This window comes from Sminthopsis crassicaudata, chromosome 4 (assembly GCF_048593235.1).
Source record: "Sminthopsis crassicaudata isolate SCR6 chromosome 4, ASM4859323v1, whole genome shotgun sequence".
NCBI lineage: Eukaryota > Metazoa > Chordata > Mammalia > Dasyuromorphia > Dasyuridae > Sminthopsis > Sminthopsis crassicaudata.
This window is the reverse complement of record NC_133620.1, coordinates 426,617,139-426,677,998: the sequence shown is the minus strand read 5'-3', so window position 1 is coordinate 426,677,998 and position 60,860 is coordinate 426,617,139. Positions and strand designations below refer to the sequence as shown.

The window sequence follows — 60,860 nt, the reverse complement described above, 5'->3', positions numbered from 1 at the left end:
GTATTCTAGGCTTATTATAGAAGCTGCCACATCCTGGGTAATCAATCCTAACTATTGCTCTCGAATTATTATTTTTTTTTCTGGCAGCTTGCAATATTTTTTCCTTGAGATTTTAGTTCTGGAGTTTTGTAACAATGATTCTTGGGGTTTTCCTTGTAGGATCTCTTTCCAGATGTGATTGATGCATTCTTGCAATGACTATTTCCCCCATAGGTTCTAGTATATCAGGGCATTTTTCCTTGATGATCTCTTGAAGGATACCATTTAGGCTCTTTTGTTGGTCATGGCCTTCAGGTAGACTAATTCTTAAATTGTCTTTCCTGGATCTATTTTCTAGGATGGCTGTATTTCCAATGAGATATTTTATATTTTCCTCCATTTTTTTCATTCTTTTTACTTTGATTGATTCTTGATGTCTATTCATAAAGTCGTTAGTTTACATTTGCCTGGTTCTAGTTTTTAATGTGGGATTTTCTTCAGTTAGTTTTTATATCTCCCATTTGATTAATTATACGTTTCAAGGTGTTGTTTTCTTCAATGGATTTTTTTTTTGACCAATTGTGTTTTAATTAATTTATTTAAGTGAAATTTTTTTTTTGCATTTGGCCAACTGTATTTTTAAGGAATTGTTTTCTTCAATTTTTGTCCTTTTTTTCAAACTGCTGACTCTTGCATACTCATTTCTTTTCACAATTGTTCTTCTACCTTGCTTATTTGCCTTTTAAAATCCTTTATGAGCACTTCCAAGAAGCCTCTTTAGGCTTGAGACCAATTCCATATCACCCTTTGACATTTCCCTTGTGGGCATTTTATCTTCTTCAAATTGGTGCATTGATCTTCCCTGTAACCATGCCAGCTTTCTATGGTTAAGGTTTTTTTCTGTTTCTTGCTCATTTCCCCCCCCCCCCCCTTTATTTCTATTTTGTAACTTTTAAGGTCTTTGAGTACAGGGAGTGCTGTTTCTAAGCTTCTTGTACCTCTCTGACCCTTGGCTTTGAGCAGAGGAGCCCCTTGTGTTTGGTGTCTTGCTTACAGCAGGGAGGGTAGCCTTCCTTGCTGTCTCCAAGGCAATAGCCCAGTTTCCCAGGCTGGCAATTTGCCTTCTGAGCTGGGCCTGGAGGCTGCCCCATTAATCTGCTCTGCTACTAAGCCAGGACTGAGGTCTCAGTTTCTAATCTGCTGTGATTAAGACTATCTCACTCATTTTCCCAGAGTCCATCTGAGCTGGGTTGACAATCCCTTTCACTCTAGTGAGATGGACATTTCTTGAAATCCTTCCAATCTCTCTTGAATTGGAGAATGGTTTCATTCTGTCAGACTCGGCTCAGGGGCTTATCTTCATGTGGTTTTCCAAGAACATATTTATGTGATATGAGAATTGGGGAACATAAAGAAATTCTTTAAATGTTTGAAAAAATATGTTGCAAGGAAAAATAAGAACTTTTTTTACTTTCAAAAACTATCTTGAACAAGTTGCATGTGGACAATACATAAGGTTAAGTTATGGCTACTTTTTTGACCTTTGAGGAAATTGAAAACTACCAAGTGCAATGAATAAAGTGATTGATAAGGAATTTATTTTTTATTTTAATAAATACTCCTCAACATGTTTATGTCATTTAGTCAGCTGCCTAAGATAAGCAAATTTGCAACAATGGATAGAAATCTTTAAAATGATATTATGCAGAAGAAATGAAAATTAGGAGAAATTGCTGACAAATAGAAGAGGCTAAAGAGATAGTTATAAATATCGAAAGGTTGTATTGGACAAACTTCTGGTTCTTTCATTTTAGAAAAGTGGCTACCAATTAGGATAGTCACAAAGAATAAGGAAATATTTGAGAAAATAACATGTTATCTTCAGCATGATGACTCACGGAACTTTTTCCTATAGTTACTAGTGATACTAACACTGATATCAGTGTGGGCAGAATAGTAAGCCGATTAAGTTTTCCCCAAATGAAGAAGAGAAATAGCAAAATATAACAGTATTTTTAAAAAAACTTTAAAAAACTGTAAATATTTTCTAGTTGACAAATTTCCATTAAAGTTCTATATTAAGTTCCTTGAAAATTCATGTGTTAATGCTTTGCTATACTACAGATGATGGCAATTAGATATTTTAAAATATTGGGTTTATGGATTTAATGAAAAAAAGTCTTCTAGGGGCAACTAGGTGGCACAGTGGATAATCAGCCCTAAAGTCAGAAGGACCTGAGTTCAAATCGGATCTCAGACATTTAACATTTCCCACCTGTGTGACCCTGACAGGTCACTTAACCCCAATTGCCTCAGAAAAAAAAAAAAAAAAAAAAAAAAAAAGTCTTCTAATTGGTTTTCCTGCATCAGATTTCTCCCCTTTCCAATTTTTTTACATAGCTGCCAAAGTGATTTTTCTAAAGCAAAGCTCCAACTATGCCATTCTCCCGGAATCAATAACTTCCAGTGTCCTCTTGTTTCTTCTAGGATCAAATTACAAATATCTTTTTGGCATAAATCTCAACCTCCCTTTCTAGCCTAGCTCTATACTATTTGACTTTATTTCCTGTGATCCGCCCAAATTAGCCTTTTTTGTACCTTCTCTCCTCCAGCAGTAAATGCCTGGGCTCTGCTTTTCCCAGATAATCATGACATACTCTCCTTTTCCCCCCTCCATTTGCTGGAAACTCAAATTTTCCTTTGGGCTCAGCTCAAGTTCCACCTTCCAAGCAGCATCTTTCCTGATTCCCCTCAGCTGTTTTGTATTTTCTTCCCTGCAAATTACCTTGTATTTATTTTGGATGCAGTCATATACAAAATAACAACTTTGTAAAAGATGTGTGTATGTATATATGAATACTTGTATTCATTTTTGTGCAAGGCACCACTCTGGAAAGAATGGAAGCTCCTTGAGGGAAATGAGTTTATTTGTGGTTTTATACCTTTAGCATTTAGCACTGAATAAGACATAAGATACTCAATACAGTGGGATCTCATCACTTCCTTGCTTCCAAACTTGTTGAATTTGGTATTTGACACATTTTGACAAGAAAAACATGCTTCAACATTGGATGCCTACTTTGTACTGGACACCTGCTCTGCACAGGACCCCTGCTCTGCATTAGATGCCTGCTCTGCACTGAACACCTGCCACCTGCTCTGCACTGGATGCCTGCTCTGCACTGGACACCTGCCACCTGCTCTGCATTGGACACCTGCTCTGCATTGTATGCCTGTTCTGCATTGGACGCTTGCTCTGCACTGGATATCTTCTCTGCACTAAATGCCTGCTCTGCACTGGACGCTGGATGCCTGCCACCTGCTCTGCACTGGATGCCTGCTCTGCACTGGACATCTGCTTTGCACTGGATGCCTGCTCTGCATTGGACACTTGCTCTGCGCTGGATGCCTGCTCTGCACTGGATGCCTGCTCTGCTCTCACTGAGCCTGGTGGCTATCTTGGATGAGCAGCTGGCCAGGTGCTGTGGGCAGCTGCTCCCCAGTGGTGTGCAGGACTATCAGCTTGAAGATCGTGTTTGCTGGGCACCTCATGGGGCAGGTCCTGCAGGGTGACCTGGCTGCAACATATAGTGTCCCAGGTCCCATACAGTAGTCCTGGAAGAGGCAAAGAATGCCTGGCATGCTCAGCAGAAGAACAGGAAGAGGAGCAGAGGCCGTGCTAGGGACAGCAGGCAGGAGCTTAGGCAGAGGTGGCGGTGGTGCAGGACCCAGGACTCCTGGCAGCTCAGAGCCCTGGGCAGCAAAAAAGTATGGGGCCACAGCTTCTGCCTCCATATCCAGGTTACCCCCCTTCCCATTGATACTTGGAGCAGCGTGGGGTAGAGAGAGACTACAAAGGCTCCTCCGAAAAAGTGAGTTGAAAAAGTGAGTTGGATCAGGAAGGGAGGAACGTGGCCGGCCTGGGTTGGGCTGGCCCGGCCCCACTTACCCCTTTGGGAAATAGCTTGGGGAAGGGATGGTTAGGCTGCAGACTGGAGATGTATTCCTCATGGGAAAAATTCATCATTTGTCATTTTCATCACTTGTGCCTTCTGGAACCAATTAATGATGAATACTGAGGCATCACTTGTCACTGGAGAAGAAATTTAAGAGGTCACCAAGTCAAATCCTCTCATTTTACTGAGGAAGAAACTTGAGGCTCTGAAACTTCTGGCTAAAACTCTTCCCTGTCCCCTCAAATGACTTTTTCCCCCATCTACAAAAAAAAAGGAGAAAAATGGGTTGATCTAAACATCAGTTTACAAATATCTTGGTAATGATTCCAAATAACTAATTTTTAGAGCTAAGGGCAATACACTTGTATATACAAGTTTTTAGAGAATTTCAATTTTTTCAATTAGCTTCAAGTGGTAATGGATAATGCAGTTAACCCTATTTTAATCCCAAAGTAGTTGATCCACAAAGATAACATGTTTCAAAGTAAAGGTTTATTTTGTTATTTCTTTCCATGATTATTTTCCCCTTCTCTGTCTGACTTAAACATACATGATTTTAAAATTGTGTACAACTTATTAACTTTAGTATTTTTCAAACAACTGAGATTTTTTCTTCCTACAAGCTGATTCATTAATTTTATTCCAAATTTTAATCAAATGAGAAATTGCATTCATAGGAAATCATATTACTACACAGACAAATTTACAGCATGATCTCTCTAACTTTTTATCTAGGCCTTTTAAAATCTTATTCCTTTCTCTTCAAAAACAAAATTTCAGCATGGATCACGCTTATCAACAAGTCATTAACATATACACAGGTGGTTATGAAAATTCACTGTCAAAAGTCCAACATTATTTCAAGGGTGAAGTTTTCCATTTTAGGAAGCATTTCTATAACTTTATCTGATCTCTATACCACTACAGAGCAGCAATACTTTAATTATTTTAGAAGCCCCTAAGAACTTGTCTAGGAAAGTTACTGAATACACATATTTACATAATTTAAATTATATGACAGCAATGTTTCCTTAGTACATTTTAGTTGAAGGTTTATATAAGATTCTTCAAGCATAAAATCTCATTCGTCCTTAATAAAGGAGACTTTATCCTTGGGTTTGCTTAACATCTTTATATCATCCAACAGTTTTCTGGGTGTCAAAATATGAGTAGAACCTGGTAAGGAAAAAAAGGAATCATTTTAAAACAGCAGTTATTGGCTGCCTTTCCAAAGTTATTATGAAACTTCTATTTGAGGCCCAGAAAGTCCTGGATAATTTAACAATTATAAACTCTCTATATCTTCCCCTTTGAAAATTTGCATCCATTCTAACAATCATCTTCTAAGAAGAATTGCTAATAATCATCCACGTAAATGTTTCCCCCTCTTGGATCTTAATCTTGAAGGGCAAAAGGTTGACCAACACTACGCTCTGATAACAACAAAGAGCCTCATCAACACTGGAAGGCGAGGCCTGAAAACTGCCACAGCTGTCAGAGGCTTCCTTCTGAAGTGGGCATTGCAATACAAGGCCACCCTGCAAGATGCCAGTATGGTGAAGCCTTTTCAGACACTCGCAGCAGTGATGCTTCCCTACTTATTATTCCATTGGTTCCTTTAAATTCTATCTTTCAGATGGATTCGCAGTTAATATCAGTTGCAGATACATAGCCTCAAGATTTCCACAGTGTATTGCACATCCATGTGGCCAAAGTGACTTCCTTACTATCATGGATTATAAAACAGATACACAGTCAATGGAAAAGGACAAAAACAAACCCGGAATGTTTTTCTGGTCAACAGCTGGAGAAACTGGCATCCTGTATGGATACCCACTGACAGAGTGCTGGATTTGACGTTAGGACTGAGTTCTAGGAACCAGCTATGTTACTGTAATAAGCAAATCCTATAATATCCCTACGCTTCTGTGCCTAATCTCCATATGAGCTGGCTAAACTTGATGGCCTCCAAAGACCCTTCCAACTCTCGATCCTATAACTATTTACAATTCAAGAAAATCAACAAATATTTTCATTGCTAAGTGTCCCAAACAAAATGCATTTCAAACCAATTTCTGTTTTTCTATAATAGTAATTTACTTAAAGAAAAAGTCTCACCAATAACAACTTCACAAGATTTGTGTGCCTGAGAAACTTCATAAGCACAGCGCATCTCAGAATATGTAATTCCTCCTATCACAAAGACAATCAGCTTTGAGCCATTCTTTCGATCTTCTAAATAATTAGTTCTGGGTTTCTGACGAGCGCTGAAAGAAAAAACAAAGCTGTTAGCTGTTCTAAGGCTATTTTTCTTTACACATTTCAAGCCCTATTATACACTGACATATTATACCAAATATTTTGCCCAAAATAAGCGTGTTACAGCCAATCTAATTAGAAAGATGAATTCTAGCTATGTTCCTCCCCCCCCCCCCAAAGCTGTATGGACATCTCATCTAACAACAAAGGCACTGATATTATGCTTATAAAACATGCAGATGGCAGAAAGCTAAGAAGGGGAAAGTACACTATGGACAACAGTTTGGATCCAATATCTTTCCAGGTCACAAGGATAAGTTAAGTTAGTAAGATGAAATTTAGTAGAAATAAGTACAAAATATTTCACTTGGGCAAGAAAATAAAAATAAACTTTACAAGAACAAGAAGAAAGACATCCAGACAACACTTTCTGTGAAAAACATCTCAGAGTTTTAATGGACTACTATGTTTAGTGTAAAAAAAGAGTAAGCTATAAATAGGCTGCATTAAGGGGGGGGGGGTACTGTCCATAAGAAAGGAAGGGAAGGCTCGTGGTGCTCTGTGTCAGGCATTCCGAATACCGTTTTCAGAATTGCATTTTAAGAAGGACACTGAAAAGTGGAGTTTGTGTGAAGGACAGGGAACAAGGACTGCAGACCATGCCAAATAACTATAGGTTAAAGGATCTAGCATCTTTAGCCTGGAGTTGGAAGTCTTGGTGGGACAGGATAATTACCATCTAGTCTTAAAGTGCTGTCATAGAGAAGAAAAAGTAGGCTCATTTTATTTGGTTCAGAAAGCAAAATGATAAGCAATGAATAGAATTTTTGGAAAGTTTTCAGCAATTTCCTAAAAACTAAAGCTATCCCCAAATGAGATGATTTGCTCTGAAAAATGATAGGAAGTCTTCCTGTACATACCTTAAAGCTTTCACTTTAAGAAGAGGTTACAAGACTAACTTTGTCAGGAATCAGTCAAAAGCATTCTGTTCAGATACAGGCTTAGATAACAAGCAGATTCAGAGGACCTTTCTAAATCTGGGATTCGAGTACTGAGTTTCAACTTTGTGTCTCTCAGTTTAATCTCTGTGTATCTCAGATCTTTTGCTTGAAAAATAGCCAGCTTTTACCTATGAGGGATAAATCATTTAGTGGTAATGATCTGGAGGGCAGAGTGGCAGGGAGAGGACAATGCCTTTGAGTTGTCTTAAGGCAGATGGTAAGATCTGGCCATCCTTAGAGTGTCAAATTTAGCTCTTCTCAACAATACAGTGAGCCAAGGCAATTCCAATAAACTTTGCATGGAAAATGCCATCCGCATCCAAGGAGAGAATTATGGAGACTGAATATGGATTGAAGCATTCTATTTTCATCTCTTTCCCTTTTATTTTGTTTTTTCTTTCTTGTGATTTTTCCCTTTTGTTCTGATATTTGTTTCACAACATGATTCATATGGAAATATTTTAAAAATGAATGGATATATAAACCCATTGTCAGATTGCGTGCTGCTTGGGGAAGGGCAAGATAAAGTAGAGGGGAGGGAAATCTTATAAAAATCTTACAAAAATGAAAGTTGAAAACCATCTTCATATGTAACTGGAAAAATGATATACTATTAAAATAAAATTTTTTAAAAAGTACATTTTTGGAAATTTCATTTTGTTTCTACATCTAAGAGTATGTTTACCTTACAGCTCCTGAGCCATTCCATACTGCAGGGCACTGGGAACAATAAGGCCATTCCTTTGACTCTAGCCTGTTATCAATGGCATCCTGTGAAAAAAAAAGTTAAAATTAAATGAGCTCTCTTATTTCCCTTCAGAAAAAAAATCATATTGTTGCTAATATCACTGTTAAGCATGTTTGGTTTTACAATCTCAGCATGAAGTGATTCTAGATTAATTCAGTTTGGCCAACAGGTTTTGTTAAAAGAATAAAGTGAAAGGACATGGTGAGAAAACAGGTAGATGATCCTGTAAGGGAATGGCTGAAAGAATTTTTAGAATTTTGAAAGATGTTTAGCTTGGAGAAGCAAAGATGCAGCAGAAACACTTAAAGCTGTCTCAATATTTGAAAGCCTGTAACATGAAAAAGGAATGAGATTTGTTTTGAGCTGGCCTAGAGAGCAGAAGTTTGAGTGATGGAGCAAAGCTACAGAAGTGTGGATTTTGGATGCACATAAGGAAAAGTGTTCCTTAACTAGCCAAAAGAATGATGTGCTGTCTCAGGAAGTAATGAGCTCTCTCCCTCTTCACTCTCCCTCCCCATCACTGGATGTTAGATATGTCAAGAGATTTCTATTAAGGCAGATTGGATCGGATGACTTCTGAAATTTCAACCTTCAAAGTTCTGTGAATGAGACACTGAATGAACAGAAGGGAATATAGAGAACAGAAGGCCTTGCTGAGGAAAAAATGACTATCCAATTACTTTGCATAACCTCTGACTTTCAGAAAATGGACTAAGTCAAAGAGGTTTTGAGGCAAAGAGAAATAAGAGAATTCCAGGATGGACATTATACAGATTTAAATGTCTTTACTTACTTCTCTCATTTATCTGTAATTATAAATCTCTCTCCTTAAATCCCCAACTTCTCTCTTAGCAGACTCATTCTGCCTATTAGTTGGCAAAAAAAAGGTTCAGGCCATCCAAATGAACTCCTTCAAAACTTTTCTTTCTTGTGGTTTTTCCCTTTTGTTCTGATGATTCTTTTCCAACATTTTTCAGACCTTAAAAACTTTATTTTGTCTATTTTTAAAAATCTTTTTTTTCTCATATGCAGTGAAACTCCTCAGCGAAGTGGCCCTTCCTCCTTCCAGACAAGTCTTTGACTTGTTCTGTTCCCTTTTCTAAATCACTATGTGTGAAAAATGTTCCTTCCTTCCTGCTCCTCCCTACAACTTCTCTTTTATTTTTTTCCTCTGTCCTGGTTTCAATCCCTTCTGCCCTCTGCCTCAGATTTTAAAAGACGAAATAGAAATCAAATAACAACCAAAGATTCTGGCTGCCATCCCCTCAAGCTATCATTCCTTTCTTTTCCCTCCTCACTGCAATTTCCAGAAATTTAAAGCTATTGTTGCTGCCAATACTTACATCATTTAACACTTGTGAATTCACAGTACAGTAGAGTCAGAGTTGGAAGCTCCCTTAAAAGTCATCTACTCCAACTAACAATTATTTTGTAGAAGAGGAAACAGAGGTCCAGAGGGGTGAGGGCCCTGGAAAAGGCCGCCTTGTAGTAAGGGGTAAGATCAGGATTCAAACTCATCTTCTCACTCTGAATCTTGAAATCTTCCCATACTCAAATCCTTGCAAAGGCTCCTTGGAAGCTGAATTTTCTTGGGGAAATATTCTTAGGTAGAGGAGTGTCTGCTATTATCAAATCTTTGATTACTAAGCAGAGGTCTGAGGGAACCATGTTCTTTGTAGCTCAAATTTACATATAGATTTATAACTTACAGAACAGTTAGAGCTCAACTAAGAACATTTTCCATGGGGAAATAGAATTGGAGAATTTATACTTAGGCACCTTTTTTTTTTTTTTTAGTTCAATAGTACAATGAACATTTTTGACATTAAATAGCTTTAAATCTGATATATTATTTTCCGTATGTGTGTGTGTGTGTGTGTGTGTGTGTTTGTGTAGGATTTTTCCCAAGCAGTGGTATAAATTTGTACCACAGATTTCCAAAAAACAAACAAAATAAGCCCCAACCATTTCCCTTTAGTTCACCAAATATACTTGCCTTATATTTGGGGGAAGAATGCTTTCCTCAATTCTGTAGTTCCTTAAGATCTGCAGGAACTCCGATGGCTTTGTATGTACAAACACTATCTAGCAGGGTTTCTGTCACATAGGCTAGGTTAGGTTAGTTTTTCTCCTGAAAGTTAGCATACCTGTTTTTGAGAGTTGATTGGCCCACAGATCTAAAGCTTAAGCCACTGAAGTAGCCTTATGACCGCCTGGGAACATTCAGTGCCACTCAGACTTGTCCAATATCTCATTTCCATATGTGTTATACAGTCGATTAGATATAAGGAGGGTTACATCTACCTGAATCAGTGCTATATCTTTGTGGAATATATTTTTCATGTTATGGCTAAACAACCTTACTTTTCTTCACTGTCAGATGATCTATAAATTTCTTATTTTGCTCCAGTTTCAAACCTAAAGTATAAGACGGGCCTTGGTCAGGCCTGGTCATGCTAATAGTAAACATAAAAGGACTAAGTATGACCCATAGACGGGCATTTTGAAGTAAAAAGATTGGTTTTATTACCTCCATGATGTCCTTGATAAGAGGTGTCCATCGAGAGAGCTGAAAGGTTTCTTCTGCGGAACGATCCTTTCGCAATGATTTGCCCTGTTGAGACTTAAATAAAGAGAAGAAAATTTAAAAACAGGAATTTTGAGTAATACTCTCTTAGTATAGCTTTCCAAAATGCATATGTTAATTTGTAGCAAATTCTGCAGTTATGTCCTATAATTGTATACTCATTCATTCAATAAACATTTAAGTGCCAGGCACTGTGCTTTACAATTATTATGACATTTAATCCTCACAACAGTATTAGCAGGTAGGTGTTATTATTTATCCCTAATTTACAGATGAGAAAACTGAGGCCAAGAGAAGTTAAGTGACTTAAGTGACACAGCTAATAAATATCTGAAGCCCAATTTGAACTCAGGTCTGACTTTAAGCCTCATGCTTTAGATCCATTGTCACCCGGTGGCCATATACTGCTTTATAGTTTAATATTCAAATACTAAATTGAATTTGTATTAAAAAAATATACATGCAAACACTATTCTCACAACCAATACTTCAAAATACAACGGGATACCAGAAGGAATCATATTGCTCCTTATGTGATCAGTTATAGCTTATAGAACACTTCAAATTCTTCTTAAAGCAAGAATATTTACCTTTTTTTTGGTTTCTGCCATTATTGCTACAGTTTACCATTCATCTAAATTCTTGGGATAATATTCCAAATCCCAATTCAAGGTAGTTGATAATTCATATTTCATCCTTAATTATGTTTACAGTGTATATGAATAATGCCAGAAATAGCCTAGGCCACACTAGGGCCACACATTCTATCTTGTTCTGATCAATCCATGCTATGCTCTTTGAGGGCTATCAATGGCTTGCATTCCTGTAAGCAGGATCTATACTTGAGGGCTACTGACAGCATTTCAAAAATGGAAGGGCTACATGCCAGCTTTAGTCATTATCTACAATACTTAATTAACCACATTTTATGATTAAGCAGATGCAGATTTTCAGACTAATTTAAGATTAACTAGGAAAGCTTTGTTGAAGAGCTAATTAACTATGTTTGACCTTGAGAAGGAAGATTCTCTCTGGGCTTTGTTTCCTCATTTGTAGAGTGAGAAGGATGGACTATCTGACTTCTTTTAATTCCAAGATTCCATGATTCTGTAAGGGAGGCAGAACAGGTATCTCACCTTCAACTCTTGGGATCTTAATTTTCTCCAGTGAAAAACAAGGGGGCTGAACTATGGCTTCTGAGGCTTGTCTGGCCCTTCTACCTCCATCTGTAGCTGGGACTCACTTTACAGATGAGAAGACTGGAGGTCCAGAGATTGTAAGTAATGCTCCCAGAGTCATGCTGCTAACCAAATTGCAAACAGAGCTTGGGATTTTTGATCAGGACCTCTCCCACTACCCTGCCTGTTTCTTATGAGGATATTATTGAAATTAATATTAGAAATGTTTATTTACAAAAAACATAAGTCAAAAGAGGTAAATTCAATTTCTACCAAAACAAGGATACCTTATATTTGCATAATGCTTTGTAATTTCCAAAGTGCTCTGAAATAAATGAAAAGCCATTTGATCTTTACAAATAGGCTTGTCAAGAATTTCCAGTCTAATATTATAAATAAGAAAACTGAGGCCCTGAGAAATTAGATGATTTGCTCCAAGCCAAAAGCTAGTTAGTAGTGTTGGAAATCCCAAATTATCCCCAAGCCAGTCCAGTTCTTTTTTTGCTACACACTTTAATACTGAAAGGATTACTGCTAAAAACAAAACATATGCTTCTCTCGTTCATTTAAAGTGTTCTGGGCCTTTGAAGCTGAAAGGGAACATAGATATCATTTCCTCTAACTTCCTCATTCTATAGATAAAGAAACTGCAACCAGAGAGAAGCAATTTCAAAGTATAAATGGCAGGATTTGAGACCTGAGGACTGAGACCAAATCTAACATTCATTATACAGCACCCCCTATTAGGTAATCTTCAATCGCCCAGATATGATGGGCAGGAGAATCCCTGTCTCAGAAAGCCTGTCCAGGTATGCATCTGGACCTGGCCTGACTTTGGAGGTATCTTTCCCTCATTGGAGCAAGGGGCAGAGTCTCTACAGCCCCACTGTCTCTGCACAGGAGGAAGAATAGCAGCCTAGAAACCAGGGCTCTTAAGTCCCACTCGTGTAAGTAAGCTTTGACCAGTAGCCACTCAGCTATTGTGGGCTTTAGTGTTTCCATCTGCAAAACAGAGATAATGCTTCATTTATAAAATATTCCTCTAAAGATAAATGGATTTTGATTTTGATGAAAGAGTACAGATTTATTATGTTGTTTATACAAATTTGAATCTCTCAAGAAAAAAAAGCTGAGACTAATTTCTGTGCTTTTTTATATTCAGAACCAGTCAATAAATGTATCATTAAAATGACTACTTGGTTGGGACAATGCACCCTCCATCCTGGAAACAGAGCCCTAACTTAACAAAGAGTTAGAGCAGAGTAACAGACTAGGAAAATGAGCAGAAAACAAAAAAGTTTCTGACTATTGAAAGTTATTATGATGACACAGAAGATCAAAACACATTCAGAAGATGATAATAAAGTCAAAGTTCCTACATCCAAAGCCTCTAAGAAAAATAAGAATTGGTTCCGGGCACAGAAGAATTCAAAAGGGACTTTGAAAATTAAATAAGAGAGATAGAGGAAAAAATAGGGAAAGAATTGAGAGAGCTGCAAAAGGAAATACAAAAAGATAAGAAGGAGAAGAATGTCTTAAAAAGCAAAATTGGCCAATTAAAAAAAGGAGATACAAAAGCTCACTGAAGAAAATAATTCTTTAAAAACTAGAATTGAGCAAATGGAAGTTAATAAAACAGAAAATCAAAAATGAAAAAATACAAAAAAATGAGAAACATCTCGCTGGAAAACAAACTGACCTGGAAAATAGATCTAGGAGAGACAATTTAAAAATTATTGGTCTACCCAAGAGTCATGATCAAAAAAAAAAAAATCATCTTTTAAGAAATTATCAAGGAAAATTATGCTGATATTCTAGAACCAGGAGGATAAAACAGAAATTTAAAGAATCCCCTGATCACCTCCTAAAAGAGATAACAAAATGAAAACACCAGGAATATTATAGCCAAATTCAGGAACTCCTAGGTCAAGGAGAAAATATTGCAGGTATCCAGAAAACAATTCAAGTATAGTGGAGCCCCACTCAGGATAACATAAGATTTAGTAGCTTCTACATGAAAGAACCTGAGGACTTGGAATATGATAATCTGGAGAGCAATGGAACTAGAATTGCAACCAAGAATCACCAACCTAGCAAAAATGAGTATAATTCTTCAGAGAAAAAAAGGTGTTTCACTCAAAAAAAAGATTTTGAAGCATTCGTGATAAAAAGACCAGAGCTGAATAGAAAATGTGATATTCAAATACAAGACTTTGAATAAGTATAAGGAAGGCTATGGGGGAAACGCTATCATAAAGAAATACTGGCACATGGTAGTGACGAAGAACCCATACTCATAGTTCAAGGTATGCTTCAAAAGTGTCCCTCCATTGAAAGGTTTGTCAGTGTCTCATTTCAGATTTGGATATGGGCTTTGAAACATAATTTATGGATTCTTGAATGATGTGGAAAAATCATTTGTTTTCATACAAAATCATGTGATTTAATAACTACATTGGAAATGGCACAGCTATGAAAAATTTATTTTCAGTTTATTTTCATTTACATTGCATAATAACTTCTATGAACTACTATTAAAACTTAAAATAAATATTTTTTTCCTATAAAATAACAACTTATGTGAACAAATATTAAAAGAATAATAAAAATATAAAATAAATCTGGGAAATTACATTTACTGTGAAAATTAGGGGAAAATACAAGTAACAGATTAAAGCACAAGATACATAGCACATATATACATGTACAACATATATATATAATATAGAATATACTGTTTCTTACTTGAGGGACAATAGGAACACCCAGGTAACTCCAGTTACGGATCATGTCGCTGTCATTTTCTATCTTTACATTCTGGACCAATTTATCCAAATTTTCTTGTGTAGTTCCTTGCAGAAAAAGAAAATTATGAATAAAGTCTAATTTTTTTTTATCTACAAACATACTGAGGTCTTTCAAATCCTAAAAACAGTATGCTCATTACCTTTCTAGTTCATTCAACTAACCCTGTCTCCTCTGTGCCTTCATTAACAAACTTTAAAAACAAACAAACCCCCCAAACCATGAGTACCTGATGCTACTACATTTTCCACTCCTTGCCCTACTTAAGTTGTGGTTCTGAAGGTCCTCAGTGACTTAATATCAAATCCAATGATGTTTTTCTAAGATCTTGATCTCATCCCCCTCCCCACATACACAATACAGATGACCACTATCTTCTTATGAATGCACTTGCAGATTTTCACTTCTGAGACTGGAGACTTTCCTAGAACTCTACCTTTCTCCCACTTTCTTCCTTGTTTTCTTTGCTAGCTCCTTAAGGAGAAGAAAACCTCTTCTCTTCCCTCCAAACTTCTCAGTCACCTTTATTGAATCTTCATCCAGCTCACATCCTCTAATTGTAAAATGATGTTAAGTTATGTTTCTGGGCCCCTTTTTACCTTCTCCCTCTCTACCATTTCACTTGGTGATCTCATTGGCAATCCATGGACATAGTTTTACCCACTCTATGCTACTGATTCTTAAATCTACTTTTCCAGCTCCAGATCAAATTTTTAGCTTCTTACCGGACATCTTGAACTAGATCTTAAAATTTAAAATGTCCAAAAATGAACTCAGTTCTTTTTTTTACTCCAAATTCTCTCTCTTCCCAACTTCCCTACTACTACCACCCTCTCAGTTAGCAAGGTTCACACCTTATGTGTCATCCCAGACTCCTCCCAGATACCCTCTATATTCCATCTACTTCACTTCCGGAACATCCTTCTACAATGCAGATCAACAACAGTTCTTCTGTACATTCTTGTAATTTTCTAAAGCATTAAAATTGCTAAATGATTTGCCCAGGGTCACTTATTTAATAAACTCTAATAGTTTCTTATTCCTCTGAGAATCAATTATCTTTTACAGTCCTTTACACTTTGCCCCAATATATTTTTCCAGCCTCACTCTACTTGGTCCCAAGTGCACTTTACGAGCTGGCCAAAACGACTTTATTTATAACACATGACTCTTCATCTCTCATTTTCCTGTCTTTGAACATACTTGGGATATGACTGCTCCTCATCTAGTCCTTATCAAATCCTTTTCTTCTTTCATACTGGGACAAAGTATAAAAGGACTTTAAAAGAGAATTGATTCTCAAAGGAATAATAAGTTTATTAACTGTCTTTCCTTTGTACTTCACACAATACTTTATTTGTGTTCATTTATGTATTTATTCATTCATTTATGTATTTATATCTTATTTTATATTTTAGTTACTTATTTATGCACCATGTGAACATGCTCTTACCAGATTATAAATTTCATGAAGGCATAGCTCATGCTTTATCTAAATTTTGTGTGTGCTTTGAGGTGTTCAACAAAATTTTACTGTAAAAATCATTTATCTAGAGTTCAAGGGTATGTTGTGTCACTTTATTGTCTCTTTGCCTAAAATGGATCTTCCCTGCCTCTCAATATCTTTCCTATAAAAATCTAGTCAATGTCCACATCCCAGCTCAAATTTCAAATCCTTTATGAAATCTTTATTGAATTTCCCTTAAATAAATTAACTTACCTCTACAAAAATCCCATATAGTATATTGTATCTTGTTTAAAGGCAAAAGTTAGTTGTAACATGCCTCTTTTACTAGATTACAAGCTCCTTGAGGGAAGGTCCGGGTCTCACTAATGTTTGTATCTCTTCCCCTCTCCCCTAATGCCCAGCAAGATTCTAGAACATCTGAGGTGCTCAATAAATATTTGTTAGATCAAATTATATCCTACTGCAAATGGCAGAGCTCGCTAGCAAGAGGGACATTTTAGTTGGGGATATAAGGCTTCTATAATAATATTACAAAATAGAATATGCTTATCAAATTTGCCAGGCTAAGGCTGGTGGATCACTTGAGCCCTAGAGATCCAAACTACAACTAAGCTCAAACTATCAGGTTGTCCATAGTCAGTCCGAGACCCTGCCACCCCATCCCCCAAAGAGCCCAGCAGCTTCTATGACATTTGGCAGTGGGGTCAGGCCTATGAGTAGGGTTGTGCTTCCAAGCTAGCCAAGATAGAGAGACTAGGCTCAAAAATCAAAATGAAAGAATAAAATGTGAACTAAAGCATTTCTTGACCTTGAAACATTAGCTTTTTAATGAAATGATCTTTTAAACCCTTAAAATTCCATTTTTCCAGTTTAATCCTACCTTTTTATTCTTTATTCACTTGGTGATCTCTCATTATTTTTTATTTCTTTCAGATCTACCAACTCCAAATCTTATGTTTTTCCATTATATCATGCTGTTTCTTCATTTGCCTTTGTGTTTCTGATGGCCAAAAGTAAGCCATGTCCTAACACCCTCTTTGAGATCTTTAACATGCATTAAGTCACTGTTTACATTTTGGAGTTAAACATTACATAAGACAACTGCAAAATTAAATGAAACTTCTGATACCATTCATACTGAAGATGTAAAGTAGGATAGCTCTTATTTTATCATAATTGTCATGGTTTTTGTTGAGTAAAACTGGAAGAAGCACTCGCATAGAATCTTTCACCTTCTGTCCTTCTGCATCAGTTCCAAGAGCCAGGTCCTTAATGAAAACAAAATGTCACTGATCTGTAACTAAAACTCATTTCTGTAATTAAGAATCTTATCAACAAATACTGACAAAATTCTAATAGGTAACTGCCATAAAGAAGTAAATGTTTTTGAATAGTTTTAAATGGAGTTTTATCTGTTTAAAATTTTGTACAACAGGGTTACTCTGAAAAATGCAACTACAGTCAAAAAGACAGATCAATAAATAGGAAATAACAACAAAGCAACCGAAACGTGACAAAATGCAAAATTAAAGCTTGAGCCCAGGAGGGAGGTCATCTCTAATAACAGAGACCTACTGTTACTAAGCAACTGTTAACTTGGTGTTACTAAGCAACACCAAGAATAAGAATAAATGTTATTTGTAGTAGCAGGCACAAGTCTCCTGGCACCAGCCCTATCCCCACTACTGTGTATACCAAAAAGATAGACGAATTTTAGTCCTGAAGTCCAGTAAAAACTCAGATGTACCTGTTCTGTTTTGCACAGCTTTTCTATGTTTGGTTTGAATTTACTCATGCAATCTTCTGCCAAGTTAAGATGTACCACTTGCTGTAAAAACATAAGAAACAAACCCTAGTAAATACTTTTATACTCTCTCTGTACAGTAGAAATATCACAAGAAGTCTGAGCTAGGCCCTGAGGCACAGCCAATTAAGATTTAGAGCAAGCCAGAGCACTGAAGGAAGTACAGCAAAAATATTTCAGGAAAAAAGAAACATAATATAATATGTATGAAGCCATGAAGAGAACAGCAAAGAGACCCTATGTGTAATGAAGGGTCTGAGGTGGGTTTGATGGGAAATATTTCTATGCAAATACTGGTGTACCATTAAATCATCCATAATGGGCACTCTTCCTCCACAGCTACAGATTATAATCCATCCATATACAAAGGCAATTTAGACAGTCTCTGACCACATGAAATTACATTTTAGTTAGGGATATAAGGCTTCTATAATAATATTACAAAATAGAATATGCTTATCAAATTTGCAAGATTTGAACAGCTTAGAATGGTGGGCTGAATTTAATGAAATAAAATTTAATAAGGATAAATACAAAGTCCTATATTTCAACTGCATAAAGGTGAGGCTATGCCTTTTTAGCAATTATGTTAACAAAGAATATGATTGTTCTACTAAACTCCCCCTGACTGGAATCCAAATTTGAATACTGTACATTTTGGGCACCCTATTTTAAGGAAGATGGTGATAAGCTGGAGTAGGTCCAGTTCTACTTACTTAGAACTTATTATTTTTTTTTTCTTGCTTAATTTCTAGTTTTCTTTTTTTGGGGGGGAGGAAGGCTGGGGTTAAGGGACTTGCCCAGGGTCACACAGCTAGGAAATGTTAAGTGTCTGAGACCACATTTGAACTCGGGTCCTCCTGTATTCAAGGCTGGTGCTCTATCCATTGCGCCATCTAGCTGCTCCCTAGTTAGAACTTCTAAAAATCTGTCTCTAAGAGAGATAATAATAGAAAAAAATTTGCATTTCTCCCATTTCTTGCAGAACGAACAAGTAGGCAACTTGTTGCTGCTAATTCCAAAATCTCAGAATGCATGGTCACAGATATAAAGGTAGAAGGACCTTGGGATGTTGTCTCTAGCTAAAGGCAGCTAGTCTTGTACAGAGGAGAAATTGCCAAGCCTGGAGGCAAGAAGATCTTAATCTGAATCCAGCCTTGAATACAGACAAGTGCCTTAACCTCTGACTGCTTCATTTCTTCAAGTGTAAAATGGGACTAATAACCACACTGAACCTTACAAGGTTGTTGTAAAGATCAAATGAGAAAGTATCTAAAAGCAGTCAGCACAATACTTGGTCCAGAGGCTTCTTGTTCCTCCTTCTTGCTCATTTTGAATTGAGGGAGCAGAGGCCCAAGGAAGTGAAGCTCTCTAAAAATCTAAGGGGTCACCTCAGGAGGTGGTAAATTATGTTGCTGGAAATTCTCCAAGTACAAGCTCGACAATAAGTATCAAAAATGAATACATTCCCCTATGCTTCTTGGAACCTCTTAGAACCCTCTGCTTATTTCAACACTCAGCTCAGGAGTCACCTCCAAGTCTTTCCTAATATCTTCTCAGGTGTTACTTTCTCTCCCCAGTCCCCTTCCAATCACTTTGCATTTACTTAATTGTGTTCTTGGAGCATCAGCTCATCAAACCAAATTCCTTCAAAACAAGGACTCATTTGCTATTGTCTTTTATCTTCCTGATACCATTAACCCTATATACAGAAAATACTTAATAAAGATTTATGGACATGAACTATGTGGTGCTTTAGGTACAATTGGATTAGATGACTTTTAAGGTCTCTATTCAATCTAAGAAGCAATAATTTTACAAGCCTAGACAATCAGGGTAGATACATTGGGAGCAAGAGGAGATGACCAAAAGTCATAAGATTCAAGCACTAGAAGGTTGTTGGACATCATCTAGAGCAGACCCTTCATTTTATAGGTGAAGAAACTGAGGCACAAAGTGGCTAAGTGATGTACTCAAAGCCACTCAATTACTTCAAAGTAATAGAAGACATGAAAAGTAGTCAGTAAAAACAAAATAAAAGATTAGCACGGATTTGAAACTGATGAAATCAGTAAGGTATTCAATAGCCAAGAAACAAGGGTAGAGAAATCAAATGGTGGAAATTAGCTAAAAGTGAAGTTAAATATTTAAAATGTATTGGTCTACCTGCCATCTGGGGAGTGGGGAGGAGAGGAAAAGTTGGAACAGAAAGTTTTGCAAGGGTCAATGTTGAAAAATTACCCATGCATATATCATATAAATAAAAAGCTATAATTAAAAAAAAATAAAAGTGAAGTTAAACAGGGTGAGTGGTAGAAGATTAAGGGGATAAGAAATGATAGGATTGCACACCAAGGAAAGTAAGTGACTGACTACTCTTACTCCATGCTGGAATAGGAGATGTGGAAAGGCAGAAGCTATGTGATAAGAGGAGAATTTAAGAGTTCAGGATATTGTGATTGTTGAAATCCCAAATGACAATAAAGCCTAAGGTGGAGAGATGCCAATGGCAGTTGTTACACGAGTCAAACAGCTGGGAAAATTCTGTGTTAGAAGAGTCTTTCATATTTGCTTGCTGAAGTTACCAAGAATGATTGTAAGAAATGAGATAGTCTAACATTACTAGAGGCAGACCTGGAAATCAAAACGGGGAAGCAGTATAATGACAGAGCAAGTCTGGAAGGCAAAGGGAAAGTATATGGCAGAGCAATGAAGTAGAAATAGCAAAGGAGACAAAATGTCTTTTGGTAGCCCTGATGAAAGGTGAATATTAGAACAAATGAATAACTAGAGCCACTCAATATGGAATCTGTCATTCTCTTGCTATAGTGCACAACAGTGCTTACCTTAGTAATCTGCTTGCGGAAATGGGGCATCTTTTTCATCAGCTGGGTAAGAGCACTAAGAGATGTCTAGGGGAAAAGCAAACATTTCAAATTAAATTATTTCAGTTGGCTTTTTAAAAGAATCTTTTATGAGAAAATCTAAATGTTTTGTGATTCTAAGCATTACTAAAATGAATTAATTTATGAATTGAGAGGTATCAGATACTTATCTGCAATTATTTGATGAATGTACCTTGGTTCTTTATGAAGAAGTAGCCAAATGGCAATAAAAATAAGATTTTAAAAAATATTTTCACCCTTATTAATAATAAGTTAAAATACTCTCTGACCTTCCCTTCTGCTGCTTTCTTTGTTGATGAAATTTCTTTCATAAGCTTGGGGATTTCTCTGGGGGGCAGGTGAGGAGAGAAAAGAAAAAAAAAAAGAAAGAGAAAGAGAGAATGCTTTATATGTCTAAGAAGTTTGCTATTTAAAATATTTCTGAAGATAAAAATGTTAACAAGTACTTATAATTAGAATGCTAAATGTAATCACATACTCCAACACAACTGCAATATGCCGATGTCGAATTCGGACCCAAAGGTCATCATCTTCCTCAAGGATTGCCTCCTTCTCCTTTCCATTGGGTCCATCTGTTTTATATCTGTAAGTAAGAGTAATTATTTAAACTTATGACTTAAAAAGGATAAAATGGGGTAGTCTGCAAATCTGCTTATACACAAATATTTTAATAATTAAAGGAACTTTCTGAGAATTGTAAGTAATTCTTCAATTATTATAGCTAGATAAAGGATACTTAATTAAATTTGGGGTAGCATGTGTAATGGAAGCAGGTCTGGACAATCAATAAGAACCCAAGAAGGAATCTTGCCTCAACACTTAATAAAGTGTGAGATCAGAGTCAGGAATTCTCTGAGCCTCAGTTTCCTTATCTGTAAAACGGGAATAATCATAGCAGTAGTGCTTATCTCAAAGGATTGTTGAAAGGCTCAAAGGAGATAGTGAAGTGTTTTATAAACATCACCAACTAAACTAAAAGCTATAAAGTTAAGTACTTATTCCTTTAAACATCTGTGTTGATGTTCATAGACAAATTGGTGGATTGTTCCTGCCGCTTTAGTTCTCAATCTAATCATTTATTATAATTAGCAACAGGAATATTCTTAGAACATGAATAACCATAATATCTGACAATCAGGTTTAATAATAAGAGCAACCAAAACTATAACTTATCATACTGTCAGACTGTTTTGATGCATAAAGATCTGCCAAAATCATTAGTTTAAAAAAAAATCACTGGACTGAATACTGAACTGTTATTAATAGGCAAAATCTATTAATATGATAATCAATTACAGAATAAAAGGTCATAGATTTAGGGCTAGAAATCACCTTAGAGATTGTCTTGTACAATTCTCGTTTTATAGACAAACACACCCTAGAAAAGTTAATAATAATAATTACACAGAAGACCTCTCTTCATCAGAATTAAAACAAAAGGCAGGAAATGTGTATGTATTCCCTGTCCCCAAAATGCTCATCCCTCATCACTTTGCTCAGATCTAAAGCCATATCCAATCCAAAGTGCCTGAAAGGAGAAACAAATGTGAATGTCACTTTGCTAACTATGGCTTTAACAGATCTCTTAATACAACCTGAAGCTACATCAACACTTGTGAATTCAGCTTCCTGTTCTCCAGGCCTGCTTCCCATCTGAATCAAAGCTTTTCCTTCCCCTTAGAAGCTAACATATCTCTGGGCCACCTGTCCCGTGGGCTAAGATGAGCTATAATTGAGATGATCTGTGCTTCACTTTTCAGAAGCAATACTGCTTTTGCAAGAAGTAAAGGGCTACAATAGTACCAATAAAGTAGTCAAGAAGAGCTGGGAGGAATCCAGGGATGCAGAAAACAAACTCAGTCATCACTGTCAACATGAATGAGCCTACTCATCTAGGCCCAATCAACTTGTTCAACCACTCACTCATCTCAAAGACTTTGACTGTAGGTGTCCATCAAGGGCTGACAATGATTTAATTACAAAATCTATCAATTGTTTTTCTAGTAGCTTATAATGCAACTATATAGCTTACTTAACAGCTTTTATCAAAAAACTTAAAAGTAATTTATAAGGATTAAACAATTCTAACAATACTTAAAAGTATGTAATTCCCATTTTATAAGAATAAACAATTATCAAGAGAGCTAGGCAAGAGGACTCCAAATTGTCCATTTCTAGTGTAACATTATATCTGATCCTAAAAAGATTTTGACACTAGATGGCTAAAGCCTTTCTCTAGGTAATTATCTGTGACCCTATATATAAATCAAAGGGAAAAGCCTAGAGCAGGGTTATTCTGGGCTCTTTCACATCTTCTAAAGAGTTCTCATCCTGCTAGCACCTCTAGGCAAATGAATAAGCCTAAGGCAGCAAAAACAGGAGAGTATTTCTAAACTCCCTTCACAGCACAAACTAGTTGATTGCTTTTTGATTGTCCTCTGGTTTCCTGATAATCTTGGATGATGTCATATGCTATGGGATAGCCATTTTCTAACTTTGGAACCTCAGCTGTAAAAATGTCCTGTTCTCAAAGGTTTGTTAAGATTAGGTATAAAAATGTATGTGAAATACTCTGCAACATTAAATCACTATATAAATGAATTAAATTTATGGTTAAGTGCTTAATTCATTGTGCTTCCTCAGATTTCCTCATTCCTTTTTGCCTATTGTATAAAGTAACTAGTAAGTTTTTAAAGAATTTAAGCAATATAGGTAGTTTTTAGAAATCAAAAAAATAAAAAACAAGTACCTATTGTGCCAAGATAACTATTATATCTGAGATTTTTTTCATACAAATATAACTTTAGAAATATGTATATCTAATAACTATATACTTTACATGTATAAAAGAATATCATTCAATGTTAGTGCCTGTACAATTTTTAGTAATATTTAAATACAAATAATGCATAGGAAAACTCACAGAAACCAGGATTTGACCAGAATGCAATAAAAAAATACAACAAAAAATAGTTATTTTAAAAGTATTTTTAAAATGAAGTTTTTCAAAATCAGTTATATTTTTCATCTAAATTTTATGAAATAATACATGTGAAATACTTTATAAGTGGTAAAGTTTATAAAGTATATATGCAACTATTATATATAAAATACTAAACTCATTAAAATAATGAAATTACTTAAGAAAAATTTACTTATTTTCACTCTTGTTCTTTAACAGAAAAACTTGAGCTATAACCGAGAAAAACTTCAAAATATATTAAATTATAAATACAGAAAGATCAAAATGATATGTAAACAAGACTGCCCATTTTTGGAAATGCTGTGATGTTTGTTCTTCATTTATCTTTCCAGCTCACACTATCTCAGAGAAAATCTGTTTCTTTAGCCTCTAAATTTAAAAATTATAATGCTTACTAGTAGAATAAAACTATATATTTTAAGTAAACTTTCTATTCAATTTCTTTTTAGTCCAATTATCTAAATTTATGGAATAGATACAGAACTTGGAACAGGCATATATAGTTCCAAGTTTTAACAAATTCTTAATCTAGACAAATAAAATTATTAAAATGCAAGCTGCTAAATGTGGTCTTAAAGTGGATATGGCTTAAAAGAACAAACTCCAAAAATTTTCCAAAAGAAGTAATATTAACCCTTCAACTTATAATGTCAAAATTAAGTTTTTGTTTCAAGTAAAAAGAATTAGAAAGAAAAGGACAACTGTACCAAACAGAAAAATCTGAATAAATAAAACTAGATTTTCTATGATCATAGTACAAAATGATAAATACTTTAGGAGAAAAATCTCTTCTATGTTAATACTTGTACATATTAAGAGTTTCCCACTTATACTTGCTTGTATGTATCATTCTCAATTGGTAGTAGATCATATGCCATTGCTTGGAAGGTTAGTTCATGAAGTACAGTGGACACTGGGTCAAAGCCACGATCAATTATTAAGAGCTGAGAATGAGTTTTACCCTGTAATAACAAGATAAAATTGTCTTATGAAATAGCATTTGGGGGTGTGAATATACATTCAATATCTCAGGAAACAAAGTGCCCTTTCTATCTTGCTCTTACCCAAAATCTCTAAAACTCTGAAGTCTCTCAATAGTTTCCCTAGAAAAAGATAAACCAAAAGGAAATACCCTATGGAAAAAATAGCAATCAGGGCGGCAACATGACAAAAGCTTGATTTAAAATGGAAATTAAATAATTAAGGAATTTCAAAGCAATCCCAGAACTGAACACCTATCAGATCTCTTTCCTTCTGTAAACACTATCACAACATACTATCACATACTATCACAACATTTCTAAATTCATTTTATCACTGGATTCTGATATAGCTGAAGCAAACCAAAATGCTTTATAATCAAAATTTTTTTTGACTGTCCTTTGGTTTCCTGATCAACTGGGATGATGTGATATGCTATGCGATAGTAGGCGAGGGATAACCACTTTTCTAACTTTGGAATTCACACACTTATCCCTTTGAACATCTGCTATAAAAGTGCCTGAAAAGTTTGTTAAGTATAAAAATGTATATAAAATACGCTGCAACATTAAATCACTACATAAATGACTTTATATAAATCACAGCAGACTTTTTATTAATCATGAAGAAATTCAATTTACTAGAGAGGTAAATGAGCAACAGACTAAGAGAACCTCAAAGATTAGAATTACTTTATATACTTCACTTAAGAAAAATAACCCAAATTCTTTGGAATGAATTACTTTATATTCTTTCCCCTTTTTAAACTATAATTTTTAAGTCTGGGCCCTTTAGGACCTTTTCTGCAATAATTCCATTTATTCATTTTTCTATGAATCCATACACTCAATGATTGAATTCCATGTTCTAGTTAACCTCTGAGACATGATGATTTCTATAAGGCATAGTCAAGGTCAGGAGACTATAAATCCAATGATTGCAAAGACCACAACTTAATTAATTTTTTTGTTTCTCAATGCTTAGTACAATACTTTGCAGATAGTACTTTGCAATATTTGTTGAACTGAACTCAAAAAAATAAACATGTTTTTCCACTCATGTGACTTAAATGTTTTTTAAGTGCTCCAGTTTCTAGCCACTACAAACATTTTGGCACATACAGGTCTCTTTCCCCTCTTTAGTATTTCTTTGGGGTATAAGCCCAGTAGCAGCACTGCTGAATCAAAGGGTATGCACAGTTTAATAACTTTTTGGGCATAGTTCCAAATTGCTCTCCAGAATGGCCGGATTCTTTCACAACTCCACCAACAATGTATTAGTGTCCCAGTTTTCCCACATCCCCTCCAACATTCATCATAGTATAGTTTTTCTTTAATATGAACCTTAAGTCCTTGAACCAAAGTAAGAGAATCAAAGTTCTCTTAATATCTGCTTATCAAAAAATAAATTGGCCTATGTTATATTAAAAAATAATCAGGAATTAAAGGAGGGTCAGAAAAATAAGTCTAAATTATACTTTTTGAAAAGAAACAGGTAGTAGGGGAGCAGGTAGGTAGCACAATGGATAGAACAATGGCCCTGGAGTCAGGAGCCCCTGAATTCAAATCCAGTCTCAGACACTTGATACTTATTAGTTATGTGACCTTGGGCAAGTCACTTAATCCTGCCATAATAGAAAAAAAAGTTTTCATTTCACCATCAGAAATATGAGAAAGAAAGAGACAGACAGACACACAGAGAGAGAGAGAAGAAAAAGCTTTCAAGAATTTACAGTAGTAACGTAAACTGGGTTAAACAGGCATTGCTTCATTACTTCAAATCTGTGACTATTTTTCTAATTATATTCATTTAAAAATACATCAAATTATATTTGATTCCTTTAAAAAACAGACTATTAAAATAGACATAAAAGGCTATTTAATTTTCATTTTATACCTTTATTTGGCTTTTTTCATCAATCTTGTAGTAGTTTTCAAGTTTTTTTTCAACGAGTTCAGCAAGTTTTCTTGAATTATCTAAAGGTTTGCTATAAAAATGGGAAAATGTTTAAACAAAATTTAAAATTTCCTGTACAAAACAAAATTATAACATTTTATAACATCTTAATTGTCAAATTAAAAATTACCTGAAAAGGCACCTTTTTAAGTCATTCTTGTGAGAAGAAAAATGGACAGTACTAGACTGGGAGGCAGGAAGACCCAGGTTCCAATTCTTACCGATAATTTTTGGCTGGGTTTATCTTACAGATTTGTGGAAATCACAAGAGTTAATGAGTGAAAAAGCTAAATTAATGTTATCATAGTGATGATTAAAAATATGAAAAATCACTCTCTCTTACCAAAATTACCAAACATTCAGTCTAAATGTTTATTTTAAACTCAATGATATAAATTTATATTTTTAGATCCCAAGCTAAATTTTTCCAAGTAATTCTTCCCTCAATATTCCAGCCTTATAAATAACATGACCTTATTCTTGCTAGGGCTTCTAAAGACTATGTTCTAGACACACTTACCTGCTTGATGCTCTTCATAATATAATATTGCCTTATTCCATATTCCACTTCCAGGCACTTTGCATAGGTTTGCTCTCTCTCCCTAAAATGTTCTCTTCCTGACCAGTACTTTTTGGAATCCCTAACTATTGGTACTAGACAAAAGTTAAGTACATTCTAGTACAATCCTGTCCAAATTCTGAATTTGCAGAGTTGGAATTAATGAGTTTTCAACAAACTTTCTTCTTTATAGCCTTTACAATAACAGAGACACTTGAGAAACTTTTACATGACCCCATCTCAAATCTGAGTCAAAGTGTTTCTGGTAGTATTCATGAAAGTACAGTGCTAAGTGCACATATCGTGTGTTCAGAACCAAAGCTGCAGTTAATTGTGCAATGCAACACAGGCAAGCACTTCCAGAAACATCTTATATTCATTATGCATTTGATTTTGAATTAATTTTTGGTCAGTGAGTTCACAAACTTTTACTATTGCCAAATTTTTCATGACCCCCATATTCAGCTACGTGACATCATATGAGATTGCAACCCACAGTTTAAGAAGCTTTGGCCTAGACAGGTCAAACGAATTGCCCATAATTACATAGCTAAGACATGAATCCATATTTTATTGGGTCTAACTAAGTCTAGCTCTTTATCTACTGTACCATACTGTTTCTTGGCTAGGAAGTAATGCTTTTTAATTTTGAAGTTTAAAACAGCAAATAAGTTAAATTAGTTATAATGGCAAAAATATTGGATACTCCCCATCTCTGAAAGCTAATCAAAATCTTTTTCCATTTAAAAGGTTAAAATCTAGATATAATGTCTAATTCAAGCCATAAAGCTCAGCAATAAGTTTTAAATATTTTTAAATGTTTATAATGCAGCCAAATAATTCCAAGTCTTTTAAGTTCCTCATCTGGAAAATGAGGCTGGACTAGATAATTTCTAAAATACTTTACACAACTCTAAATCTGAGACCTTACACAGTATAAATTTATGCTTTTAATTTCTGAGACTGACTTTACTTTAGGTAAACTATAATGACTTAATGTGTATTTATTCAAACCAGAAAAATCACATAACAGAAATTATGCTCTACTGACTTTTTTAGATGTCAACAAGTAATAACACAACTTATTATAGATAATTATTATTTAGTGTTTTACCTTTTATACCTGACTCCAGGATTTTCATCCAAAGTGGCACACACAGTAACTATCTGCTCAGCCATGGCTTCCATAATGCCATTTTTCCCATCTGCACTCCCTGTATCTGGACTGTAACAATAATAGAATGCATCGGGTACATCAAGAGTAAATACCTAAATAAGAAAAAATAAAATATGGCAATTTAGAAATTTAAATACATTTACACCAGTGGTTATGATTTAGATGAGGAAAATATATCAAGAAACATACATTAAAAAAAAAAAAAAAAACTCTCATGGCTAAATAAGCTCGGTTTCCTGATACAATTGTGTCTTTACCTCAATCATATCCCATTTTCTCTGTTATCTTGGTTCATCCTCTTTTTCTTTTCTTACTCTCCTTTCCTGATAGTCTACCTCTCTCCAAGTCTTGTCTCTTATACAGAATGTATTGCATGCTTTTCACTACCTGCATAATAAATGGAGGAATCTAAAGTAGTCAAACTAGTAAATTGGCTAATATTAGGCAAAGAAAAATACACAGCAAAACCAAATTCTCTCAAAATTCAAAATCTTAACTCAATCTTAACTTAATCTTAACTCACTTTGGAAATTAATTACTCCACATATAGTAATTTAAAATCATTAGCTGATACTCTTCATTTGTTTAATATTCTTCAGTATTTCATATAAAAAATATAAACAATTATATTACCAATAATTAATCTCTTAATCATTCAAAATAATTCAAATATCTAAAGGTCTAGTATAGACAAAGGTTAGGAGTTAGGGGTAAGACAGAAAGAACATGGACCAGAATGGCCTAGAACCAGTAGTAGGCTTTGTAGTCTCATATCATAAGATATGGTTAATCAGATATGAGAAGGAAGTCATCTCAGTTAGAAAAAATGATATGAGCAAGGGATAAAATGTGGAATGAAGAAAGTATGTTCTGAGAATGGTGAACAGATTGGGCTGACTGGAATGGAATTTTTTTTTTTTCCTTAAGAAACAGAATATCAGGTCAGCTAGGTAAGATGAAAACAGAGTATGAAAGATTTTGAATTTGAGGTTCAGGAACTTAGATTTTATCCTGTAGGGTTAGACCATTGTTTCTGTGGGAGAATATTTTATGACCACTTTGGTGGAGGCTTTCAGAACAGTTAATTGAGGATTGTCTGTATTTCTTGAATAGTTATTGCTTACAAAACAATATATCAAATTTTGAAATATTAAAGAAGACTATTTGAAATTCCTAAGGGTAGGAAATTATTACACTGATGTCTTATTTTTAAGAGGCTAATTGAGTAGTACATTATAGAAAGGACTGAAAGGCAGAGGAATTAGAGACAGAAAACCAGCCAAGTAATGGGAATAGTTCAGAAAGTTCAGAAATGAGACCCTGAAGGTGAGAACTGGGGTTGTAACAGTGGAAATGAAAACAGAGGTATGTGAATGGCTATTTGGAGGTAGTGACTGAAAAGGAGATTAAGTGTCAAAAATGTCTTCCAAATTTCAAGCTTGGGGGTTAGGGAAATAATAGTTCACTTTATGGAAATGGAAATTGGGAGGAATCGGAAAGGGGATGTGAGCTTGAGGAAAGCAGATTATTAATTTGATTTTATATATGTTGAATGAAGAAAGCATGTCTTATTCAAATAGACTAAGTATATTAATATTAAGTATTATCCAAAAAGACTAAGTCTAGTCTGAATTAGTTAAATCTTACAGAATATTTTTTAAAGAAATGTAGTTTTATTGCTTTGGAGTCTGTAAAATAATTTGAACTAGATAGGATACAAAACGTTTTCCAGTGGAAACTTATAGGGAAATTATTTTAATGAATAAATGAAACTGACTTATAATTAGCATTTGCTTAAAACAAGCAAATGAGTACTTCATATATCAATTTCATCATCTATCTCAATGTTTTTAGCTTTACTGAAATTAGCACAATTCCTACACTAGTGAGATTAAAGTACTCATGACTACTGCACTCTAGAATTCAACAACATAATGTGTATCTGTTATATACAGGGAAACACATAGAAATTAGTACTATGTTAATTGAAAGAGACAGAAATGGTAAGGGAAAAGATCAGTGAGGTATTGATATCATATACAAATTTGAATTTTTACACATTAAAAACTTTTTGTCTAAATCCCTGAAGTTATAAAGGAATTGATTCTTGACTTCTGAGGAATTCCTACATGGGGGAATTCACCATTCGATTAAAAGTTCTTTAAAGTTGAAGCTGTTAACTTCTCCTAGTCAAATAGTGTTTTACAAAAAAGTAGACACTCAACAAGTGTGGTATAATAAATTCTTTCCTACAGGATGATAAGCAACCTTTTTTGTTATATATCTTATATTAATATAATTCTTCCTTCATATTTCAAATAGTTTGCTAATATAAATTTTCTTCCAATAAATGTTTAAAAATAGCTCTTTAGTTTATAAAAAGGACTTTATTTGTATAATTAAGGTGTTTTTCATGAGAAAGGTTAATAAATTTTAAGAGGAAAACTCTTTAATATTTCAAAATTTGATATATTATTTTGTAAGCAATAGCTATTCAAAAAATACAGACAATACTCAATTAACTGTTCTAAAAGTCTCCACCAAAGTGGATCATAAAACATTCTCCCACAGAAACAATGTTTTATATATATATATATATATATATATATATAGTGGCTACATTCCTGGGACAATCCAAAAATATCTCATTTATGATGTATGTTTTCTCTTCCCTAAGATCTTGTACAAAAAATTGCAAATGAGGACTGGAAATTTTGAAATATATCTCTGAAATATAGAGAAAGGATATTTTTTAATCACTTTATTCAAGGCAGAATAGGGAAAAATGAAACTGGCTATTTGTGAGCTAGAGAGAGTTCTAAAATACAGCAATGAGGAATATGAAACTACAAATCAGGAAGTAGAAAAAGCAACTTGGAGGTTTACCTTCCCTTTCTCTGCCAGTTCTGATACCTCAGATCTAAAATCCTGTGCTCATTTTGGGGCAGCTGGGGGGTGAGGTAAAAGAGGTGGCGCAAGATAAAAGTAAGAATGCAGTCCAAAGTAGAAGAAAGAGAGGAGGGTTCTGAAGTGATTGCTGGTACATAAGAAACATTAATTACAAGTTTTATAAATCATGACTTCACATATATAAAAGCAGAAAGTGACTTGCAACAGAAATCAAATGTCAGGCTGTCAACCTGAGTCATTTTTAAATTTCTTCAAACTAGCTAACACAGAGGATGGAACCCTGAGCCCACTGCCAAGAAGATCTAAATTCAAATCTGATCTCAGTCACTTACTGGTTGAGTGATCCTGGGAAAGTCACTTAATCTATTTGCCTCTGTGAGACTAGCAACTACTTTCTAAAGTTGTGAAAATCAAATGAAATAATAATTAAAATCATTTAACACAGTGCCTGGTCCACAATAAGCACAGCATAAATGTTAACCATGATCCTTATTCTCATCCTCATCATCACTATCATTAGCCACTTGTAGAATTTAACAATGAGGCTTTGATTTAGTCTTCTATGAATGAAATGAATCTTCTTCTATTATCAAAATGCACCTTTCTGTTTAAATTCCACATTATTTTTAAAAGTTCATCTGCATCTCTAATATTTATATACTACAGTTAAGGAAAAAATTGCTACAGTTGATTTTTGGAGAACATACTCTTCAAATTTTGTATTTAAAAAAAATAAAGAGAGGCGATGTGGTTTGGTGAGTAAAGAACAACCTTATCTCAAGCATCAAAACTACTTGAGTTCAAGTTTCACTTCTAACACCTATTGGTTGTGTGAAGTTGGGCAAATGACCTAATCTTAATGCTCCAGGAAGCTAAGACGAGTAAAAAAAAAGATTCAAAGTTAGAGAAACTGTGCTGATCTGATCTCCATTACTAGAGGAAGTTCCTCATATCAATGAAGTCATAGGTGAAGTTTTTATTCCTAGTCTCACATTTTAAAAAACTGAAATATTACTTATAAAACAATAAAATCTTGAAAGAGAAGTTTCTCTTCTAGGATGTTCCTAATTCCCTGAAATAGTGATTCTTCCTAACTCCAAGTCTGAATAACAAGGATTAAACTAAATTCTGCAAGAATCTAAAATCTAAAATCAGAACAAAACACCAACTCATCTATATAAGAGACCCATGGCAGAATAAAATAAAACTTATTATTAATATTTATTGTTAACAAATATTATTAAACAATTATTAACACTTAGCTCTGTCTGCATATTAAATTACAATATGACTAATTAACAATTATGCTAAAAATTTGAATGAGATTCTAGTTACAAAGATATTAATATTTATTCTTACATATAGACATAGGTTCTTAACAAGAAATGCTTATTTAGAATATCATCTACAAAATGACTGCAAATCACTTAAATTTCTTAAATGAGATTGGATGTGATCTAACCTTTATGGAACCTGGTAACTGAAATGTAACCATCATTTTTCATTCTTAGTGCCTTGATCCAATTTAAATTTCATTCTTTTACCTTTGTATAGAGTATTATGTTTTAATCTCATTCAAATTCAAGTGTATGGACTTAATATTTTCACATATAAATTCATGAAATGAGTTCAAAAAATCATTCAAAACTAAAGAAAATAAATATGGAAAGCTTACTTGAGACTCAAGTGGAAAGAAAGATATATTTATCTCTTTACATCTTCTTATTGACTTAGAACAGGAAGACTTAATTTTGTTAAACAGACTGTCAGGGCAAACTGAAAGATAAAGATTAAAACATATAAGCCATCTAATCTTTTCTACCAAATATTATTAATTCAATACTTTAAATCACTTTGATAGTGGTAAAAATGTTTTTTTCTCCTCATATTCAAATTTTAAAAGACAAATCTCTGAAAGAAATAAGGCTTGAGTTTAGTCATTCCTCATTTTACAGAATAAATTCCAATCAAAAAGGTTGTGAAATAAATCCTACTTTTTGCAAGTCCCATAACCATATGAAGAGATATTTCCTAGAGTGGATAAGATAGATAGTTTCTATTTTCAGATTACATAGTAGTGCTTTACAACAAGTCCCAAAATACTGAATCTCTTTAAGGACAACTCTGTTGTTATTTAATGATTTACAAAAGTACAACTAACTATATGAGTTTTAAGAGTGTAACTCAATAAATAAAGTGTATGAATACAAATAATTAAATGATCTGTTTGAAAATCACTTTATGATGAGCTATATGAGTAGTCTAATAGAGTTCAAACTAACAATATGCAAAGATAAAATCAAGTAAATAGCATTTTTTTATCTAGACTATGATATGCCGTTCGATGGCTAGCCATCCATTGGCTAGCCAATGAATTGGTATAAGTGCATATACCTGGATAGACACTACAGATGGATGATGAATTGCAGTTGGCTTTGACTAGCTCTCTACTTCTCTAGTTTCATTTGCTAGATCTTTCTTTCATTTTATAATTTATTGGAGGGGAGACAATGCTGGTCATATTTAACAACTTTTAAGTATAAAATTTTAAATGTATGAACAGCAAATTAAATGCAACTTTGATTATAACACATTAACATATATCTTCAAAAAAGTTTACTTACAATCAGTGAAGTATATATATGCTGCTTTATATTTGCCTTCTGATTTACTTGAGAAATCACGTAAAAAACAATCTACAGACTTAAAAAAAAAAAAAAGCTTGATTAGGAGGTGATTATGTCATTAAATATTAATGAAATGCTAATTCAATTTCTATTGTCTAGCTATAGTTGACATATATGAAGAACCACTTACTGCATGTATAGTAAGACAAGAAATTTTGTAGTTTACGTGGCTTTCAGCAAAGCAACTTTACCATTTAGAGAAACTTTTTATTCAAATTTACTTCTCATTTAAATCATAATGCCAGGAAACTAGGATACCCAAAGCATGAAATACATAAAATAGATAACTTAAAAATGACACAAGAATTCATGAACTGATCATTGTACTCATACCAGTAATAGGAATACTATTAAGCAGATGGACAAAGACTTAGGAAATAATTCTAAAGATTTTCCCAAGGAGTATGAGATTTCCATCCAAGAACATCTGTCATTTATGTAATAATACAATCTTAACAATTTTCTGTCACAGATATTGAAGAAATAAAAACAAATCAAATTTTCAGAAAAATTCCTGGATTACCTTTTACAAAAATCATTAATTTGGAAAAGCACTAATGTAAGGATTCTTAACCTTTAAGGGGTTCGTGGATAGATTTCAGAAAGTCCATCATTTAGATAGGGAAAAAAATCTATATTTCAATATAATTGGTTTCCTTTGTAGTTTTTTGCATTTTATTTCACTAATTTAAAAATATTATTCTGAAAAATAGTCCACAATTTTTACCAGACTACCAAAGAGATCCATGATATTAAAAAGTTTAAAAAAAAATTGCATCATGGATCTTTTAAAAAAGAAGTAGCAGAAGGCAAATATCTTTAACACTTAAAGGTACTAACTTTCCATGCTACTGCAATAGGATATGTGGAGCAACAGGTACCCATATCAGATGGTAGAAAAGGTTCCGCTAATAAAATAAGCAAATAAAGAATCAGGAAAATGAATGTTTTTAAACTTCAAGATTAAGAAACCATCCACATTAATGATTAGAAAAATATGGACACAAAACCCAAAACAAAATGAAAAACAACAACAACAACAAAAAAAAACACCCTAACACAAAAATGTTACTTTGCTTTTATTCAAAAATTGGAGGATCATCGCACCCCCCCAAAAAAAACAGAAAAGTAAATAAAGATATTAATTTACTAATAGATGGCTCCAATTATGCAAAAGCAATGAAGAAAAAAAAAGAACATACTCAAAATCAGCAGAAAAACTGTACAGAGGTTGGGAGAGGAGGAAAATTTCTAAATATTTACTATTTCAGATAAATAAAACCTATCTTGTAGATTGTAAATATTTGTAGATTGTAAGAATTAAATTGTACTTTAATTTTTAAACTTTAAAATTACTCTCAAATTTTATTTATCAGCAATTCTGAGTTGATAAAAATATTGTTAACTTGAGATCATTGATCACAGAATCATAAGATTTAGAATTCTAAGGGACCTTAGAGACCATCTAATTCAGTCCCTTCAATCTACATATGAGAAAACCTTGAGGCTCAGAGAAATTAAGTGAGTTTTGTTGGGTTACACAGCTACTATGTGTCATGAGCAGGATTAGAATCCATTTCTTCCTGATAACCACTAAGCCTCATTTCTCTATAGGGAACTATCAAATTTTTTCACTAATCTAATGAATAACTATGTACATCTATATATAAACACAGATAGAAAGTGGCACTGTAATAAATTGCTAATAAAATGTTCCTAGAGCACCAAGGTTATATTATTTCAAAAGCTCTCTCCAGTACCCAGTAGGTTTTTTTTTTTTAAATCACATCATTTGCATTTAATCAGAACTAATTCATAAAAATGTACTGAAATTTCATCAATACTGGCATCTCTCTGTGAAGAACTTTCTCTATCAACACAGATTAATAGCTGCTCTGCAAATGACTGTCTTAGAAAGCTACTATAGGCACTGAGAGGTTAAGTGACTTATTTGCCCAGGATCACACAGATGAACTTGAGCAGAGGTCTTGCTCAGGTCTTGACTCTGGGCTAGCTTTCTGTTCACTATACCAGGTGCAACAGACATTAATATCTGCTAAGAGATATTGGGGAATGGGCCAGGCCAGCCCTGCTTCACATCCCAGCAGGACCTCTGAGTTATTGGACAGAACCACCATGACTAACTCAGGAATCAGTAATTTGTCATCTGGTAAAAATCACTGGAAATCTATGCCAGAGCCTCCTTTTCTCCTATTAGTGAGTTCCAGTTAGGGATCTCCATTTTTGAGGACACATGCTTTCTATGCTTCCCAGATATTCTTTTATTTTAAAACTTTGCCACCACTCTTTTCAGCTTCTTCTGCTTTTCTTCCCCCATTAGAATGTAAGTAAGCTCTTTCAAGGCAGGAACTGTTCTTTCGCCCCCACCTTTGTATACCCAGCTCCAGCAAATTGCCTTCACATAATTTAAGAAAAATTAGTGAATGTGCCCATTGCTAGGCAAGACTAGTTGCAATCTAGAGATTTATTTAAATATCTAAGGGCTTTTATGATACACACACACACACATACACACAAACCCCAAAAAAGCAAACAACTAATTAGACTGAAAACAAGTAGCTGCATTAAGCACTAAGTAAACCTGAAAGATAATTAGAAAATACTTACTGTGAAAAACAAAAATGACCCCCAAAAAATATAGAAGCTGGTAGATTTCACTTAACAATATATTTCTATATGAATGTATATATGTACATGTAATTCTCAACTCCCTTCAATTAGCAGCAGAATTAACCATACATGCTCATCTCTTTTTCCAAAGGCTACAAAAGGGACAAAGCTACTATTCAAGGGAAGAGATACCTGATACTTGATTTGCTTTTTAAAGTAACAAAATCCTGGGTCAGGTTCAAAGCAAATGCAAAATAGTATATCAAAAAGATCAAAGATTCATGAAAATACTTCAAGCAACACTAAAGACAAAAAAGAGAGCTTTCAGCTAAATTTCTACACAGAGGACAATTCATATTTTAACAGAATAAAAATAAGAAGTCAACTAAAAAAAAAACTGTACAACTCAGTAACAATTTAACTTTTGAGATACACACACTAAGAATCTCAGAATGTGAAGTCATTTTCTGAAGTCAAAGATCCAGGACTAAGTATAAAGACACACACACACACACACACACACACACACACACACACACACACACACACACACACACACACTCTCTCTCTCTCTCTCTCTCTCTCTCTCTCTCTCTCTCTCTCTCTCTCTCTCTCTCTCTCTCTCTCTCTCTCTCTCTTTTCCCTTCCCTCTCTCCCTCTCCCTCTCCTTCTCCCTCTCCCTTTCCCTCTCCCTCTCTCTCTCCTCTACCTACCACTTAAAATCACTAGTTTCCTTCAGTCACCCAGGTAATCAATCAACAAACATGAATGCAAAGCAACATGAAGCACCATGTTATATGACATTTTTACAGAAAAAGACATAGTCCCTGCCCTCAAAAAGCTCACATTCTAATGAGGGAGAAAACATGCATGTAACTATGTATATACAAGATGCATGTGTGTCTTTGTGGATGCACACAACAGGAAGCACCTCTTAAGGAGAAGGATCTTGAAGGAGACCAGTGACACTGATACACCAGAAGAATAGCAAGAAGACCAGGTAGCAGACTGAAAAGGACTGGAAGGGGAGAGAAGTCTAGAAAGACCAAAAAAGTTGGAAGAGGTGTTTTGTGTTTGACCCTACAAGAAACAGGGAGCTTCTGGAGTTTACCATCTGAAGTGACTAGGGGTAACAAAGTAAGCCTAGAACCAAATCACTGGGGAGAGATCTGTAGCAAAGAGAGCTAGGACCATGAGGCTCTGTCTGTGATGACGAGGGTCTACAGCAGGCAGCTGGTGGTATAAAAAGAGAAAAGAGAAGCTGGGAAAGTAGAAATGGCAAGACCTCATGTCAGGAGATTTGAGATGACTATAGTGAGGAGCCAAGATGTCACCAAGGCTGGGAGCCTGCGGTTTGGAGAGGATGGAAGTGGGCTCCCCAATGTGAGGAAATATGTGGAGACAAAAACAATTTGGAAAGAAAATACTGAGTTTTGTTTTGGACATACTAAGTGTGAGATGCCAAGGGATGCCATCTGTACAAAAGGCAGTTAATGATAAGAGACTAGAACTTGGGAAAGAGACTAAGGCTGGACATCTGGATCTGGGAATCCTCTAAAAAAGAGTTCACAATTGAACCAATGAGAGCGGAAGAGCTCACCAAGTGGGATAAAGACGGAAGAAGAACACTCCAAACCCAGCACCAATACTACTGTGGGAACAGTGTTGGAGGCTGGAGGCCTTTCCCATTTCTTTAGCTGCTAGAGCCTTCCCTTCTATTATCTCCCATCATTGTTCTCCATGTATCTTGTACATATCCACTTATAAATATGCTATCTCCCCTATAAGACTCTGAACTCCTTCAAGTCAGGGACTGCTTTAGGCTTTCTTTATATCCCCAGCCCTTAGGATAGTGCCTGCTTATAATAAATATTTAATAAATAGTTGCTGATCGATTCTTAGAAGTGATTTATCTAACTTGCAGATTAACTAGAATTCACTTTATGACATCCCCAGAAAATGGTCATCTAGATTGTTTGACAGCAAACAGAACTTAGGAGATTTCATGACTAGTTGAGAGTCATGTAGCAAATATTTGGAGCAGGATCTGAATTGAGGTCTTCTTACTCTAAATCTAACATTCTATCTATACACTATACAATGTTGACTCCTAGCTTTGGGACTTTTGCAAATATGAGACAAATTCTGTCCATACTTTTGTTTATGTTGCTGATATATGAATGCTAAAAAGTATACTGTCAAGACAAATCCTTGGGAATTCAAGGAGAGAACTATTCCAAATTTCATCAAAATCATTAATTGTTGTTTTGAGGTTGAATGACTCAACCAATAAATAATGTATCTAACTATACAAATATCTATTCTATTTCTTTCCATATTTTCTACAAGAAGAGCATGAAAGAATTCATCCAATATTTAAATATAGAAAATGTAGACAAACTATATCTGTAGCATCCCCTTTAATCTAATAAGCCAATAACCCTGCAAAAAAAGAAACTTAAGTTGTTCTGGCATGGACAATTTTTGATGATGCTTTCTTGTGATCACTTATTCTACTTCCTTATTAACACATGCCTAATAATATCTTCTAGAATTCTTCTAGGATTCAAAGCTGAACCAGTCTGTACTAGGATGACTCCATTCTCTTCTTTTTGAAAACATTCATCCTTCTCCAATCCTGAGGCAGGTCTTCATGACCTTTCAAAGATCATTTCACTGCTACAAAACTGGAGCTTGATGACTTGAACTTATCAAAAGGTAGCTTTGTACTTTCTATTTCCTAATTGTCTTGACAAATTTGTTAGGCTTTCTTCCCCTCCCTCTTTATAATCAAAAATAATTTTCCTTGACAGAAAAGGAGAAGAAAGTAAGAATCCCTGTCTTCTTAGCTTCAGTTATCCTCAAGTCTTTTTAACATTTGTTCATCCTTAACTTTAGAACTACTGACGTTATTCTTATAAGGATTATGCCAACTTTAAAATATATCCTCCATTATTTATCCTTGTTTCTATATTCTATATGTATTTTTTTAAAATCTAAAGTAGGTGATGAATCTCCTGCACATCCACAAGTCCGTTTTTCTTTCTTGTCCAAATTATTTCTCCTTATATCTTCGAAATTTCATTCCTGAAACGTCTAGACCTTTAAAAATCTACTCTAAAATCCAGTGTGCCTATCAATTAATTAATCACCAAGTAGCTATTAAATGCTTAATATGTGCCAAGCAGTACTGGGGATACAAGTACAAAGAGCTTTTAATCCACTACTCAGCTCCCAATGTTCACTAGTCCTTTTTCTTTACTGTATGACATTCTTTTATGCTCCAACTTCCTGATGTATTGGATTACTTTCTGCTTCTTACTTACCCTTTTTATTGAGGGGTAAGGGAAAGGTTGTTTTCACTTTCAATTCTTCTTACATTTTTAAAGGGCATTTTACCTCTCTGACAACATGAAGCATCCCTCAGTCCCTTATTCCTTCTGTTTTAGGAAGCAAACTAACTTTGACTTTAAGGACAGTATGCAGTAATCTGGCCATAATGGAAAGGCCAAATACAGAACACACTATTTAGAGAAGGGCAAAATCCTCCTTGTTCTACATATTTGCTGGAAGAGAAATCTTCAGACCTCTCTGTTCTTGATAAACAATTCTGAAGGTCAACTCTAAGTTTTTCAGTGGCACATTTTAATGTTTCTGATAATCATTCATTCTTTTCCACAAGCAAAACTATAAGTAAATGGTACAATGGATAAAGCACTAGATTTAGCATCAAAGGATATCAGTTCAAATCATGTATCTGCTATTCATAAACTTTGTGATCACAGTGATCAAATTACTTAGTTCTTTGAATCTGTTACTCATTTTACAAATAAGGTGATTAAATTACATGATCTCTAAGGTCCATATAGTTATACATTTATGATCTTTTAAAGCTGAGGGAAAAAAAAGTTAACTTCTGAAAAATTAAAAACACTAACCTTTGATGTTGGGGTGATAAAATAAAGTGCTTTCATTTGTCTGACAGGCTCACGATTCTTATAAATATTTTCCACAACTAGTAAAAAAAAAAAAAAAAAAAAAAAAGAGAGAGAGAGAAATTTTCTATATATGCTTATGTCTGCATATTCAAATCCTAAAAAAAAAATAAGCATTATACCGTGCTTATTTTATAAAATTAGCATGTAGGCTATAGTATGCTCACCACTTATATAACTCCCTTCAAAATGGTTTACCTCATTTGATAAAAGAGAGCTCTTAAAATGTACAATGAACATAACCAGTGAACCATTAGTAGCATTATTCATTCAATAATCCTTAGATGAGACTGCCTCTTCATTATGAAGGAAAGTTAAGCAGAAGTAATTAGGAGCAAGAAAATGGCTAAAAGACAATAGCTAAAATTGCTAAGCACATGCTGACTGACTGCAAAAATATGCAGTTGCATATTTTATAATATAATAGTTGCAGCAAAATGGGAAGTGTGGAGATGTGAAAAATAGTAAAAGAACAATGGGGGGAAAGTACATTAACAGAAAAAAACTTGTAAAAAAGTTTTTAATTATAACATTTGGTAATGCTGTCTTGAGTAATGATTATGTATCTGGGCATCATTTCTAAAAAATTTTCTTTACATGTCATTAAATAATTTAATACTTTAAAACATGTTTAAATACTAAAGAAAAAAAAGTTACAAGATTATTTCTTTTCAAAACCATGATAACTTTTAGTCTAAAAAGTTCACTTCTAAATTAGTATTGAAAAAGTTTTATGCTGAAATAAGAATACCACACCTTAAAATATGTCACTGGCAAAAAGCCCAGAAACCCTAGCCATAATTAAACACTTAATCAAGCTGACAAGAAAGAAGGGCTATTGTTTGACTTCTCTTTTAAATATGGATATCCGCTTCCTTTCTCCTCTCTTCACCAAATCTAGAAAAGCAAAATATTAATGCAGTCTATAGTTTATCTGGGATCCAACCTCTTAAAGTAAAACTGTGGCTAAATTTACATTATGAGATGAAGAAAGTTTTCAAATTGTACTGAAAACTTAATTTGCTATTTATTCCCAATAATTTAATTGCAAAATCATATTTTAAGTTCAAGTTACTTATTTTGGAGAGTCCATTAGATGTCTCTATTTTAATTTTATCATTGGGAATTTAAAGGGAAATGTTTTTATTTCTGCCTTTATGCTAGACTCTTCTATTTGGGAAAGGGTGAATTAGAAAACCATTATGAAATGCAGTGATAAGTAATAAGAAACACTCATGGAAATACCTGAAAAATGTTTTAAGCTTACATTTTCTACTATGTAAAATGAGTATTTTATTTATTAAATAATATAAATGAAAAATTATGGTTGTTTAACATGTAACAAAATAAGGAACAAACTATTTTCTAAGGAAAATCTTGATGCTATTAAAAATTTTTGATAAATGGCTGGGATGATGGAATAAAACCCTGTTTTAAAGGGCAGTGAATAGGCTGATAGGATAAATGACTTATTAAAGGTCACAAGGCTATTAAATAACAGTTGGCATTAGAACCCAGATGTTTTGAATTTTAGTCAATTGCTCTGATGTTCATAGAAAGTTATGAGCTAAATGTTTAGTTTAAGTACTACAAAATTCTTTATAAATAAATAATATTTATTTTTTCAGTCAAAAAGAAACTGCTATTATCAGGATTGCATATTAAGGAAAGTGTGCACTAATATTATTGTTTTCAAAACTGATTAGTCTTTCTAAGAATATTATATATATTATGAGGCCTATACCTGGAAATGACGTAGAATACTTGAATAGTGTTGAGTTCCATGACAAAGGTAGACTACTATGATTACTTCACTAAGATAACAAAAGATCTGAAGAGGACTAAATAATCTTACAATATTTAAAACAATATGGTAAAGAGGACTACAAGTTACTAAGCTTTATTTTCACCAAGAACAAGAGCTAAGAAACTTAAAATAAAGCACGCAAAGAGTCTGAATTAGGATAGAGTACCTAATAATGAGGGCTATTGGATATTCCAATATTTTCAAGAAAGAATACAAAATTAAAATACTGTATAAGTGTAGTTTTAGCTGAATTAAGTAGATGTCATGATGCCTTGTAATTCTTTGATGATTAATTATCCTTTACATTTTCTTACATCAACTTATTTATTTGGTATACAAATGAATTGAGACTTGACTTCCTGAAAAGCTACTTAACAATTTTAGCTGTCCAAAAGTAGAATGGACAAAAGCATGTAGGATCTTCCTATTTGGAGGTCTTCAAGCTGAATGGTTTGTCAGGTATGTTATCTTGGAGACTCCTTCTGTCTGTTAGTTGGACTAAAAGCAGCTAATTCATTCCAACTCTCAAATTCCCTGTTTCTGAAATCCCAAAGTGTTAATTTTCTAAAAACAAGGTGGGGCTCTTGTATAGAAGCCTAAAACATCTTGACTCTGTTAAATATCTTTCTATGTGGATACCTTCTTGCCATTTCATGCTCAATGTATCTTAAATGGAATTAATCATTTTCTACCCTAAGTACAATACCCCTCCAAATTTCTGTTTCTAACATAGGCACATCATCCTTCCAGTCACTCAGGTTCTAAACCCTGTCATCCATTTTTTCTTACATCAACTCCTATAAATTTGGCTCTATTCTTCCTTTTCATATTTTTCACATTATTCTCCTAAAATATACTTTGTTCTAAAAAAAACTGAATTACTAGCTGCTTCCTCAATTTGACACACTATCTTTTGCCCTCATGCATATAATTAGATTGTTCTCCATGTCTGAAACATGGTCCCTCATAATTGTTATCTTTAAGAATCCTTACCCTTTGTACCTCTGATTGGAAAGTAGAGTTATATATTTCTCCACTTAAGGTGAGGAAACAGAACAGACATCTCCTCAAACATTTCTTAATTTTCCCACTTAGCTATATTCATTTTTAACTTCTTTGGGTCTCTGCTATCCCCCCATAAAAGGTGCACCTCTCCTCTTCCTTTAACAGTTAATTCAGGTAGCACCACAAGAAATGAAGCCTTCTCAGAAGCCCTTAATTGTTCTTTCCCCCTTCAAAAGGCCTCATATTATATTTATTTGTGCACATGTTGTAACCTTGGGAGCAAGTAATATAACATCACAATCCCCCCGTAGTAAAGGAAATCTTTTATGGTAATGGACTGATGAAGAAGACAAATGGTAAAAACACTGCATACCTTCATAAATGCTTAAAACTGTATCCTTTTGGCAATGCAGTATAAGGAAAAGATTCAAAATCTAAAAAAAAAAAAAAGCCCCAACTTTTTAAGTAACAAGTGGCATGCTGGGTATGTATTGAGGCCTGGGGCAAAGTTAAGAGTGGGCAAAATGTTATTGTTTGTCCTTTGTTCTCAAAGAGGACCATGGCATCAGGAGATATGACATGACATACAAGTGAATTAGATTTAGGTGAGAGAAAGTACAAGGTCGACAGCCTCTAACTCTCTTCTGGAACCAATATACAATGGCCAGATACAGATTAATCCAAGTGGATTTCTCCCTAGATGAGGTGGAAGACCTTGGCCTTGTAAAGCTAAGGTTTTTAACAGGTCTCAGACTGAGGCAACTGCCCAATCAGTGAGTAAGCTTAGGTAAGAAAACTTAGCAAAAATAGAGGTTTTATGGATGGGATTCTTAGAGAAAAGTAATTGGGATTTTAAAAGTGGTGCTTGGAAGTCTTTTTTGAGAAGGACCATAAACAGAAGTAAATGCAATGATCCAAAATGAGAAATGGACACTAAACACAGAATTTTCTGCTTTCCCTTCTGATATTTGGGGAAAGAAACAGGTTAAAAGCATTTCCACCTGCACATAATATTTTTTGATTCAGAGAAATTTCCTGGCCTGAACAATGAAATTTGAAAATTGTGGTCTTGAAGAATGAGTAATGGGTTTAGTTAGAAAACCTGGGTTCAAATGCTGGTTCTGCTATTTGCTGAGTGAAGCTGGGTAAGTTACTAGTTACTCTGACTCTCATTTTCTTCATTTCCAATTAATGTCATTTGGACCCATCCTCCCTACCTAAACACACCCATCCCCACACATACACTCACCACATCCCCTCCAATCCCCCACACCCCTCATTCCCACATATACACCCTCTCACACTCCCCACACCTATACTCACACTCTCCCACCCCACTGAACCCTTCTTTATAACAAAGAAAAACATGTAAGCCAAACCAAATTACAAAGACCTGGGTCTGACAATGCACTATTTCTTCAAGTAAAAAATTAAAATAGACACTACTATACTTGTTCAATTTTGAGTATTAGCACAGATACAGAATTATGTAAAACAAATCTGATTATTGTTAGTATGGTGAAAAACATGCCCTTCTTGATGATTATCAATCTCATAAAAATTATATTTAAAAACTTTCAAATTTTTGTAGTAAGACCCAGAAATCTCTCACATGTCTCTCAATAATCAAAGTGGACATCAACATTAGTGAATACTTACCAGTTATACCCTCTGCTAGAAGATCTGTCATCTTACAACATGATGCCAAAAGCTTAGTGGTAAATTCATCTAAAAGCATTATCTAAAAATAAAAATAAATTAAAAATTAAATAACTTATGACCGACCACTAATACAGGATCAAATATTTTCTATTAATCTTATCAATAAAATTCACATAAACTTATAAAAGCATCTATGAAATATGATGGGAAATTACAATGCTGAAATGAAATTTATAGAGCTCTGAAAACTAGCTTTATCTATGCTTGACAATACAGTCTCTGGGAAACTGAATATATATTTTTCCTATTCTATGATTCAAGATGTCTTTAAAATGGCCTTTTTTATTTCCTTATATTTTATATGTAAAAAATCACAGCATTTTGCACATAATAAACACTTTTTAATTCATTCAAACATACATTTTTGCTTATGTTTGGCATCAAATTCCATTAAAAATATAATTGCCAGGTGCAGACACAGTATTAAAAAAACATGCAATTTTTACCTTCCATTCTCCTTCCTTCTTACAATCATCAAGTACTGTTGTTTTTATTTCTGAAAAGAAAAACATAAATTAAAGAAGTCTATATTTTGTTAAAAAAAAAAAAAAACTGATTATACAAGTACAACCTATATCACTGCCTTGCTGCCTTGGGGAAAAGAGAGATAAAGGAGAAAGGGAGAAAAAAATTAAAACTCAAAATCTTATAAAAATGAACATTAAAAATCCACCTTTACTTGTAATTAGAAAAATTATATACCATTAAAATTTTTAAAAGATTGAAAAAATTATACATTTTAATACTTAAAAACACTAAAGTCACTTAAACAGTGGTTCCCACAATATGGGAAATTGTTAATATCGTTTAATAATGACTTTCTAAATGGATTATCGATTCATTTTATTTTCAGTTAAATTATACTTTCAAAGTCGTAATCTGTTAATTAAATAGTAAAACCAAAAGTAAGCAACTAAACCTGGAAAATACTTGTGAAAATATCACCTCATCCCATTTTCCAATTCTCAAAGTAAGAATATTTGCTTTAACAAGAAGATTATGTGATGATCAACTGTGATGGACTTGGTTCTTTTTAAAAAGGAAGTGATTCCAAATTGAAAAAAAAAAAAAATGAGGTGATTCAGGGCAATTCCAATAGACTTGTGATGAAGAGAACTATCTGCATCCAGAAAGAGGACTATGAGGACTAAAAGTAGATCACAACATTGTATTTTCATCTTAACTGTTATTGTTTGTTTTTTCTTTCTCGTGGTGTTTCTTTTTTTCCTCCCTTTTTTTGATCTGGCTTTTCTTGTGCAGCATGATAAATGTGGAAATGTCTAATGTTCTCTCTAAAATGTAATCTTCTCTGTTGAGGTTTTTTGGGGGTCTCTGAAGACAGCCTTTGTTTCAGTACAGTAATCACCATAAATGCAGCTAGGTGTTAAAGTCCAAATCCTTTATTATTTCTTTCAAAGTCTTGTCTCCTTTCCTGGGGCTGGGTTAGCTTTCTTAGAGGCCTATCTCTCTCCTTTGTTCCAAGAGCTTGAGTTCCTGCAGCCAGTCCTTTGACTTCTCTCCAAATCCATAAGTTTGTGCTTCAACCTCCATAAAGGTGGCCGATGGAATGAATCCGTCTCAGCCTCCAAGAGCTTCTAATACACTTATCCTTTCTGGCCCTGAGAGCTTTTTGCTTATATGCTCTACGCTGAGTATAAATCAAACATTTTATCACTAGGAAACCATTATTTGTTGTAGGATTAAAATGCTAAACTAGATTTAACCATAGTCTCCTCAATTCTACTTGTAAGTATCCTTTGTTTCAAGTTCAGAGTTCTGGCCCATAACAGAAATATGTTTAGAACAATTGCACAATGGACCCACATTTAACATCACATACTAAGATAAGATCAAAATGGGTCCAAGATTTAGGCATAAAGAACGAAATCATAAATAAATTAGAGGAACATAGGATAGTTTACCTCTCAGACTTGTGGAGGAGGAAGGAATTTGTGGCCAAAGGAGAACTAGAGACCATTATTGATCACAAAATAGAAAATTTTGATTATATCAAATTAAAAAGTTTCTGCACAAACAAAACTAATGCAAACAAGATTAGAAGGGAAGTAACAAATTGGGAAAACATTTTTACAGGTAAAGGTTCTGATAAAGGCCTCATCTCCAAAATATACAGAGAATTGACTTTAATTTATAAGAAATCAAGCCATTCTCCCATTGATAAATGGTCAAAGGATATGGACAATTTTCAGATGATGAAATTAAAACTATTTCCACTCATATGAAAGAGTGTTCCAAATCACTATTGATCAGAGAAATGCAAATTAAGACAACTCTGAGATATCATTACACACCTGTCAGATTGGCTAAGATGATAGGAGCAAATAATGATGAATGTTGGAGGGGATGTGGGAAAACTAGGACACTGATGCATTGTTGGTGGAGTTGTGAAAGAATCCAACCATTCTGGAGAGCAATCTGGAATTATGCACAAAAAGTTATCAAAATGTGCATACCCTTTGACCCAGCAGTGCTACAACTGGGCTTATATCCCAAGAAAGTACTAAAGAAGGGAAAGGGACATGTATGTGCCAAAATGTTTGTGGCAGCCCTTTTTGTAGTGGCTAGAAACTGGAAAATGAATGGATGCCCATCAATTGGAGAATGGTTGGGTAAATTATGGTATATGAATGTTATGGAATATTATTGTTCTGTAAGAAATGACCAACGGAAGGAATACAGAGAGGCTTGGAGAGACTTACATGAATTGATGTTGAGTGAAACGAGCAGAACTAGGAGATCATTAAACACTTCAACAATGATACTGTATGAGGATGTATTCTGATGGAAGTGGATATCTTCAATATAGGGAAGAGCTAATCCAATTCCAATTGATCAATGATGGACAGAATCAGCTACATCCAGAAAAGGAATACTGGGAAATGAGTGTAAACTGTGAGCATTATTATTATTTTTTTTTTGTTTTTGTTTTTCTTCCCAGATTATTTTTACCTTCCGAATATAATTCTTCCTTTGCAACAATAACAACAACAAAATTCGATTCTGCACATATATATTGTACCTAGGATATACTATAAGATATTTAATATGTATGGGAATGCCTGCCTCGAGGGGAGGGGGTAGAGGGAAGGAGGGGAAAAACTCGGAACAGAAGGGAGTACAAGGGATAATGTAAAAAAAAAAAAATTTTACCTATGCATATGTACTGTCAAAAAATGTTATGATTATAAAAATTAATAAAAACATTGAAGGAAAAAAAAGAAGAATTGCACATATTTAACTTATATTGGACTGCTTGCTGTCTAGGAGAAGGTGAAGGTGGAAGAAAAGGAGAAAAATTTGGAACAAGGTTTTGCTGGGGTGAACACTGAAAACTCTGTATGTATTTTAAAAAATAAAAAGCTATTATTAAAAAAAAGAATATTTGCTCTAGATAATACAAATGGACACAAAGAAACTAATTCCAACAAATCTAAACTATTATAAAGTAGACAAAGCATCACTATAATTTTCAACTGACATTAGCATTTAAAAATACATACATTGTAATATGTGAATTAGAAAAAGGCTACTGGGAAAAGATTGAACTGGGAGACTTGGATTTTAATTTTAATTACTTTTTAATAGAAGTGAGAGATGTGAGACAGTTTCCTTATTTGTAAAATGACAATATCTATCTTGCTATTCCCCAAGATTTTTGTGCGAATCAAATAAGATAACTTAACAATGTTTTCTTATGTTATGTATTAGTGTCTCTATTTTTTCCACTTCACTCAAATCTTTATTATGATTAAAACCTGGATTCAAAAAATTATGATTGTCAGGTTTCCAATAATAATGATGTACTTGGATGATATTGGAGAGAAGGCAGGTAGACTTGAAAATGTATGCTAAGATATAAATATAAATAAATGGCTGGAGACACACCTTCTGTTAATTATTTAGAGGGTTAAAATGGGTATGCATTTAAATAAATGAAATAAATAAAATGGCACAAAACTGGGCAGTTCAAAGTAATAAGTACATAATTGTAGGGAATTAAACCCAACTTGATTATTTTTTCAAAAACTGCCTAAATTCCAGGGAACTATTATGTTTATCTAATTATAGTTGACCACAAAACAGAGAAAGCATCTTTAAAATGACATATCTTTAAATGGAAAATAAATAAACACACACATATTTATATGGGGAGAGAGGGGGTTACAATACACAGAGGAAGGAAAGGAAAGAGTTAGAATTAACAGATGGTAACATAAGAGGCTAAAGAAAACAGTCAAGAGTGAGCTGCAAGTAAAAAGGATCTGCTTCCTTTATCTTATAGTAAGAATCTGTAATACAAGACTTATCTTGCTTATGGCAATTGTTGGGAAAACTGCTGCAACTGTTTCTGCTGCTACTATGGAGACCAGCAAGACTTAAACTGTCTATGGTAATAAAACAAGTAAAAGCCACAAGGAGGTTTTATGAAAGCTAGATTAGAAGATAAGTCCAACTATTTCCAGATCAGTATGTCCCATATCTTTTATTGTTTGACAATGGGGGATTGGGCATAGAAATGAACAGAAATAAATAGGGTTGCATAGAATGAGTAGGCTTTGTGGTCTATGTTGCAACTCATAAATGGATGCTAGCATAAGCATAGTTATATTTTTTTATTTTTTATTCTGTGTTAAAAGAAAAGTGGGAAATATTCGTGTTAATGTATATTGTCTCTGTTGTTACTTTTATATTATATATGGCACACTATATAATGCCATCCACAGTTCAATAGTTGTGAAAAACATTCTAAAAATCCTAGTGATCAGAGCAGCAAACTTCTAGACAAGGGGGCTCTTTCTGGTCCTTGTGATAAACATTTTTCCGGGTCAAGAGCCCATTATTCCTTATGCCATAGTTTTAAAACCAAATCCCATTTTTAAACATTATCTATTTAGCCACCTGTTTGTTTACTTCCCTTATCTTTATCCTTTTTCAAGACTTAATCTTCAACCTTAAAAGGAATGAAAATACCACTTATATCCCCATTTTCTTTATCTTATCTAAGAAAATTGAATTGTTCTACTATGAAATTTATCTAACAACTATCACTGGTTTTGGATTGCTAAAAGCAAGTAAAGCTCATATGTAAGAATAGCCAATTGTGATGAGTTAGTTTCTCAAGGATGTAATGATTCAAAAGAAACATCTAAATGGGTGAGCAATATTTATGTTGTTATTGAAATGCTTTTTTTATTATATATAAACTTTAAAATATTTTATATATCTATCTTCTTTGAGATTTTTTCAGTTTTTAAATATCCTTCTTTTTAATGTCACCCAAAGTTACATGCCATACTATGTCTTTTATAGACCTACAATTATCTTCTCTGATTTGTTATAAAGGGAGGTAATGAGCACCTATGGAATACCTACTATGTGTCAAGTACTGTACTAAGTACTTTACATATATTATCTCATTTGATCTTCATAATAACTCTAGAAGGTAGGTATTTTTATAGCTGAGCAACCTGAGGCTAATAGGTTGTGACTTGCTCAGGTTCCCATAGCTGGGCAGTGCCTAAGGGGAGAGCCATCCCAACCTGAGGCCCAGCACATGATTCACTACATTACCTAGCAGTCTCTGAAAAAAAAAAAAAAATCCCTTCTTTTCTGCTTTCCCCCCAAACATCTCCCCAGCTCCTATTCTAGGCCAGAACTCTGAAACCAGGATTGTTACAAGGTGTTAAGTCAGTGGAATTGATAAAGACAATGGTAGTTCAGTACATGTACTTAGTACTTAATATTGTTCCACAAGATTCACACCTATAAGAGAGCATATAAGCTCAGACAAACTCAGCCAGAATCAGAACTGGAAGCCAGGGACCATGGGGGCAGTCCTCCTGCCTCCCTTACAGAAACCAAGACATATTCAAGAGGATCTTAAGAAGCTGGCAGAGGACACAAAGGACTGGCGGCAGGAGCTCAAGCTCTTGGAACCAAGGAGAGAGAGAGAGATGGGCCTCTAAGAAAGCTAACCTGGCCCCAGGAAAGGAGACAAGACTTTGAAAGAGATAATAAAGGATTTGGACTTTAACACCTGGTTGTACTTGTGTGTGTGTTATTGAACTGAAAGGAAGGCTGCTCACAGAGACTCCAAGAAAACCTCAACAGAGAACACTACAAGCTCCCATAACTCTTCTCTCACTGGTCATTCCACACACATTTACTGAGCACTGACTATACTAAGCATTCTGGGGATGTGAGTTCCTGTCCTCCAGGAGCTAGAGGGAGAGACAGGACATTAACTCAAAACACATTAACTTATGTTGTGATGTTATGACAGATAAATGCCAAGTGAGTGAAGTATACAGAACCCTACTGATGCCTGGGCATTCATGGAGGGAAAAAAAAGCTAAAGGACAGAGCTGGAAATGTATATGGGGTGGCAAGGGGAAATGACTATACTAGTTTGGCTGGAGCTGAAAAGAAAGAAGGAAGATTAGTTTGGAAAAATATGCTAAGAGTCTTTATTCAATGATTATGGACACATACCTAAAAAAAGGCAGAAACAACAACACCAAAAAAAAATCTCATATATACTAAAATGATAATATAATGACACATTAATAATTTCTGTAAAACTACAATATTTGATATAATAGCTAGCATTTTATATAGTACCTACAATGTGTCAGGCACAGTTTCAAGTGCTTTATAAATGTTATCTCATTTGAATGTTCTAACAACTTCTAACAATGGCTGTTGCTATTATTATCCCCATTTTACAGATGAGGAAATTGAGGGAAATAGATTAAGTGACTTGTCCAAGGTAATATGGCTAGAAACTGCCTAAGGCTGTCTTCCCATCTCCAGGGCCAGTGCTCTATCCACTATGCCATCCAGCTGCCTTGATAAGTCTGGTACCTTTACCCTCTCAATACAAACATGATCCGGGCTTGGTGACACATGTACAGTTATCCTAGGTACCAGAGAGGCAGAAGCCAAGAGGAGTTCTGAGCTTTAATGGACTAAACCAACTAGGAAACTAAGCCCTTTGGAGCAGAGGACCCCTACATTACCTATAGAGGGGGAAACCTGGCAAGGTTGGAAACAGATTCAAAGTTTCCATGCAGTAATAATCCTACTAATGAATTAAGATTGTGGGAAGCCCCTAAACTTCTAAGTTAGGTGAGACAGAGAGACCCAGCCTTAAAAAAAAAAAAATACATGTAGCTCTATGTTAAATATATTATAACAGGTTATTTGTCTTTTCAGAGAGTCTCAGAATTGGAAGGGAATTCAGTAGCATGACATATTAGAAAGAGCATGGATTTAAAGGACATGTGTTGAAATCTTGGCTATGTGCTCAGCTGTGTGACCCTGGGCAAATCACTTCACTTATCTGGGTCTTAGTTATCTCTTGTTTAAAAAGTCCAGATGACTTCTGAGGTCTCTTCCATGCTTTAAACTCTTTAAATCCAACCTACATCTCAACAAGAAACATAAATTCTAGAATTCTAGTGTGGAGGCGCTGCTAATGGAGACAACTTCCCCTTTAAGAGAGAGCTTTTTGCTCCTTCTGCTTAAACATCACTACTTAGTTCATCCTAGCACTGTAAGGAATGATCTTCAGGCTCCTTGTTACTCTTATTGACCCTTTCAGGATCAATATCAATTCAGCTGATCAATACCCTTCCAGAAATGTAGGTACCTATAACTTCACTGAGTAGGGCAGATGTGTTCTGATCAAGGCAGAGTACGAGGGATCTTTCCTTCTGAGACTTGGACATTACACTCTTCTTAGCTTGAGTTGATGGCTTTTTAAATTGTTACTTCATACTGGTGATTCATACTGTTAACAATAGCTACAATTATATAGTACCTTAAAGTTTGCCGACTTATTGTACTCCCACATACAACTCCTTTGATTTTCACAATCACTGTGTGCTATTATTATCTCAATTTAATAGAAGAGCAAAAAGTGAGGTGGAGAGGTTAAGTGCCTTGCTAAGTGTCTCAGACAGGATTTGAACTCGTCTTTCTGATTGTCCAAGGCCAGCATTCTTAGTCGTTGTGCCACCTAGCTGATGCTGTGATCCATTAAAACCTTCAGAACTTTTTTATTAATTGTGTCCTAATCTTAGAATTTGATATAAATTTCATTCTATTATATCTGGGTTGGTGCAGTTTGAGATATTTATATTTTGGAATCCAGTTATGAAACTTGTTAGCTATCCCTACCTATGATCAAATATTTGCAAAGTGCTCAACATAGCACATGGTACAAAATAGGCATTTAATAAATACTTGTTCTCTTCTTTTCTCCCTTGCATCTAACTTTTTTGTCATCTACAATCTGAGCAGATATTTTATCCCTTTATCCAAGAAAATGATTAATATCAGAAAGAAAACTTGATTCCACAAAAGTAAATGGCATGCTAATAAGGAAATTATACCACTCAGAACATTATTTTTAAATAACAGCTATAAAATAACAACTATATTGAAGACAAATAACTTTTTAAAGACTTAAGAATTCTGAATAACACAATGATTAAATGTTCAGTCACACATCTTCAAAGCCTTATGATGAAAATGTTATTCACATCCTGACAGAAAAAAAAAGAACTCAGGTTACAGAGTAATATATACATTTTTTGGACATCAGAAATGTGATAATTAGCTTGACCATACATAATTGTAGATAATTGTTACAATATTTTTATTTTTAGTGTTTTCATGGGGGAGGGGTGATGGGAGAGAGACAAAAATATTAGGTTTTTTGTTCATTAAAAAGTAAATTAAAAATAAAAAATGTATATAGAACATAGCTAAGTGGGATTTTTTTCAAAATATACTAAAAATAGTATAAATTATTCACTAGTTTCCCACAATACTGTTTTAAAAAATAAGTACTTATGGAAAACAGGAACATTTGCTTCTATCAGTGAATTATAAAAAGAACATTATTTTCCTTATCTTTAAAAAAAAAAAAAAAAGGGATAGGAACAGGAAGCTGCTAGAAAGTTCTAAATATTTATACCTGTGCCCCATGAATCACCAGATAACTCCAACATTTAAGAAGTTTTTATTGATTTATGAATGTAGTAATTTAAAAAAATATAGAATACTTGATACTTAGTATGAAGAAATACTTGTAAAATGGGTACTTTCTAAATAATTCATCTTTACTAAAAGATTATAACGTGGAAATACAAAAATATAATCAAAACAAAATCCTTCCTAAGTAATGGCGGAAAAAAAGGAATGGGTGAATATCAGCAAAGATTTCACCATTTGAGCTGAATCTTGAAGGAAGTCAGAGAAATTAAGAGGAAGAGATAAGGAGAGAGAATATTCTACATGTGCAGGTAACAGTCCGTGCAAAGGAACAGAGATGGGAGATTCAGTATCATGGTCAAGGAGTAACATGTAGGCAAGTGTAGGAATGGCAAAAAATATAGAGTTTAAAATATAAAAGAAAAAAATAGGAAAGGGGCTAGTTGTCAGGGACTTCAAGTATTAATGGACTTTCTTTAATGTGTGATCCTAGTGGTAACAGAGATTCATTGTAGCTTACTAACTGAAGTGACATAGCACTTTTAAGATCACTTTTAGGAGCTCTTAAGAGCAAGACGAATTGGAATAGGAAGAAGTCTGAAGGAGAGACCAGTTAGAAGGCTATTGCAATAGTCAAGAGCTGATAGAGGTAAGGCTGTGACTGGGAATGAAACAAAGGAACATAAGCAGAGAGTTCTGTGAAGAAAGAAATACCAAGATTTGACAACAGACTGAATGTGTGGGATGGGTGAGGAGTAAAGGAAGGAGGTGTCTAGGAGCTTGGTGAACAAAGGAACAGCAGGAACAGGGAAGTCAGATCTCTCACAATTCCCCTTCCCTCCTCTCACAAGTCCTCTCTCACTCAGGTCCTCCATATCTCTTCCTTATCACTATCAGGGCAGACTTTTGGTTTGTCTCCCAAATTTAAGTCCTTCCTTTCTCTAATCCATCGCCCATGTAGCTGCCAAGCGATTTTCCTAAAGTTTATATCTGGCCATATCACCCCCTTCTCAACAAGCTACAATATTCCCCTAATGCCTCCAAAGGGGAAAAAAATTATATCAATTCCACTGTTTGGCATTTAAACTTTTCATAACTGGTTACCAACTTTGCATTCTTCTTACATTTTACTTCCCCTTCTAAGAACTCTATAATTGTGCTTTGAGACATCAAGGTAGCACAGGGCCTACAATCTGGAAGACATGAGTTCAGATCTTACTTTCATACTTATAAGTGGTGTGATTCTGGAAAAGTCACTGAAAGGCTATTTGCCTCAGTTTCCTCAACTGGAAAATGGGGACAGTACCTACCTTCAAGGGTTATTGTAAGGATCAATGAGATACTTGGAAAGTATTTAGTACAGGAAAGCCTGGCACATAGTAAGTACTACATGAAACCTTATTTCCTTCTCACTTCCCTACTCAAACTGACTTGCTTGCTGTTTCTCAAATATAATACTGAATTTCCCATCTCTGCTCTTTGTACCATGTCTGGGATACTCTTTCACCTCAACTTGATCTAATATGTTTCCTGACTTCCTTCAAGACTCAGATAAAATCCCACCAATGTGAAATGGTCTCTCCAGCCAGAGATGCCTTCCCTTTAAAAGATGGCCCCTTTGTTTACCCAGCATATATGTACTTAATAATTTACCTGCTGTCTCCACCAGGTCCTTGAGGACAGGAACTGAGCTTGGATTTCCTTGGATTCTGCATAGGACATTGCTTAATAAAGGCTGCCTGCCTACAAACATGTCCATATCTTCCTCAATCTCAAAAATCCCTCACTTTGCTCCTCCACCTCCACTAGCTATTGTTCTCTCTCCCCCTTTCTCCCTCTCTCTCCCTTCTGATAGTTTCTCTGTGTGTCTATCTGTCTTCCCCCCATCCCCAGCTAAACTGAGAAAAGTTATTTTTTTCTCTTTGAGAAGGATCACTTTTTGTTCCTCTACTTCATTTTCCGAGTTTCTTGACTCTCTTAAAGTCTGGCTTCAAACCTCATAATTCAACTGACACTATGTTCTCTGAAGTTACCAATTATCTCTTAATTGCCACATCTGTTTTTCCTCAATCCTCATTCTTCTTGACCTTCTTAAGTCTTTAACAATCAATTACCTTGACCTTGATACTCTTTTCTCTCTAGGTTTCCTCATATTCAATAAGTTGCCAGATCTCTACATCTCTCATGAATTTTCTTTTTTCCTCATAATCACTACCTTAGTTCAGATAATCTATCTATTACACAGACTACCACAATAGACTCCTGAATTTCCTTAAATCTCCTTTTTCCAATTATTCTCTTATCCAAATGTCAATAATATTCTTAAAGCACGTTTGACCATGTCATTCCCCATCTTAATAAACTCCAAAAGGATGTCTCTAATATTTCCAGGATCAAAGCTAATTCCTTAAAAAGCCAGTCACTTATTTACTTTTCAATCACATACAATTTAGAGGAAGAGCAGACAACTTTCGCCAGAAATTCAGCTGTGAAACTGGCTTACTTGCAGTTTCTTATACACAAAATGTTGTTTTCTGTTCTTATACCCAGAGTATACTCACTTTTTATTTCTGCCTAATAATTCCTGGAATGCTTCAAGTGTTCCCTTCTCCATCTCCTTAAGGACTTTTCTTGATTTGCTCAAAATGATACTGATGCCCTCCCCACCTCAAAATTAATTATTTATTTCCTCTAGGATAGATGACACAGTTATTCATTGTCTTATTCAGACACTGAATTTGGCAAAGTCAGGGAAACTTGATTTCACAAACTGACTCTTATGTGACCCTGAGAAAAGTCACTTAACTTTAGTTTTGTCAGTTGTAAACTGGGGATAGCATTCGGCTCACAGGGTTTGTGATACCAAATGAGATAACATATATAAAATGTTCTGAAAGTCTCAAAGTGCTATGTAAATATTACTTATTCTAAAATACGAATCTGGCATTTAAAGCCTGATAAAAACCTGGCTCCCACCTATTTTCCAGACTTATATCCTATGAATCCCTTCAACAATACACTCTACATTCCAATCGCTCTGGCTCGTTTCCTGACTTCACATGCATCTCCTTGGCTTTGTTCGAGTTGTCTTCCATGTCAAGGACACTCTCCCTCATCTTTTTGGGTGAGGGAGTTTCCTATGTTCAGTGGAGTTACTAGACTTTCCATGAATCCTTTCCTCACCCTGCCAGTTTTATGTACTTTGCTCCCTATATGTACATATATACACTGTACCACACTCCCCTTTTTGTGTCCTATTTTACCTGGCACATAAGTTTCTTAGAATGCACTATTACTATTATACCAGACCTCAAGTTACTTTCAATTCAATTAGGTCAACTGATAACAGCTCCTTCTCTCTACTTTGGTGCTGTTCCTTTTCCAACTTATCAGGCTTAGATGTGGGGCAACAGTGTGAATGAATGACCTCACTGGTGACACAGCAGCACATCAACAAATGGCACATCAGCACAGGCCAGTCTAGTCAGTCAACAAGCATTTATTCATTAAGTACTTGTTGCTGCCTGGCACAATTCAAAAGCTGAGGGTGGGGGAGTGGTGGAGAGGGTGCAAAAGGGGAAGGAACAGTTCTGCAGAGGCAGCAGCCAACAGGGCATGTCACCAGCTCACTTTAATCTTGGTGGAAACCAATTTAATCTCATCTCAGAAAAATATTTAGGAATCAAGAGGTTTTGATCATGTGTATATGTATGTATGTATGTATGCATGTATATACATACACACAGAGACACACAACAGACACACACACAATAAATTTCCATGTGTATATGTAAGTGTAAATATTTGTAATAATCTATATACAAATCTGCACATATACACACACAGCTATTGCTTTTTAACACAGTATCTTCTCTGTAATTACATATTTACATATATATGTGCATATCACAAAAATAGATATACATGCACATATATTTATATGCACATACTACATGCACATTTATTTATGTATCTGTATAAAACAGTCTTTTCTCTATTCCTTACTCCATCTCCTTGGAGCTATATTGTGTATACATGTATAAACACATAAATATAATATATACACACAAATGTAATATATGTATATAAATATAACGTGTATATATTAATAAACAAACCATCTATACATGTGCCTTGTGCATATTCATGTGTGCAGTGCATATGTAAGTAATTATAGATATACACCGACATACAATAATCTAAACATATACACACATATATTTACTTGTCTGTGTGCAAACCAGCCAAAAAAGTCTTTTCTCTGCTCCTCACTTCATTTCCTGGGAGCCTGTGTGTACGTATGCACACACACATATAATATATAAATAGTATACACATATAAGTGTAATATAATATATATGTATATTATATATATATAAAGTAATTATAGGGATAGATTGACATACACGTACACACATTTATTTCTGTCTGTACAAACCAGCCAAACAGGTCTTTTCTCTGCCCCTCACTGTCTCCTTGTTGCCTATAGATGTGCATATATGTATACATATATAAATATATGCACGTATAAGTGTAATACATTGTATATAAATATAAGTAAATAAACCATGCATACATGCACACATGTGTATATACACACCGACACAGTGCATACATGCAGTGCACATATACGTAATCATAGATATACACTGACACGCTATGCACGCACACGCATACATTTACTATGTCTGTCTGTACAAAGCAGCCAAATGGGGCTTTTCTCTGCACCTCACTCCGTCTCCTCGGAGCCTACATGTGTGATATATCTAGAGGGTCCATGTGCGCGCGCGCACATATATACAAATACACAGGTGAGGGGGCGTGCGCGCGCGCACCACAGGAGGAGAGGATGCCCGCCCAGGACAGAAAACATTTTCATACTGGGGAGCCACAGACCCGGGCTAACTTCCCGGCCGCGCCCCGCTCAGGACGGCGGGCACCCCGGCCCCAAAGCCGGACTGCGAGAGGCGGGAGCCGGGGCAGGGGGCGGAGTGTGGACGGGGCCGAGGCAGAGCCCCCAGCGGGAGGCCCGGGGCGCCGCCCGAGACGTACGAGGGGCCGTGCCCCGAGAAGAGCAGGGGAAAGGGGAGGGTCCCGAAGCAACAAGTAGCTCCCCCCACCCCACCCCGCCCGGGACGCGGACCAGAAGGAGGTCCGGGCGGCCCCGCGGCACTCACTCTGCCACACGATGCTCTTCAGCCCCCGCTCCTCCGCTGGCGGCGCCATCTTCCTTTGCGAATCTCTGCGGGCCGCGGCCCCAACCAACCTCCGGTCCCGGGAAGGAACGGAGAACCGGACGGACTGACGGGAAAGCCCCGCCCCTCTGTTGGCGTCACTTGAGAACGCCCCGCCTCCAGCCTTTCTGGCCCCGCCTCACGACGTCATCGTGCCAGGAAGGTTTTTTTCCCTCCCTCCGAGGTTAAGGCTCTGCCTCTTGGGTGGGGATCTCCGATGAGGGAGAGTGGAGCGCCCCCTAGAGGGAGGCGTTTTCTTCTGGAGCCTATTATCTTTTGATGCTTTGTGAATCTGCGCTTACAATAACAAGGATAGAGGCCGTGAGTAGAGCGCTTTGCAGCCATGATCTCACCTGATTCCACAGCAGCCCTTCGAGAATGGATGCTCCAAGTATTACCCCCATTTTACAGGTGAAGAAACAAGCTCAGAGTGACGTAAGTTGCGGTAGGATTTGAACCCATTTGATGAGGCCCTGCAGTGTTGGCGCAGGGCCTTGCCTCAGAAGGTACTTCCTTCAGTGTCTGCAGTTTCGTCCCACTCCCCGGGCTGTCCGTCCCGCTGCCGCCTGAACCATGTGATCCGTGGAGTCATGGACTCCAAGCTGTTTCATTCATTCAGTTTCACCCTCAGCTTTACAAGGTCTCTACCTCCAGCCATTGATCGTTCCACTCTGTCCAATGCAAACTGGTCATATTTCAATGAGAAGCATTTCCAGGGTCGGTGGTGGGAGTGTTTGCTGTGAAATTGATGGCAAAGAGTGTTGAAGGGATGGAAAAAAATCCCTTCAATTTAATCGTTTGTAACACGCTTACTAGAGAGGGGTAGCAGTTGCATCTTGGCCGAGTGAGCGGGAACTGAAGTTTAAATGCGACCGGCCTGTATATGAATCCTGAGGCTGACACCTACTAGCATGTTCCTTCTCTCGGAGCCTCCCTTTCCCCATCTAGAAAATAAGAAGACTATGGATGTCAACTTCTTCATCTGTAAAATGGGACCACTGAACTAAAGAATATGGCTAACATTCCTTCTGACTCTACGTTCCTGTGATTCTATGGTTTGTTAAGGACCCTTACAACTTTAAATCCTATAATTTCTCTTTCACTAATTTGAATTTCTCCAGAAGAGATTCACTCTCTTTGGTCTCTCCATTAAAATGCTAATTTTCTAGAGATAAGAAGCGGGGTGAGTCGGTCCGAGCGGCTAGTTCAGATTCTTTGACAGTTACATCAGGGAAGGCAGAGGGGAGGGGGAGGGGGCGAATAGCCCTTAGATTATGGTCGGACCAGGGAATTTCAGAACTCTTTGACAACCCCCAGAATTCTTGGTACATTTGTGGATAATGGCAAGGTCAAAAGTGTGACCATCTTGCTGTGTGGCTGAGGTGGGCTGGAGGTTTGTAGGTTGAGGGACTGAGTAGTGAGGGTATTTAAGGGAATCTCCTTCAAATACCCTCACCACTCAGATCCTCAACCTACAGAATGAAGATAGGAATTGAAAAGG

The 60,860-nt window shown here is 35.1% G+C and overlaps 1 protein-coding gene across 1 annotated transcript; it reads right to left on the bottom strand.

The window, feature by feature from the left end:
• Window positions 1-4,412: 4,412 nt before the first annotated feature.
• STXBP3 (syntaxin binding protein 3) lies at window positions 4,413-59,471 on the bottom strand. The gene is made up of 19 exons (XM_074262856.1): window positions 59,303-59,471; window positions 45,551-45,600; window positions 45,042-45,123; window positions 40,514-40,590; window positions 33,882-33,960; window positions 32,933-33,033; window positions 28,285-28,439; window positions 26,552-26,642; window positions 24,512-24,636; window positions 21,170-21,274; window positions 20,961-21,018; window positions 20,632-20,697; window positions 17,729-17,809; window positions 17,111-17,249; window positions 14,454-14,560; window positions 10,474-10,566; window positions 7,881-7,966; window positions 6,054-6,202; window positions 4,413-5,111 (listed from the first exon to the last, which is right to left on the bottom strand). The coding sequence occupies exons 1-19, from the start codon at window positions 59,349-59,351 to the stop codon at window positions 5,017-5,019; spliced, it is 1,788 nt and encodes a 595-aa protein (XP_074118957.1). The 5' UTR covers window positions 59,352-59,471; the 3' UTR covers window positions 4,413-5,016.
• Between the last annotated feature and the right edge of the window lie 1,389 nt (window positions 59,472-60,860).

What these genes read in the sequence shown, in the direction of transcription:
- STXBP3 (XM_074262856.1), bottom strand. Translation starts at nt 59,351, where the DNA reads ATGGCGCCGCCAGCGGAGGAGCGGGGGCTGAAGAGCATCGTGTGGCAG. An exon ending in TCTAGCAGAGGGTATAACTG is followed by an intron (nt 40,591 to 45,041) that starts GTAAGTATTCAC and finishes TTTTTTTACTAG; the next exon opens with TTGTGGAAAATATTTATAAG. An exon ending in GTGTTCCTATTGTCCCTCAA is followed by an intron (nt 10,567 to 14,453) that starts GTAAGAAACAGT and finishes TCTTTATTTAAG; the next exon opens with TCTCAACAGGGCAAATCATT.